Raw genomic sequence first — 72089 nt, 5'->3', positions numbered from 1 at the left:
AAATGAACCCATTCCAAAAATCCACCAACAAAGGGACGTCCCATTCCATGAATGAAGCGGTTACAAGATTTCAAAAACCAGACGAGCTGATGCATATCTTTTAGCTCACGGACTTGCAAGTATGATGAAAGCACACCATGTTTTACAAATGGTATATCAGTGCCTTACACAGAAGTTTTGCCTTTTGAAGATATTAAACCAGCTAGTTCAAATTTACCGTTGCATTAGAGCCTAGCAGTAACATTCTTGCCTCCAAACTATATAATATCAATTCACTTTCTTAAGGAATGGGGTCCAACTAGAAGCAGCAAGTTTAATTATAAAGCATGTTGTCGTTAAAACACAACACAGTGAAGTCAGGAATTTTTCTCTGAAAGTATTGTAAGTGTTAAATAAGTCAACAATATCATTCGAAGATTAGTTGGCCACTGGGATGGTATCCATTGGTTAAACTAGTTCTTCTTATATCACAACGGATGGAAAAGAGCCAGGATGGAGTCGAGACATCATGTTGGAAATGTGCTGAGATTGCAAAATGCACCCCCTGATCCCAAGTAATCAAAAAGGAAACCAACTGGAAATTTGGTCTGGGAACAAAAACTCAAATGTCTGATATTTTGACCACAGACAGACTTTCAGCTGCAACTACTGTAGTCTCAGACCCATTATTATAGTCCAAGTCCCAATTGGGACTACAGTTCCAGTTTTTAAACACTGTGGTCAAATTGTCAACCTCTGAGCTCTGAGCCTTTATTCTCAGCCAAAATCTCCATTCGGTTTGCTCTTGTAGTTTTCCTCCATTTTGTGATGATGGTGATATAAGGTTCAGTGATTTCAATTCGAGTTGAAAGTTCAATAAAAGATTGGTGAGCATTTAAAACGACAGTTGCATCAGCATCCAGAAGAATCATCGGGAAAGCTACGCTGGAATTATCGAAACCTCAGGTCTTCCTAAGGAAAGCTAAGGTCTTCCCTGCAATGTTTACCTTCATCATTTAACACTGCGGTAACACTACAAGATATGGTTTCAGTATGCACTCACTTTCTTAAATGAGATGTATTCAAAGTCCAAAATCTGGCAAATTATGTCATTTTTAGCATCACCGAAAACTGCTCAAGCACTTTGACCTAATGTAGAAATGCAACATCCAATGATATAAAGTTGTAGAAATGCCATTTTTGCATAATGGCCAAAAGGTATGTTTCACAAAATGATGAGAGCATGTCTTCATCAAGAGATGTGACAGCTAGAGCTGCTGTGCTCTTAGATGACGAGACTTTTTCTCGTGTTCCCAGACAAGCTGCACAGTTTATTTACATTAGCGATTAAATCAAACGTTGTGAGGTTCTCTTTCCTCTGCAACTGCCTCCCTTGACAGAACTCAGCAGGAAACTCCAGCCTTTGGTGATTAACCAGAGGCAACCTCATCCCCCTAAACAGAGGGCTCATTGCCACCCACATGGACACCCTGGCAGACAGTGGCCGTCTCCAACAGGACATCTGCTTTAGCACGCTGGAAAATGCAAGTCTCCTTCACTCCTCTTTGTTTCACCCCCCCCCCCCCCACCTTCCCCCAAACAACCCCAAACATTCTTGTCCTCCCCCCCCCCCAGACCTCCAACACCCACCCTGCACCACATAGTCCCAAAAAGCTTCAGTTAACTCAAGAGTACTTGCAGACCGAGGTTTAAAAAGCAATGGGTTTTGTGCCAGTTAGCAAAATTTCTTGCCTAATTCGGAATCATTACCCACTTCCACTGTTGATTCTATTTTACATAAACGTGGCCTTGTGCCAGCTAAAACTAGATGATACCATAGTAGGTAATTGGCTTAATGTTTTGCCCTGGCTGTAATTATTCAAATAAAGAGTCTGCTGACGGAATTTTTACTTGGTAATTAAGTACGCCGTGTAGATCAAGACTTTTCATGGGATTTTCACAAAAGTGTCTTATTGTTAAGAGCAGAGGTTTATATGGGGAGAATAGTAAGAAGTTTGGGATGACATAACAGTCCAGGCAGGATAAGAGAATGTGAGGAGCATACATTGAGATTGGGGATGGGGCAGAGGAATGTCACAGTCTGCACTTTTTTCTGCACATTTTTCATAATCTTGTCTTTGCTCATCTCCTTCTCACCAATATTTTGGAACATTTCTGTGCTAATAACAAAAGCACTATGCATGGTGTATTTAATGTCAATGTGCTACAAACAATACCAGTTTCTTCCAAAAGTCTCCTTTTTGTCTGCCATATTCAGGCTGTCCTCCTGCGCTGCCTCCCATCGGCCTGAAAGTCAGCAAACATCACTCCCGTCTACAAGACGGATGTAAAAACCGATCCTATAAACTACAGACAGTGAGCTCACTTACAATTACAAGCAAAGTCATGGAATCCATCATTGCGGCTGATGTCAAGTCTTTCCTGTTTTCAAACAGCCTAATCTCTTAACACAAGTTTGAACTCCGTCCTGGTCACTGAACTCTGCGCATGCTACTGCTCCACTCTCAGCGATGGTTGGAGGGGCTAAATCTCGATCAAGAGGTCAGGACCATTTCCTTGGACATATCAAGGGCATTCGATACAGTCTGGAATGTCGCTTGGCTTGCCAAGCTCTAATCCTGTAGAATTCAAGGATACCTTCATTCCTGTATTTCTGACTTCTTCAACTGATGAAGTCAATGTGTTATGATCAATGGAGTTCTCTCCTCTCCCAGTGAAGGCTGGAGCTCTGCAAGGCAATGTTTTGGACTCAGTATTATTCCTCATCTATTAAAATGAAATATTAGATGCTCTGGAAAGACTTTCCTTTTTGCCGATGACTCCATGTTGTGTCGCAAAGTACCCAATCCCACTGCTAGGCAAACTGCAGCTGCGCTACTCTCTGCCGATCTGGAATTTATTAGATGTTGGGCTGATGCATAGAACATGTCCTTCAATCCTGAAAAATGTCTCTCTCATCCTGTCATTTTCCATGGTCAGCGACTGGACAAAGGTTCAGTCTCCTAAACTTCTAGGCCTCACCATCAGTTATTACCTCTCCTGGGTCAATCACATAGTAAAGCTGGCCTCAAAAGGCAACTGCAGGCTGGGAATCATCTGTCAATCTAAGTCTTTCCTTGGAAATCCATCGTCACTCACAGTCTAAAAGGCCTTTGTCCATCATTCAATGGAGTATTGTACTGCTATCCCCAATCTCCTGGATTCTGTGGAATCTAAAACTCTCAAAATTATTGGATTCACCCACGATGAAGCCGAAGCACGAGGTCTGTTCATGTTCATATCGCAGGCATGTCAGTGGTCTCTCTGTTTTCTCCCATCACTTCTCAAATATTGCTCCCTCTGCTCTCTCAGTCCTATGACCGTCCCCAGGAATCCCAGGATGCACCCGCTCTTCCAGTAGCCCACTTTCAAAATCTAGGATTATTGGACACCATAACTCCTGTATTCCTTGCTTTTCCCATGTATGTAACCACCTTCCAGAGGCCGTGTTTTCCCATTCTTCCCTACAGGGTTTCAAGCCGACAGTGCACCACCACATTGTGTCATCCCCATTCTAACGCATGATCTTTATTACCCCCATAAATCCTTCCTAATCCGACCCTCTTACTTGCTGATTTCAGTGTTTCCACCCCTTTTCTCTCCTCTCTGTCTCTTTCTGTCTATTTCTCTCTCTGTCTCTCTCTTACTTTGCTGTTTGTTCCTCAATTGTTGACTGCTACCCCACTGTCAATTTAACCTTGCTCTTCCATGAGCCTCGACCTTGTAGGGAAAATTTGAAGTAAAAATGAGAATGAATTTTGATTTACAGAATTAAGCCAAATTCAGAATCATGGCTATAACAATTGCCCATCGCCATTTTCTATCCACTCTATTTGAGGCAAATCTCAAATTGCACCACTAGAAACACCCACTCTCTTTGAGAGCAGTTGGGGGGAGGAGGTATGGGGGGATTGTTGGGGAGGTAGGGCAACTATACTTCATGCCATGGCTAATAACCCTCCCCCACCCTTGGTCTGCAGCAGGGGTCCTTAAACCACTTGCACTGTGGCACTGTATGGGAGAAAATCACAAGTCATCCTCAAGGGAAAATGATGGTGTTGGCTTAGCGGTTAGGGTGCCGGCTTGGGAGCCGAGGATCCTGGGTTCGAATCCCGGTCGATCGCTGAATTAACGCCAGGGGGGTTGACTCAGCCTGTCATCCTTCCGAGGTCGGCAAATTGAGTACCAGCTTGCTGGGATGAATGATCCCGGTGTGTACCCCGGTTTAGAATAGGTACACCGTATCCCTGCGCATCGTGAGAGGCGACTAAGGGTTGGTGTCAGGAAGGGCATCCGGCCATAAAAACATTGCCTCAAACAGGGAACCATGATTGTCATGGGGCCCGCAAGGCTAACCCCCGCTTTAGCGGGGAAAATGGCCTCAAAACGATCATTCATTCATTCATTCATCCTCAAGGGAGATGGAGGGGAGGCTTGAGCCCATGACCTGACGCTGGATGCTACCAAAAAGTATGTAAATGTTGGGTGGAGATCAGGCCAGCCCAGTTTTTCTGTGATTTTCACTTGCACATAAACACACACACACACACACACACACACACACACACACACACACACACACACAGGTAGTGGACAAAATGGAAACACCTGGGTAAATGAGAGACACCAAGCAACGGCTTCCACACAGGTGTGGCCCATGTTTTAATTAAGCAAATAACCTCCCAGCATGCATGATGTGTGAGTCGAGCTTTCAACGAAACTCTTCCCTTCATTGGCATGCTCGTTAAGCATTGTGCGACAGCTGTAAAGGTAACAATGGGTGGTGGGCAGGTGAGAAGGTGCCAATAAAAAAAAAACCACCTTTAGAGGCCAATGAAAGAGAAAAACCTGTACAGAGAAGTGATTGAAGTGATAGAGGTGTGTGCTATCCCTCTCCCACTCTAGTCCTATGAGCATCGTTGGCTGCAGGTGCAGTAAATGCAACATGAAGTCTGATGCACATAGGTGCAGCAGACTAGCCAGGTCGTCGGTATGATGACTGCTGCCCTTGATGTCCATAGTGGACGCAGCTGTCTGTAGATGCTGCCCAGTGATGCCTAAATTGGTGCCACCACTGACTTTCATGGGCACATTCATCCACGAAGCAGCGCTGCTCAGGCTGACCTACAAGTGCGGTTTGATATCTGAGTGTCCTTCTCATAGCCTTAGCCTAAAGTAAAGAGGCTTCCCCCACAAGGCAATAGGGATCCTTTGCCCTGGACAAGGGGCCTATACTAACACTGTCAGCTTGAGCCAGCTGAGCCTGGGACTCACATAGGGCAGGGACCTCACTCCCTCAGGTAGCTGAAAAACAACTACCCTGCTAACATCCCAGCATGCTTAGGGTCATATTTAAAATTCTGCACAGGCCTGTTTGCATAGAAATTATGGCCAGCATGACTGCAAGGGGAGACTCCCCCACCACCCCCAAATGCACCCACCCACAGATCACATGTGGTCACCCAATGGTTTGATGAGCATGACACTGATGTTATCCATATATCATGGCCTTCTCAGCCACCAGATCTGAACACAATCGAGCATTTATTGGATATTCTGGAAAGACACCTGAGACAGAGTTTTCCACCGCCATCTTACAGGTGTAAGTTGATCGACTCTCTCGTGGAAGAATGGTGCCGCATCCCTCCTGCAGAATTCCAGACTCTGGAGGACTCTATGCCATAGCACTTCTATGCTTGTATGAAAACCCCTGCCAGAAAAGAAGGTGAAGCACATTTTGGGCATGAGTCCTTCTTCAAACCAAGGGAAAGAGCATTCGATAAATCATCAGGTATGTCACTGTTACAATGTAGCCAATTAATTGGGCACATGAAATATCTCCAGGGCACTCTTGTTCCAACACAGCCTGGTGTTGGCTTAGCGGTTGGGGTGCCATCTTGGGATCCTAGGATCCTGGGTTCGAATCCTGGTCGATCATTGAATTAATGCGAGGGGGGTTTGACTCAGCCTGTCATCCTTCCGAGGTCAGCAAATTAAGTACCAGTTCACCGGTAATTCCCTGTGTGTCGCAAGAGGCGACTAACAGGGATGGCGGCAGGAAGGGCATCAGGCCACAAAACATTGTTTCAAAAAGCGGATCAAAGTGCCCAAAAAAGGCCAACCCCTGCTCTGTGAGGGAAAATGGCCTCTAAAGGTGGTTCATTTTCACTCTTGTTCCAACACAGGCCTTACAGACTCCACCCATGTCAGAACCAGTTCTTATTTTGTATAACTCGAGTGTGGGCGCAAAGTCTCTTACCACAGGTTTGAATTCCATCCTGGTCACTGAACTCTGGACATGCTACTGCTCTGCTCTCAGCAATGGTTGGAGGGACTAAATCTCGATCAAGAGGTCAGGACCATTTCCTAGGACATATCGTGGGCATTCGATACAGTCTGGAATGTTGCTTGGCTTGCCTAGGCTGATTGCACACCTTAACTCCTTTATTCCTTGCTTTCCCCATCTATGTAACCACCTTCCAGAGGCCGTGTTTTCTCATTCTTCCCTACAGGGCTTCAGGCCGACAGCCGATGGTCTGCCATCTGGAGGTTGCCACGCTCACTTGAAGGTGATTCCACTCGTGCCCAGGCAAACATGTTGCTCCTACACCTACAAACACCCGTTCAGAGCCAGTTCAAGCAGCACCATTCCTCCAGAACCAGCAAAGTAAATGTAGACTGGGCGAAAGCAGCACAGTGATGCACTGCTAACTCTGTCTCTTGAAGATATTATTGTGGAGCTGAGGTATTCAAGCTCTGTTACTGTATCTACAGAGTGCGCATTGTCGATGGCGATTGCAGACTCTTGGGTTTCACAACTACTTCCTTTTCTGGTTTTTTTCTGGTTTTCGACTGAGTTAATTTCCTTCAGGCGTTGCAATGTGTAACTCACACTATTAGAGGAGATTTTCAGCTTTTCTGGGTTTTTTTTCTGGGATGAGGACAGCAAGGACATTAAAGGGGTCCGTGATTACGGATGGAGGCGGGAGGCTAGTGACAGAGAGGGGTGCAGTATTGAAGGTGTAGGAAGAATATTTCAAAGAGCTGTTGAACCAGGAAGGAAGTAACGGTGAGCTGGAGCTTTCAAGTTATGTGGAGGGGAAAGTGCAGGTGGTGGAGATTACGGAAGAGGAAGAGTGGACGGCATTGAAGAGGATGAAAAAAGGAAGGGTGCCAGGCATTCATGAGTTGTGTACTGTTACGTGTTACCTCCCCAAACTCCGGTTACGGTGCCCCTCAGAGTCTCGAGAGGGAATGCGGCAGACATATTTGTTATTTTGAGTGTTCTAATAAACCATGGTAAAACCACACCAATGCAATTGTGTAGAACAAACAAGTCATTGTATTAAGAACTCTCACATCCACAATAATAACACAATTAAAGAAAGTACCACAAAAAATGTCACTTGCATCAAATTAACAATACATATAATGGGACCATCATTCCCCAATGCTCTCAAAGTAATAAACTCATGATACGCCAAACGTGAGTGGAATGTAACCTTCCCCAAAGTCCGTGCACAAATCCAAACGCGGGGTGAAGGTCGAAGTCATGCAGAACGACGAGAACAGGCAGGTATTGGCACGGCGGCGGACGAGGAGTTATGAGGTGAGAGGTCGAAATGGGAATTAAGCTGATATGGAAACCAACGGCAATCAACGCGATTATGTCGATATGGGAATCCCAACGACCAAACACGATGCACCAAGCGGATGGCCTCTTCGAGGACAAAATGGCCGATCGGCCTGCAATGGAGGCCCTTGCTTTCCCACCAACAATAACTCACACTTGGTAATAAAACCTGAGACGCAGGTTTAATTGCAATCACAATATGTGACGATGTTACGGGCAATCCCTTTCACGGGAAGCCTCAACTTATTCGCAACCAATATCAAAAAGGTCCGCTCGCAGCCTCGATGCGACTCGGCTGTATCTCTCTCATGGCCGTCTCTTCTTCCTCCGCTCTTCTCTACCAGTTTCTTTGCCGCGTTTTCCTTTTTCCTTCACAAACATTTATTTTTACCTTTTACTAAAGTCTTGTGTTGCCTGGTGTTGGATTAGCGGTTAGGGTGCTGGCTTGGGCTCTTAGGATCCTGAGTTCGAATCCTGGTCTATCGCTGAATTAACACCAGGGGGGTTGACTCAACCTGTCATCCTTCCAAGGTCGGAAAATTGAGTACCAGCTTGCTGGGATGAATGATCCCGGTGTGTACCCAGATTTAGAATAGGTACCTGAATAGATACCAGATACCTGAATAGGTATCCCTGCGCATCGTGAGAGGCGACTAAGGGTTGGCGTCAGGAAGGGCATCCCGCCATAAAAACATTGCCTCAAACAGGGAACCATGATTGTCATGGGGCCCGCAAGGCTAACCCCCGCTCTAGCGGGGAAAAATGGCTTTAAAACGATAATTCAAAGTCATCTCCATTTCACACAATAATCTTAACAACAATATTACCTGAAACTAAAAATCCTACAAGTAAATAATAACAAAGGCGGAAGTGATGGATCCGTAACAGTACAGAGATGATAATCGCAGTGGGAGAAGTCTGTCAGGTGGACGAAAAGGTTGTTGAATGTATTGTTACTGATCGCGGTTTAGATGTTATGATGACCGAGCGGTGGTGTATTTAACCGCGACCTAACAGGATCCCTGACTCACCCGATTCACCCAGAACTTTGGCCGGATCGCACCGCAGCTGCTCAATGAGGGGAAAAGACAAAAACGACGAATGCAAAGAGGAAAAGGAATAAAACGAATAGACGGACAGAAGAGTAATTGGATTTATTATTTACACAAGCAAAAAGGAGCAATCAAGGTTTATTTACAACACATAAGACGCAGGTGACACAGTGCAAATTTTAGCTTACCTACAGACTTAATTAAATACCCAGGGACAGAACAAACAAAACAACTCACGTATACAAGAAGGATGGAAAGGCAGAAGGTGGATGGCTGGAGGGAGAGGAAAGGTCCAAGGGGGTCCTGCAGCTCAACCGGCGCGTTTAGCAGCCGCCGTTCCTTTACGGTCCTGCTCCAAACCGCCGTTCAGGCCCCCTTTGGCTGTTGGGTGTTCTTGCTGCTGCGGCCTCCGCTGCGTGCCCAGGACTTGTCTGACTCGTTGGTCCACACCCTCAACTCTTTCTTGGTCCCTCACTCTTTACCACCGACTCCTCACCGCAACCAACGCAACCACTTGACCACCACCTCTACTGACTGACTCTTCACCACTCTCCACTTGACGACCGACTCTCAACCAACTCAGACCAACTCTTTGTGACCAACTCTTTGTGACCAACTCTTCACGGACCCTCTACTGGCAACCGACTCCCCTCTTCACTTCCTGCGTGCGCCTTTTATAGCGCCTCCAGCGATTTAGCCGCCGGCGTTTTGGACACGCCCATCGGGGTGCTCACCTCGGCCCTGGTTGGTCGCGCGACCCTCGGCCTCCGCCCTCGATGACGACGGGCGGGTACGCCCCTCCTCCCCTCTATGACGAGGTGGAGACACGCCCTTCTTTTCCGACCCTGCCTCGTGGTCAATGGCGGTTATTGGAGGGGAGGTGATTGAGAATCGAGGGCTCAGCAATGACGAGAGGGGATGTAATATGGGCAATCGAGGCTTGGCAATCACGAGAGGGGATGTAAAAGGGAATGGAGATTTTGGGGATGGGAATGAAAGGGGATCTATTCTCTTTCACTGGTGCAATGGAGTACTTCAATTAATGGGAGACACAGCCTTACCCTAAAACACAGAATAAGAGATAACTATCAACAGGGGTATTCTATTACTTGGCTGACGTGTATGCTTGTGGACTAATTATGGGATGCCCTTTCACCTTTACACAGCTCCGGAGGTAGGGGGGCGCAGAATAAACAATAATCATCACCAATTTACCACAATACAACACAATCAAAAAAATACAGGCCTCATGTCCGCAACAGTATGTTTGAGAAATGGGTCCATTCCGGAGGAGTGGAGAACAAGGATAATTGTGCCGATATGGAAAGGGAAGGGGGATTTTCAAGATCCAGGGAAGTACAGGGACATTACCTTCCTTGGTCATGTCATGAAGGTGCTGGAGAGGGTTCTGGATGGGAGGATAAGGAAGAGTGTTAGCCAGAATATGGACACGGGAGATTTTAGTGGTGAATCAAACACGTGTTGGCCTGCCGGCGACCGCACTCACCTGGCCAGGTGTGCTGGCTAACATCGCTGCTTCCTTGCCCTATGCATCTGAAGAGCTCAAAAACCCAAGCTAACAATACCCATGCCCACACCACTCCCCCTTCCACCATCTCCACATAATCCCCCATAAACGGTCACTCTAGGTAACAATACCCACACCCACCCCACAACCCCAACCCCTCCACTATCCCTGCACAATCTCCCATCAATGGTCACCATAGGTAACAATACCCACACCCAACCCACAACCCCTCCACCATCCCCGCACAATCTCCCATCAATGGTCCCCATAGGTAACAATACCCACACCCATCCCACAACCCCAACCCCTCCACCATCCCCACACAATCTCCCATAAACGGTCACTCTATGTAACAATACCCATGCCCACACCACTTCCCCCTTCCACCATCCCCGCATAATCCCCCATAAACGGTCACTCTATGTAACAATACCCATGCCCACCCCAATCCCCCCTTCCACCATCCCCGCATAATCCCCCATAAACGGTCACTCTATGTAACAATACCCATGCCCACCCCACTCCCCCCTTCCACCATCCCCGCATAATCCCCCATAAACGGTCACTCTATGTAACAATACCCATGCCCACCCCACTCCCCCCTTCCACCATCCCCGCATAATCCCCCAAAACGGTCACTCTATGTAACAATACCCATGCCCACCCCACTCCCCCCTTCCACCATCCCCGCATAATCCCCCATTTAGCGGTCACTCTATGTAACAATACCCATGCCCACCCCACTCCCCCCCTTCCACCATCCCCGCATAATCCCCCATAAACGGTCACTCTATGTAACAATACCCATGCCCACCCCACTCCCGCCTTCCACCATCCCCACATAATCCCCCATAAACGGTCACTCGAGGTAACAATACCCACACCCACCCCACAACCCCTACACCATCCCCGCACAATCTCCCATCAATGGTCACCAAAGGTAACAATACCCACACCCACCCCACAACTCCAACCCCTCCACCATCCCCGCACAATCTCCCATAAATGGTCACTCTATGTAACAATACCCATGCCCACACCACTCCCCCCTTCCACCATCCCCGCATAATCCCCCATAAACGGTCACTCTATGTAACAATACCCATGCCCACCCCATTCCCCCCTTCCACCATCCCCGCATAATCCCCCATAAACGGTCACTCTATGTAACAATACCCATGCCCACCCCACTCCCCCCCCCCCTTCCACCATCCCCGCATAATCCCCCATAAACGGTCACTCTATGTAACAATACCCATGCCCACCCCACTCCCCCCTTCCACCATCCCTGCATAATCCCCCATAAACGGTCACTCAATGTAACAATACCCATGCCCACCCCACTCCCCCCTTCCATCATCCCCGCATAATCCCCCATAAACGGTCACTCAATGCAACAATACCCATGCCCACCCCACTCCCCCCTTCCACCATCCCCGCATAATCCCCCATAAACGGTCACTCAATGTAACAATACCCATGCCCACCCCACTCCCCCCTTCCATCATCCCTGCATAATCCCCCATAAACGGTCACTCTAGGTAACAATACCCATGCCCACCCCACTCCCCCCTTCCACCATCCCCGCATAATCCTCCATAAACAATCACTCTATGTAACAATACCCATGCCCACCCCACTCCCCCCTTCCACCATCCCCGCATAATCCCCCATAAACGGTCACTCTAGGTAACAATACCCACACCCACCCCACAACCCCAACCCCTCCACCATCCCCGCACAATCTCCCATCAATTGTCACCATAGGTAACAATACCCACACCCACCCCACAACCCCTCCACCATCCCCGCACAATCTCCCATCAATGGTCACCATAGGTAACAATACCCACACCCACCCCACAACCCTAACCCCTCCACCATCCCCGCACAATCTCCCAAAAACGGTCACTCTATGTAACAATACCCATGCCCACACCACTCCCCCCTTCCACCATCCCCGCATAATCCCCCATAAACGGTCACTCTATAATAATAATAATAATGCATTTATTTTATATAGCGCTTTTCAGGAAGCCCAAAGACGCTTTGACAGAGTGCAAAACATAATGCATAGCAAAACATAAAGACAATTGCAAAAAAAGAAGAATCAATAGGGAAATATTCAAAGCACAAAGGAGGGAGAAGGAGAGGAGATAGTCAGGGGTTAGATGCTGTGGGTTAAATGTTGAATGCAGTGTTGAACAGGTGGGTCTTGAGTGATGTTTTGAATGTGGTGAGTGAGGAGGAGTCTCTGATGGTGTGAGGTAGCGAGTTGCAGAGGGTGGGAGCAGCGATGGAGAAGGCCCTGTCCCCCCAGGATCTAAATTTGGTCCGGATGGGGGGGGGGGGGTCAGGAGGTTGGTACCAGCAGAGCGGAGGTTGCGGGTGGGAGTGTGTCTGGAGAGGAGGTCAGCCAGGTAGGATGGGGCCAGGTTATGGAGGGCTTTGTAGGTCAAGAGGAGGATTTTGTACTGGATTCTCTGGGAGATGGGGAGCCAGTGAAGCTTGTAAAGGACGGGGGTGATGTGGTCACGGGTCCGGGAATGGGTGAGTAGACGGGCAGCGGAGTTCTGAATGTATTGGAGTTTATTGGTGATTGTTGAGGGTGAACCATAAAGGAGGCTATTGCAGTAGCCCAGACGGGAAGTGATGAAGGCGTGGATGAGGGTTTCTGCAGCCATGGAGGAGAGGGATGGACGGAGACGGGCGATGTTTTTCAGGTGAAAGAAGGCTGTCTTTGTGATCTGTTTAGTGTATTTGTCGAAGGAGAGGGTTTGGTCAAAGATGATGCCAAGATTCCGGATGTGAGGGGAGGTGGATACTGGGAAACCGTCGATGTTGAGGGCAAAGTTATGGGTGGACTTGGTGAGCGTTTTTGGGCCAATGATGATTATTTCAGATTTATCACAGTTAAGTTTGAGGAAGTTGATTTGAAGCCAGGATTTTATTTCAGTGATGCAGTTTGTCAGGATAGAGTGGGTGGCGGTGGAGATGGACTTGGTGGAGATGAAAAGCTGGATGTCATCGGCGAAGCAGTGGAATTGGAGACCATGACGGCGGATTAAGTGACCGAGGGGGGACAGGTAAAGGATGAAGAGGAGGGGGCCAAGAACTGAACCTTGGGGGACACCTTGGGGGAGGGGAGCAGTGGGGGATTTGCAGTTATTGATGGAGATGAACTGGCGTCTGTCAGAGAGGTATGATTTAATCCAAGAGAGGGCAGTGCCGGTAATGTTAAAGGTGGTTTCAAGTCGGGTGAGGAGGATGGTGTGATCGATGGTGTCAAAGGCGGTGCTGAGGTCGAGGAGGATGAGAATGTTGAGGTTGCCAGCGTCAGAGGAGAGGAGAAGGTCGTTGGTGATTTTGAGGAGAGCAGTTTTAGTACTGTGGTTGGAGCGGAATCCGGATTGGAATGTTTCATACAGGTTATTGGCAGAGAGGTGATGTTTGAGTTGAGTGGCTACAGCGCGTTCCAAAACCTTTGACAGAAAGGGTAGGTTGGAGATGGGTCTGAAGTTATTTAGGGTGTCAGGGTTGAGTCCAGGTTTTTTCAGAATGGGGGTAACAGCAGCAATTTTGAGGGATGGTGGGACGATGCCTGTAGACAGGGAGGAGTTTATTGTTGCAATGATAAGTGGAGAGAGAGCAGGAAGAGAGGCCTTGACAAAGCTGGAGGGGATGGGGTCAAGAGTGCAGGTGGCAGTTTTCATTCCGATGAGGAGTTCAGAGAGGTCAGTAGGGGAGACTGGGGAGAATTGAGACAGGGGATGGCAGGATAAGGGGGGGGCAGGTGGTTTGAGGGGGAGCGGGTGCGGCGGTGGTCAAGCTGTTGTAGATGTTTTCAATTTTGCGTTGGAAGAATGAAAGGAAGGAGATGCAGTTGTCTATTGTGAGTGACTGGGTGGTGGTGTTCAGGGGGCTGAGGAGTTTGTTTATTGTAGAGAAGAGTGCTTTTGGGTTTCCGGAGCCAGAGTGGATAATTTGAGAGTAGTAGGCGGAGCGGGCGCGGGAGAGGGCATCTTTATAGTGTTGTATGTGGTCCTTGTAGGCCTGGGAGTGAACTGTGAGACCTGTTTTATTGCGGAGTCTTTCAAGTTGGCGAGCACGAGTTTTCATCAGGCGGAGTTCAGGGGTAAACCAGGGAGCAGAATGGGTGAAAGAAACTGTTTTGGTTTTTATAGGCGCAAGTTGGTCAAGGCAGGAGGAGAGAGTGTGGTTGTAGTAGTCAGTGAGGTCAGAAGGGGTGTGGAGGTCAACGAAGGGAGAAGTGGACATTTTTTCAGAGAGGGTCGATGAGAATGAGGCAGGTGAAAGAGTGTTTAGCTTACGGAAGTTGATAGTGCGATAATGCCTTGGTGCTGGGGTGGGGATGTTGATGGTCAGAGTGATGGCTAGGTGGTCAGAGAGAGTGAGGTCGGAGCCAGAGAGATGGTGCAAAATTAGTCCAGTAGAGCAGACAAGGTCCAAAATGTGACCACGGTTATGGGTAGGAAAGTTGACATGTTGAGTGAGGTTAAAGCAGGTGAGTAAATCAGTGAAGTCAGTGGTTAGCGTGGAGTCAGTGGAGTCCATGTGGATATTGAAATCACCAAGGAGGAGGATTGAGGGGGAGAGGGAACATAGCTGGGTCAGAAAGTATGAGAAGTCAGACAGGAATGATGGGTGTGGTTTGGGAGGGCGGTAGACAACAGCCATGACTGACTGTGTGTGACCAGAGAGTTTAAAAGCCAGGTGTTCAAATGATGGAGCAGATGAGATGGAGATGAGGTTGGTCTTGATGTCTTGTCGGTGAATAACGGCAATTCCACCACCTCGGCCCTCCGAGCGTGGTTTATTGATGTAAGAATATCCATTGGGTGTGGTGAGGTTGAGCGTGTAGTAGTCCAGTGGTTGTTGCCAGGTCTCAGTGAGACAGAGAAAGTCCAGTTTATTTTCCAGGATGTAGTCGTTCAGGATGAGGCATTTGTTGTTGAGGGACCGGGTATTGAACAGGGTGAGCTTGATGTTGTTTTGTACGGCGGGTATGAATCCAGGTGATTTGGCCAGGGTTCGCAGACAGGAGGTGCGATTTTGTGCGTTGTTGTGACCAGGTGTGTTGGGACGATGAGTGGGAGTGCGCTGAGCCGACCAGAGGATGGGGATGGAGTGACCTGATTGTAAATAAACAAACTTACGACCGGAGCCACGGTGAATGTACCTGGGTCGACGCAGGAGTCCATTCGATTTGATTGCAGAGATGCATGATGGGGTGGAGCGGGTTTTAAGCAGGAGAAACCTTGCGGCGTAGTACCGCAGAGCCATGCCAGCAGGAGCGAAGGGACGAGCACGAGGCCAAGGGTGAGGAGGCGAAACAATCGACACAACCCACGGGAGTGGGCCTGAGGAAACAGCGAAGGAGCCGAGCAGGTGAAGCCAGGAGCAGAGCCGGGACCATGCAGAGGGCAGACAGGAGCGAAGAGACGAGCACGAGGCCAAGGTTGAGGAGGCAAAGCTGCAAATGCAGCGGCAAACGACCGCCGCCGCTAATCAAGATCACGGCGGCAAACCGCCACCACCGCCGCTGCAAACAATGGGCGGCACAACCCACGAGAGTGAGCCCGAGGAAACAGCGAAGGAGCCGAGCAGGTGAAGCCAGGAGCAGCAGAGCAGAGCCGGGACCGTGCAGAGGAAGACTCAATGGCCAAAAATCCGCCACGACCACCAGGAAAGCAAGATACGGACAATGGTCCAGTCAGAGAAGCGGCGAGCAAGTGACGCCAGCGTCCTCTCACGACCGGACCGGAAACGGAACTCCGGACCGGAAACATGGGTATTGTTACACACATCTATGTAACAATACCCATTCCCACCCCACTCCCCCCTTCCACCATCCCCGCATAATCCCCCATAAACGGTCACTCTATGTAACAATACCCATGCCCACTCCACTCCCCCCTTCCACCATCCCTGCATAATCCCCCATAAACGGTCACTTTATGTAACAATACCCATGCCCACCCCACTCCCCCCTTCCACCATCCCCACATAATCCCCCATAAACGGTCACTCTATGTAACAATACCCATGCCCACCCCACTCCCCCCTTCCACCATCCCCGCATAATCCCCCATAAACGGTCACTTTATGTAACAATACCCATGCCCACCCCACTCCCCCCTTCCACCATCCCCGCATAATCCCCCATAAACGGTCACTCTATGTAACAATACCCATGCCCACACCACTCCCCCCTTCCACCATCCCCACATAATCCCCCATAAACGGTCACTCTATGTAACAATACCCATGCCCACCCCACTCCCCCCTTCCACCATCCCTGCATAATCCCCCATAAATGGTCACTCTCTGTAACAATACCCATGCCCACCCCACTGCCCCCTTCCACCATCCCCGCATAATCCCCCATAAACGGTCACTTTATGTAACAATACCCATGCCCACCCCCACTCCCCCATTCCACCACCCCTGCATAATCCCCCATAAACGGTCACTCTATGTAACAATACCCATGCCCACCCCACTCCCCCCTTCCACCATCCCCACATAATCCCCCATAAACGGTCACTCTATGTAACAATACCCATGCCCACCCCACTCCCCCCTTCCACCATCCCCTCATAATCCCCCATTAACGGTCACTCAATGCAACAATACCCATGCCCACCCCACAACCCCAACCCCTCCACCATCTCCGCACAATCCCCCATAAACGGTCACTCTATGTAACAATACCCATGCCCACCCCACTCCCCCCTTCCACCATCCCCGCATAATCCCCCATAAACGGTCACTCTATGTAACAATACCCATGCCCACCCCACTCCCCCTTTCCACCATCCCCGCATAATCCTCCATAAACGGTCACTCAATGTAACAATACCCATGCCCACCCCACTCCCCCCTTCCACCATCCCCTCATAATCCCCCATTAATGGTCACTCAATGCAACAATACCCATGCCCACCCAACAACCCCAACCCCTCCACCATCCCCGCACAATCTCCCATCAATTGTCACCATAGGTAACAATACCTACACCCACCCCCACAACCCCAACCCCTCCACCATCCCCGCACAGTCTCCCATCAATGGTCACTCTATGTAACAATACCCATGCCCACACCACTCCCCCCTTCCACCTTCCACCATCCCCGCATAATCCCCCATAAACGGTCACTCTAGGTAACAATACCCACACCCACCCCACAACCCCAACCCCTCCACCATCCCCACACAATCTCCCATCAATGGTCACCATAGGTAACAATACCCACACCCACCCCACAACCCCTCCACCATCCCCGCATAATCCCCCATAAACGGTCACTCTCTGTAACAATACCCATGCCCACCCCACTCCCCCCTTCCACCATCCCCGCATAATCCCCCATGAACGGTCACTCTAGGTAACAATACCCACACCCACCCCACAACCCGAACCCCTCCACCATCCCCACACAATCTCCCATCAATGGTCACCATAGGTAACAATACCCACACCCACCCCACAACCGCTCCACCATCCCCGCACAATCTCCCATCAATGGTCACTCTATGTAACAATACCCATGCCCACCCCACTTCCAGTTGCTAATGATTGAGAAATCGGACTCTGAGCTCGGAATACACTGTTTCTCTATGTAAATCGCCATTTGGATTGAGGTGAGATCACGATAAGACATCACTGGTTAAAATCGAAAATCGATGCTCTTGGGCTATTTTTGACACTTTCTGATTGGCAAAAAGATTTTTTTTAAACTACCCTTCAAATTATACCGTGATTCATGATTTCCAATGGTTTTCAGAAGAAAAAAAAATTATGTTTGGGTTCCCCTTTAAGTGTTTGTCTCGTCAGTATGTCCGTGTGTGTGTCGTTGGTTGTTGTCTCTACTTGCAGGTTTCAGGAGGTGCAACGGAGTCCTCCCAGGACCCAAAGTATCCATCTCCTCTTCGGTAAGGGATTACAGTTCATGGACCAATCTGTTCAACTTTTTCAGAGTTTTGTTCCAAGTTCTCTTTTCAGGATCGTCACCGAACCCCGGATTGCCTCCAGTTTTAGTTCATTTGTGGTAATATTCCCGGGAATGGTTTTTAATGTGTGGCTTTATATATACTAGGGCATGCCCGTACGTGGGTGCCCGTTCCTTGCCAAAAAAAAAAAAAAACGCTACCCGTACGCTCTACCCCGCCCGTACGCCCGTAAACAAAAAAAACAACGCTCTTCGCTTCCGCCCTTCGCTCTGACTGAATTGGGAGAAATAATGCGCATAAGAAATCGAGAAATTATTATTTTCTCCGGAAGAAATCGAATTACGAACCGTAATGGCGCACGCGCTCGGCTCGGCTCGCTCTCACATCGGCCACGCCTACGCAACAACGCGTTCTGTGATTGGCTGCCGGAAGTGCAGTCTTCACTGTCCGGAAGGTCGCATATCGCAGTTACGATGAATCGCAAATTAGTTTTAATTAGTTTTAAAACATAGTTGAACGCCAACATAGTTTGCCAACGTGAAATAAATGAATACGCTCTCAAATGTGCCGTCCGAGGCAGAGTCTGTTCGCCACGTTCGGCACACGTGATAGCTCGCTGCTCTCTGATTGGTTGAATCGTTTTTTGGACATAGCTCGGTAACTACTTCTCCGATTAATATGAAACCTTGAAAAGGCACATCCTCGGGTCCCCAGCAATATACCTGGCAAGTTTAAAGTATATCGGACCGGTAGTTGTCGAGAAACAGCGGTCACAGACAAACAGACATACATACATACATACATACATACATACATACATACATACACACAGAGATTACTGGAATTATAGATAGATACATACGTGTGTGTGTGTGTGTGTGTGTGTGTGTGTGCGTGTGTGTGTGTGTGTGTGTGTGTGTGTGTGTGTGTGTGCGTGCGTGTGTTTGTGGTGTGTTATGTGTTTGTGGTGTGTGTGTGTGTGTGTGTGTGTGTGTGTGTGTGTGTGTGTGTACATATACACATATAACAAACATCATATAATTACCTCCGCCACCAAAGGTGGATGGAGGTTATGTTTTCACCCCTGTCTGTCTGTCTGTTTGTTTGTGAACAAAATATCTCAAACAGTTGTGGACAGATTCGGACGAAATTTGGCAGAGATGTAGCGTATGTGACAAGGACGAAATGATTCGATTTTCGTGAAGATCCGGATTCGGATCCGGATCCGGCTCCTAGAATTTTTAAAGTGATTCTTCACCATTGGGAGATAGGGCCAAAAATTATACATAGCAGGATATCTCAAAAAGTTGTTGACAGATTTGGATGAAACCTGGTGCACCGGTTTGTTGTCTGACGAGGACGATTCGATTAGATTTTGGTGAAGATCTGAATATGTATTCGGATATGGGAATTATTTAATTTTTTTAAAGTGATTCTTCACCATTGGGAGATCGGGCCAAAAACGATACATAGCAGGATATCTCAAAAAGTTATGGATGGATTTGGACGAAACTTGTTGGACAGGTTGTGTGTGTGACAAGGAAGAATCTATTCGATTTTGGTGAAGATCCGGATCCGGCTAGTAGAATGTTTTAAGTGATTCTTCACCATCGAGTGATATGGCCGACCAGGTGGAGGTATGCTCTCCACTGAGTGCCATTCTAGTTAATAAATGAATTATGGTTAAGGTAAAAGTGTGATGTACTCTAAATGTTCTAATATGTCATTTTTTGAATATTTAATTTATTTTGTATTTCTACTAATGACCTCAGCTTTTTTTTCCAGAATATATCTTTCCAAATGTTCTTCTGCAGATAAGCGTTAACAGATATTTGCAAGATCGCAGACAGAAGCATTTCAGAGAGCCTGCCAATAATTACATTTTCAGGCAAAGCTGCCTGGAACCCAGGCCCAATGAGTAACACCTGCTCACCTTCATGTGACCTGCAGTGTTTTCTTGACCACCTAGTTCCATTTTGAATGCATGTGCCAGTCACTGCCTCATCTCAAAAAACACCCAACTCCTCCAGACTTCAAAGTAAAGATGGCTGAACACTGTCTTTCAAAGCAACATTTTAAGTGTCTGTAACGTCCCTTAGGGCATGTTTGGGTCTTTGGTCTTTGTGAGATCGAATCTGGAGTCCATCTGCAGTTCAATTCAGGAAGGTTTGTGGGCAAATGACATCATATCCTGATCCAGCTTGCTATTCCTCGGTGTTTGTACTACTTAGTTAATGGCATGGTCCATCTGCAGCAATCTGCATTCCTCTAAAGGCAAAACAACAGGGACCTTCATTATTCCACACTATTCCCACAAAGCCACATCAGTGAAACCGTAGTGACAGTTGTAAAACTCAGGAGATGTTCCACCAAAATATAAAGAAAGAAGTAAGGCATGGCAAGAGGCACACACCCCCCCCACCCCCCACCCCACACATATTCCAGCGGTATATCCTGAACATGATCCACACCAGAGGACTCTCAGGCTGTCAGTATAGTGGGGGAAAAAAATATCCAATGGTGTAAACTGAACAAAGTTAATAGGGAGGACGTAAATGTGTTTTCTACCTCCCACACCATCCTTGCTACAGTTTATATATATACACACACATATGTATATATATATATATATATATATATATATATATATTTATATATATATATATATATATATATATATATATATATATATATATATATATATATATATATATATATATATACATATATTTTTATATATATATATATATATATATATATACATATATTATATCTATATATATATATATATATATATATATATATATATATATATATATATATATATTGTTGCGAATATGGAATTTGGCCTCCATATCCGCTTGTAAATATTCCCCTATTTCCCCAATACTCCCCAACTATCCCCAATCCCCCATTCCCTAGTCCCATTGTCTGTAAACAACACTCTGTAGAACCGACCTTCCCCTTTTTCCCCCATTAAATGTCGTGCCCAGGTCCACCGCATCACACGTAGACAACTTTCGGACATCTTGCTAGTTATTCTTAGTCTATGTCAGTTAAGGACTCGTTTCCATTAATTCTGACTCTTCGTTGCACCAGAATGTGATTATATGGCACCAGTAGTGAGTTTAGGACCTTCCCATACCTCCTCCCATCTTCTTCCCCAAACAACAACAACAACAACAACTACAGCTACAACAACAACTACAACAACGGCGCGCGGGGGGAGTGTGCGTCCTCACACCGGCTCGGTTAGCCGCCATGACCAGGCGCTCCACGGGGTTACCACGAAGGGGCTCCCTGTCAGTTCATAAGGGGCGGAGCCGGTAACCCCCCCGCACGCACCCAATGAGAAGCAACGAGCCGATTCCATCTGGGGCGGAGCTAACGAGCCGAGGGCGTGTCACTCCCCGCCGGATATACGCGGCCACGTACCGGACGTGACGAGAGATGCGCCCCGAGCTTGAGAAGACAAGAGAGCCACCTCCGAGCGCTGAGAGACCTCCTGCATCTTTTGGGCCGCGCTATCCTGTCCCTGAGCACAAGGTGCACCTTGTGCTGGCCATCGAATACCCGCTTTCCTTGCCGTCAATCCCCGTGTGAGTCAGTTTTTGTCCCGTTTATCTGTCGTCTGTTGGGGTTAATATAAGAGTGTGTCTAAGTGCTTGTCTTTCTATGCTGTACCTCTCATCCCTGTAATCTGAACCTTCCGCACTAATATAACCTCCTCCGGAGGTCTTGAGAACCGTATCCCTGGTGTCGTGTCATTTTAATCCCAGCCGTGTGTCTTTTCCTTCATTGATCTAGCGTAGCGCGATTAGTCAACGTTCGGGTATAATCGGGTAACTTGTGCAGACGTGGTCATACCAAACCGCTCGGTAAATAACATCTAAGCCGCGTCTGTAACAATTGGTGTCGAGGAGTGGAATTCGGACCCGGGACTAAATTTATTAGGCCCAAATTTGTAGTAGAATCGATTCGGAGCGCGTTTCCCGCGCGAAATTATAACGGCGAAATTTGATTTTGTTATACGGAAATAAAAACCCGAATTTTGAAAGTCGCGCTATGGCAGACCAAGACAGCTGGGGTCCGGTAGGGGAGAGTGAGGCAGGGTCGGTCCAGGACCAAATTGAGGGACGCGAGGAGAGCGAAGCAGTGAGGGCGGCAGGGTCGCAAAATAGCGTTGTCACGCACGAGGTGGCCACGGCGTCCACGCCCGCGACCGTGGCAGCGCCCCTGGTGGATCCGAACCTTTTTATGTTGCAAATGAGGGCCCTTATGGAACAAATGGGTGAGCGATTGGAGGGCCAAATGGGGGTAATGGGGAACCGGATGGATGCTCAGAGTGAGCAAATGAGGGCTGATAGTGAGCGATTGGAGGGCCAAATGGGGGTAATGGGAAACCAAATGGGGGTAATGAGGGACGAAGCGAGGGGTACCGGTGAGGGGTTAGACAATAATTTTAAGGAGTTAGACAAGAAATTTGGGAAGTTAGACAATAATTTTGAGGGGTTAGACAATAATTTTAAGGAGTTAGACAAGAAATTTGGGAAGTTAGACAATAATTTTGAGGGGTTAGACAATAATTTTGAGGAGTTAGACAAGAAATTTGGGAAGTTAGACAATAATTTTGAGGGGTTAGACAACGGGATAAAAGAGGTGAGAAATGGGTTAATAGGGTTAGAAAACAGGATGGAAGGCAAATTGAGGGACATGAGGGACCAAGCGGAAAGGGAAGTTAACCAAATGGGGCAGCAGATAGAGGGGGTCAGAATGGGGGTAGAAGCCAAACTGGATGCTCACAGGGAGGAAATGGAGCAGATGAGGGTGGCATCTGGGCAGGAGATGCAAGTGATGGGAGAAGAGATCAGAAGAGGAGTGAGTGAGGAGGTCGGAGGAGTGCGCGAGGAAGTGAGGCACTGTAAGGAGCACATGGAGAAGGAGGTGAGAAAGGGGACTGTAAAGTTACAAGGGGGCATAGAGGACCTGACGCAGGAGGTGGAGCAGCTGACGGTGGGACAGACGGAGTTAGTGGAGCAGGTTCTAAGGAACACTGCGGTGATAGGAGGGTTAAAAGCGACACAAAATGACCTAAAAAATGACTTGGTAGCGACGAAGAGGGAATGTCAGATGGTACGTGAGGGACTGACAACGAGGTTGGACGAGGTGATAGAGGTAATGGAGACGACGGACCGGCAGGTGAGGACGCACATGGAAACGGTCAAGGTAGCCTTGGAGGACGAGCTTGAGGAGACGTACCGGGGAATAAAAGAGGTGAAGCACAAATTAGAAGAAGTGGAAGAAGGGGTGAGCGAAATTAAGAAGCGACGGAGAGGGGATAACAAAGAGATAAAAGAGGAAGTAAAAGAATTGGTCCAAAGTCTGTGTTTGGATCGTGATGATGTGCTCATTAACCGGATGAGGGATTCGCAGGTGATGGAGGAGAAGCGAAGAGGAAGAGGACCCGGTGTAAGTGGTGACCAATATGGTCGTGCGTATGATGCGCCAGGGGATTTAAGAAGCTTGGGGGTCGAGATGGACCCGGGTGTTCGTGAGAGGCCGTTGGTGAAGTGTGCGACAGGTCTGGTGTGCGAAAAAGGAGGTGTGCGAGGAAGTCCGACTCTGGGGTGTGTGAGGAAAAAGTGCACGCCGAGGAGTGAGTGTGCTGGCGAGAGTGAGTCGGTCGTAGCGCGTGTGCGAGGGAGCACATGGAAGGGAAGGGAAGGGTGTGGTAAGTGTTACAGAGGGTGTGACGGGAGAGTGTGCGCAAGAGTGTGCGCGAGAGAGGTGTGTAACGGACGGGTGCATGAGGAAAGAGTGCGCTGTCAAGAGTAAGGGTGAGTGCGCTGTCAAGAGTGGAGGTGAGAGTAGTAAGAGTGACAAGGAGAGTGAGTTGGTTGTGACAGGTGAGCGAGGATGTACACCTGGGATGGAAGGATGCACACCTGGAATGGTAGAGCGTGAGTGGGAATGCACGCTGGAGTTGGTGGTGAGGCACGTGGTTGGGTGTGCGAATGAGAGCACACCTGTGATTGTCACAGAGGAGGTGACCGAGGAGGGGGTGCGAAGAGGTGTGTTGATGAGGTGTGCTACCAACGAATGTGTGCCAAAGTGTTCGGTGGTCAGGTGTGTGACCAAGGCTGTGAGTGGAATGGGTGTACCTGGGTGTGTAAGGAAAGGTAGCATGGGAACGGCTGGATGTGTGAGCAAGGAACGGGCTGCGGGGTGTAAGCGTCCAGGTGAAGCATCGACGTTAGACGGGTTAGAGGTTAGAGCGACTTTTAGCCGAAGCGGGCCCTCGGTGCGTGCTGGGCCTCGCTTTGAACGGCCGCGTCCGTGCTCCACTAGGCGGAGCGGGCAGCCCGATAGAAAGGGTCGTCATGGCGACCACTTTTTGTTGAGGCATTCCGGCAGGTCGAGATCGGGACATTGGATGGCTCCACGCCGAGGTGGTGCGTGGGATCTCGGCCCGGGTAAACCTCCTTCCCTGCACCGAATGCGGGACGTATCCAGCCGCTGGCACCACACAACCCACATTCATGGCTTGGCTTTACGAAGCCGGGCTTTGGACGGGAATTGGCGCACCGAGAGGCAGTAGTGAGTAGACTGGGTAATGAGGTTAGTGTTTTGGCCCCGAAATTAGAGAAAAACAAAATTTGATGATTGGCAAAGGAGTGGCAGTAATGATTGGCAGATGATGGGCATTGATTGGCAAATTTTTGATTTGTTGAAATTTGAAGTGCAAAATTGGTAGTGAGCGATGGGCCCGGTGGGTAAGGGGGGCATCCCTGCCACCCTTCCCATGGGGGGGCAAATGCGCACTAGATTATGGGGTGTATGGCAGTGAAAACTAGCCCGGGTGGGTTAGGTTATATTGTAGGGATCTAGAAGAGATTGACATGAGGTGACGTTAAGATTAGTTAGTGACTGATACCTGTAGTGGGGACGCAGGTAGAGTAGCGTGGATGATAATGACGTGGGAGCGCAATAGCTTAAAGGGACGACTGGGAAGCGCAAGTTTCAGAAGGGAGTAGTTAGCTGAGATGATGCCGTGTGTGTGAGGATTGAACAGGTGAGAATTGAACAGGTGTGATTGCACAGGTGTGCAACTGGACAGGTGTGTGGAGCAGTGTATGAGTAGTGATTGTTGTGGATCAGCGCGAATGCGCTTGGGGAGAGAAGGGTGCAGGTGGCACCAGGTGTGAGAGCACAGGTGTGCAAGTACAGGTGTGTGGAGAGAGTTGGAGTAAGTGGTACGGAGTGGTGTGCATGGTGCGAAGGTGTGGATGGGGGAAGAGTGGACCCCTTTCACGAGTACCCGGGGCGGGTAGTGTAAGTGTTAGGTAGAGGGTACAGGTAAATTGTGGTTGGATATTGGCATCTGTGGTGCGGGTGACAGAATGGTATTGAGGATGGGTGCATTAGTGTTGTGGAAATGGCTGGGCGTGTAGCCTGTTAGTGCGTGTAGTTGGTTGGGCACTCCACCACTGTGAGGATGTCGGCCAGGTGAGGCCGCAGGTGGGCTCTGGGAGCCGGTAGTTGTGAGTGGGTGCCTGAGGATCCCGGGTGTGGATCGGGCAGCCCAGTGCCAGAGAGGGCACCGAGTGGGGAGAGCGCCAGAGGGCCTTCCCCAGGGAGTTAGGTTAGGGTGAGGAGCAGGTAAGCTCGGAGGCAACTGCAGTGGTGGAGGTGTGCAGGTGGGTAGACCCGCTGGGAGAGGTACACGCCACAGCCCAGAAATTGTGCGAGGGCACCGGGAGATGAATCGGGGGAGTGAGACCCCAAATTGAAAAGCACCACAGTTTGGCCAATGGGAATTGGTTTTTAGAACCCATAGTGTAAGAGGGCCAATGGTTTGGCCGGAGAAAGACCCCGGGTAATGTAAAGTTGTTAAAGTCATTTAGGAAATAGTTAGGATTGATGAACCTGTCGCACCATACGCAGCCACTTGCCAGTGGTGATGATGATGACTCCACACCTGTGTTTTCTTTGTTCTGTGCAGGAAATGAGATTGCTGTGGATTTGTGAGACGCATCACGACGTGGATGAGACATTGGGGTGATTCCATCTCTCCCTCCCTAGGAGGGACTGATGATGAATTGGTGATAGCAAATTATGATGTTGAGTTGGAGATGGCAAATTTTGATGAAAGTTGAAAATGGCAAATTTGATTGGTTAGGAGGGAGAGAAGACGAATTTGGTTTATGGGAGGAACGGGGAAGACAGTAGGGATGTTTGTTGATTTGTAAAGTAGATGTTTATGGGTAGTGTTGTGTTTTGTGGATACAGTAAGGGGTAAGGGAGGGGCCATGTAGGTTACCTGGTGGGGGGGGGGGGGCGTACGGTAGGAACGTACCTGTCTCACCTGGTTCCCATGTGCCCCCAGTGTGCATTACCTTGCATTGCGTGCACTTTTGCGCCCTTACCACCTTACTCACTTGTCTGCTTCTTTTGTCTCCCACCTCCGAGGATCTGGCTTTGGGGTAGAGAGAGAGGAGAGAGAGGTGCTGGCTTCGCAGTTGTGGGCCTGCACTTTCGCTGTTTGCTGCCTGGATCGATACACCATATGGACCGCAATGTTTGTGGCCACCCACCATGGACCGCAGCTCTTTTGCGGCCAAGCACCACCCATTGATGGACCTCTGGGTCAACGTGGCACCTATGCCAAACAGGTGAACCACTAATAGTTGGCCCCCTGACGGCCACAATATAGAAATGGACGCGGTTGGCGCCTTTCTTTATTTTTCTAAGGAAGTAAGAAGGCCAAGTGCACCACACGAAGGCAAGACCAGCGGCAGAACATCGGCCGGCTGCGACACCACACAATGATTTATAGACACTTTATTGGTGCACCGGATGGTGCTGACTGTACATGAGGGGGTGGTGCTTTTCGTGCTGGAAAAGGGTGCTCTGCACGTTATTAAAGGCCGTAGGCCACAGAGCACTCGTGGGTTGGTGTATCGATGCTGGCATGCGTGCTCTCTCTATGCATAACATCTGCATGTGTCCCTCCAAAAACAGGTCCTGGATCGTAGTGTAAATATCAGCGTAGTCTTGTAAAAAAATGCTCCCTACCGGCTGTATGTTTAGTTTGAGAATTCTTTCGGATTCGGTTATCCTGTGGGTGTGTTTCTGAGAGGAGAAGGGTGCAACGTCGCAGGGGGACATATTTACTCGTTTGTGAATATCTGTAAAACTGTCGCACTCAGGGTAGAGTTAATAGTAGTGGGAACTACATCTGAGTGCCACACTAAACTAGGTAAAAATTTATCGGGTCGGGACGCCCCGAGGGTAGAGAAGGGTGCAATGTTGCGAATATGGAATTTGGCCTCCATATCCGCTTGTAAATATTCCCCTATTTCCCCAATACTCCCCAACTATCCCCAATCCCCCATTCCCTAGTCCCATTGTCTGTAAACAACACTCTGTAGAACCGACCTTCCCCTTTTTCCCCCATTAAATGTCGTGCCCAGGTCCACCGCATCACACGTAGACAACTTTCGGTCATCTTGCTAGTTATTCTTAGTCTATGTCAGTTAAGGACTCGTTTCCATTAATTCTGACTCTTCGTTGCACCAGAATGTGATTATATGGCACCAGTAGTGAGTTTAGGACCTTCCCATACCTCCTCCCATCTTCTTCCCCAAACAACAACAACAACAACAACTACAGCTACAACAACAACTACAACAACGGCGCGCGGGGGGAGTGTGCGTCCTCACACCGGCTCGGTTAGCCGCCATGACCAGGCGCTCCACGGGGTTACCACGAAGGGGCTCCCTGTCAGCCCCTCGTCAAGGGGCGGAGCCGGTAACCCCCCCCGCACGCACCCAATGAGAAGCAACGAGCCGATTCCATCTGGGGCGGAGCTAACGAGCCGAGGGCGTGTCACTCCCCGCCGGATATACGCGGCCACGTACCGGACGTGACGAGAGATGCGCCCCGAGCTTGAGAAGACAAGAGAGCCACCTCCGAGCGCTGAGAGACCTCCTGCATCTTTTGGGCCGCGCTATCCTGTCCCTGAGCACAAGGTGCACCTTGTGCTGGCCATCAAATACCCGCTTTCCTTGCCGTCAATCCCCGTGTGAGTCAGTTTTTGTCCCGTTTATCTGTCGTCTGTTGGGGTTAATATAAGAGTGTGTCTAAGTGCTTGTCTTTCTATGCTGTACCTCTCATCCCTGTAATCTGAACCTTCCGCACTAATATAACCTCCTCCGGAGGTCTTGAGAACCGTATCCCTGGTGTCGTGTCATTTTAATCCCAGCCGTGTGTCTTTTCCTTCATTGATCTAGCGTAGCGCGATTAGTCAACGTTCGGGTATAATCGGGTAACTTGTGCAGACGTGGTCATACCAAACCGCTCGGTAAATAACATCTAAGCCGCGTCTGTAACAATATATATATATATCTATATATAGATATAATATATGTATATATATATATATATATATATATATAAATATATGTATATATATATATATATATGCAGTGCCGAAATAAGTCTACACCCCCTTTCAAAAATTTTACGTTTTGTTGCCTTGTACTCTTATAGCCTGGAATTAAAATGCATTTTAAATCAGACTTTTTCCACCTTTATTTAAACATCGTAACCCACAACTTCTAAGTGGAAAACAAATTTTTACAAATTTCAGAAAATTCATTAATAATCTAAAACAAGAATATCTTGGTTGGACAAGTGTCTAACCTCCTGAGTTAATACTTGGTGGAAGTATCTTTGACAGCAATTACAGCTGTGAGTCTGTTGGGATATATATCTCTCCCAACTTTGCACACCTTGATTGGGCAATATTTGCACATTCTTCTGTACAAAACTGTTCAAGCTCAGACACGTTGTGTAGGGCGTGTTGATGGACAGCAATCTTCAAGTCATGCCACAGATTTTCGATTGGATTTAGGTTGAGGCTCTGACTAGGCCACTCAAGGACATTTATCTTTTTGCTCATTAGCCACTCCAATGCAGCTTTGGCTGTGTGCTACGGGTCGTTGTCATGCTGAAAGGTGAACTTCCATCCCAATTTCAGCATTCTTGTAGAGGGCAGCAGGTTTTATTTTCTGTATTTTGCATTTTCGTCCATTTCCCCTTCTATTCTGACAAGTGCTCCGGTCCCTGCTGATGAGAAACATCCCCATAACATGATGCTGCCACCACAATGCTTCACAGTAGGGATGGTGTTCTTTGGGTGATGTGCTGCGTTGGGTTTGTGCCAAACGTATTGTCTTGCATTTTTTTTTTTTTTTTTTTTTTTTTTTGTATACAAGATCGAGGCTCGTGAAAGAGCGAACATTAATCACACAGAAAGACAAATGGACACATAAAACATATAACATCGGGAGCGGTAGACAAGATGGGGAGAGAGGGGGAAGGACACAAACACAACATTTGAGAGCAGGGACCGAGAGACATGGAGACATCGAGAGATCTGAGAGAGGGCGGGGGCTTTGGGGGGGGGCATGGGAAGGGGGCGGTGGGAGAGGTATAAAACATATGGACACTGCCAGGACTTCCAGGAAAGAAGTTGGAATTTCAAACAAGGTGGATCTGGGGTGAATTAGCGGGGGTAGAAAAGATCAAGGTTTTGGATGGGGGAAGATAAGAGATGGTGGTGAACAGCTGTTTTAAAGACCTGGAGGGAGGAGTGGGATTGAAGGGAGTGAGGGAGTTTGTTCCAGAGGCGGGAGAAAAGAGGAATGAAAGAGTGAAGGTGAGCAGAGAGCCGAGATTTCGGCAGTTTAACCATCAGAGGGTTGCTGGCAGATCTTGTGCGACCTGTAGGAATATTTGGGGGCAGAGCACAGAGAGAGCTGGGGGTGCAAGGCCGGAGAGGAGTCGGTAGAAGACAGAAAGACCACCTACCTGCCTGCGGTGAGTGAGTGAAAGGCCCTCAGAGATAGCTTCATCGCGGGAGATTCCAATAATTCTGAAAGCTTTGGTTTCAACAGCGTGAAGCCGAGCTAGGTGTGAGGCAGGAGCACCGGCCCATAGGGGAGAACAGTATTCCATTGAGCTGCGGATGAAAGCCTTGTATGTGGTGAGGAGCTCAGGTGTGCCGAGGAAGGACTTCGCACGACGGAGGATGCCCAGTCGGTGACTGGCTTTGGAGGCCAGCTTGGAAATGTGGTTTTCCCAAGAAAGATCATGGCAGATAGTGAGACCCAAAATCTTGAGCGACAGAACTTCTTGGAGAGGATTGTTGAGAAAGTAGATGGGAGGGTTGTCCAGTCGATCTTTTCGGAGAGACATAGTAAGAGTGTGAGATTTGTCAGGATTGAAAGACATGTTCCACTTGTTTGACCAGTCTGTGATTTTGTCCAGGTCTTCAGAGAGTGAGGAGGCAGCAGACTGCCGATCTGAGGGAAGAGGAATGGAGCGGCAGAGAGTGGAGTCATCAGCAAAGAGATAGAGAGGATTTTCGAGAGAGTCAGAGAGATCATTGATGAAGACCAGAAAAAGCACAGGGCCCAGAACACTGCCTTGGGGAACTCCAGCCTGAACAGGAAGAGGAGATGAGAGAAACCCATTCAGGGCCACACGTTGACGACGACTAGAGAGGAAGTCCGCCAGCCATGCGTGGAGATTTCCATGGATACCAAAGGAGGAGAGTTTGGTGAGCAGAGCGGGGTGCCAGACCGTGTCGAAGGCACGTGATATGTCGAGGGAGACAGCTCTAATTTCCTGTTTGGCATTGAGGACCTCCATCCATTGTCGAGACAGCAGAAGCAGCATGTCCAGAGTAGAGTGACCTGGTCTGAAACCAAATTGATGATCAGAGATCAAGCCATTGGAGAAGAGGAAAGATTTCATATCCGAAGCAATGATGGATTCCATGACTTTGCTGATAATTGGGAGAAGGCTGATTGGTCTGTAGTTGCTAGGATCTGTTTTTGCACCTTTTTTGTGCAAAGCGGTGATGTTGGCTGATTTCCAAGCAGATGGCAGTTGACCTTGAGCAAAAGAGAGGGTGAAGAGAACAGAGAGAGGGTGAGATAGAGCAGCAGAGCAGGATTTTAGGACCCGTGGGCTGATGCCGTCGGGTCCAGTTGCAGAATCAGAGTCGAGGGTTGACAGAAACCTTTCCACCTTGTCAGGAGGAAAGGACACGGAGTCCAGGAGCAGCAGGGTACGACTGGGTATGGTGGGTACAGAGAGGGATGGGTTTGGGACACAAGATTTAGAGGCAAACACAGAGTTGAGGCATTCAGCTTTTTCACGTGCGGAGTCAGCTGTGTAGCCGTTTGAGGTAAGGGAGGGGATGGAGGGGGAACAAACACCAGAAACGGATTTGACCAGACGCCACCAGGATTTGGAAGAGGGAGACAGATAAGAGAGTTCGTTCTTGAGAACGAAGAGATATTGTTTCCTGGCTCTCCTGAGGGTGGACACACACTTGTTTCGGGCTTTGTGAAAGGAAATGAGATTTCCTTCCGTTGGATTTGCTTTCCAGGAGACGAAGGCAAGTTATTTCTGGGCAACAGCCTCACCACAAGATTCCGTGTACCATGGACGGGAGGAAGGGTATGACAACTGAAGACGAGATGGGATAAATCTGTGCATGAGAGAGAGCAATTTACTTTGGAAGAATTCCCAGGATGAGTTGATGTCAGAGGTGGTAGAGATGGGAGACCAGTCCAGATGATTGATGGCTGCTTGAAGACCATGCCAGTTGGCCTGAGTGAAATGCCAGACTCGTCGACGCTGAACAGGCTCCCTGAGGATGGTCAGAGAGATGTCCACTTTAACAAGGACATGATCAGATGATCCGATCGGAGCAGAAGAAGAGCAGCAGACATTTTCAGGGAAGTTAGTCATAACCAAGTCCAGAAGAGAAGATGTTCCGTTGACTGAGATCCGGGTCGGGAAATTGACAGATTGTGTCAGTCCCAGTGAGTCGCAGAAGTCCTTTGCTGAGGAGCCATGGCTGGTGAGAGAGGTACCCACACCCAGCCAACTGGCATGATGACAGTTGAAATCACCACATATGAGGAAGAGAGAGTTGGGATGAGTAGATAGAAGTTGGTCCATATCATTTTTAGGCCAAAAAGTTCCATCTTGGTTTCATCAGACCACAGACCTTTTTTTTAACCACATGGCTTCAGAATCTCCGGAGTGGTTTTTTGCATACCTCAAACGGGAATCAAAGTTGGCTTTTTTGAGTAATGGCTTGGGATATTATTATCACATGCACATAGTGACCAGTCTTTGCCATAAAAACTGCAGCTCTTTCAAAGCTGCCATTTGCCTCTTTGTGGCCTCTCTGGTCAGTCTTTTCCTTGCTTGGTTATCCAGTTTGGAGGGACGGCCTGATGTAGGCAAGGTCTTGATGGTACCATACGCATTCCACTTCTTAATGATTGTCTTAACTGTGCTCCAAGGATATTCAAGGCCTTTGAAATATTTTTATACCCATCCCCTGATCTGTGCCTTTCCACAACTTTATCCCGGAGGTCTTTTGAAAGCTCCTTGGTGCTCATGGTTGAGTCTTTGCTGTGAAATGCACGATCCACAAGGCATCCACCGGGCATGTCCCCCGGGCATGGTCCATTGGTCCAATGACCCAAACATGCTCTAAGTAGTCCGAGAAATGAGTGCAGCCGTATGTCCCACAAGGGGACAAAGAGAATAATGGTAGAAGCCAGTATGAGTGGCATTGGGGACGAGAAGACTCGTTATGAGAAAGATCGTGCCAAAAAGATCACACCTTTTCTTTATTCCTGAGTGTCATTTCCTTACACGATCCATAAATACCAGAACACAACCTTAAATCCATACACTTTTTATTCACACTTGGTTTTATTTTCCTGTTAAAGTAGCATGCATTTTCATGACACACCTGTTTGGTTCACTCAAAAGCGACGGCCTTTGTTGCAAGTGCTAATTGGCCATTAGCGACCTGTGGACGCTGCATACATCCCTGCAAGCCATTGGGAGGCGGCTAAATTCGCTGTGTGTTTGTGGTATAGATGCTGGGCATCGCAGTAGTGATTGAAGACAGGACCGCTTGGTACGCTGGCCGGAAGAACCGAATGATGGCATCCGGCTACAAAGGGCTGGTGGGCGACAGGCCACCAATCAGGGCCTGAGGAACTTTCTCGAACATTCTGGAGGGCAACGAGGGTGGGGGTAGGGAGCAGGGCAATGCGACGTACATATATATAAACATACTAGCGAGGTACCTGTGCTATGCACCTATGCTATGCACAGGTGGGAAGCCAAAAGCAAACAAACACTGCAGAAACAGTGAGTGCTAAATCATGGAACAGATAAATTCCACATTCCTGTGCCACCTTCAATCGAACATCCGGCATTGGCAGCAGGTTAGTCAAGGACTTGCACAAAAAAAACGTACCCCGTCTGAATGGTTCTACCCCCAGTCAATGGCGAATCTGCATCTGGCGAATCTACGAATGTTATGGTTAGAGAGTAGAAACCCTCACGTCATTTCCTCATTCATATTTCAACTCAATATCTCTATTTTCATTCCAAACAGCATCATTCCAATCATAAATTAATACTATTACAAAATACTGTCTTAAATCACGATTATATTGAGATATTATCAAACCAGCCCATTGATGTTTTCCGGATTCGGGAGCCGTTGCAAGCCAGCTTCAAAATCATAATTTTATTGAGGAATTTATGAAATCTCCTACCTACCTTACAACATCTACTGGGATCCCAAAACGTTCCACAGAAGGTTTGGCTAGGCTGGCCCCAAAACTGAAGGAGTATTTTGGGGACAGACAGACACTCTTGGTTTATAATATAGATATACTGTACTATATATATATATATACTGTGTATATATATATATATATATATATATATATATATATATATATATATATGTATATATATATATATATATATACACAGTATATATATATATATATATATATATATATATATATATATATATATATATATATATACACAGTATATATATATATATATATATATATATATATATATATATATATATATATATATATATATATATATATATACATATATATATATATATATATATATATATATATATATATATATATATAGTATATATGTACATATATATATATATATATATATATATATAGTATATATGTATATATATATATATATATATATATATATATATATATATATATATTGCGGATATGAGGATGGCATTTTTTTTGATTGTGTGTATTGGATTGTGGTAAACTGCTGTGTACCATTGGTTGGATATGGCCCCTCTTGCCTCCAGAGTTGTATAAAGGTAAAAAGGGCGTCTCAGTAATTAGTCCATAAAGCATACACGTCAGCCAATCATAGAATACCCCTGTTCGATAGCTTATATCTTATTATGTGTCTTAGGGTAAGGCTGTGTCTCCCATTAACTTAAATACTCCATTGTACCAAGTGAAATAAGAGTAGATCCCCTTTCATTTCATTTCAATGGCCAACTGCATTTTGGGCGGTTTTCTTCAACCACCATTGGCCACGAGGCAGGGTTGGGGAAGAAAGGCGGGTCCCCACCTCGTCAGAGAGGGGAGGAGTGAGCCAGCCCCACTCGACCAACCATGAACAAGGGGTTTGGCTTGAGAGGGCGGAGAGAGAACGTTTGGGGGAGGTTCGCAAAGGTTGAGGGGCGGGGCCTATATAACCCGCGGCGGGGCGTTCCCCAAAGAGATGAGCTTTTACAGAGAAAGGAGAGGAGTCCAAGGGAGGAGACAAGCAGATGCGCTTTTACTGAGACAAGGAGACGAGTAAAAAGGAAAGAGCTGGGTCGTCAGAACAAGAGCGCGTAGAGAGGAGAGAACCCGTCACGCCAGACCCCCCCACCAGCGCGTCGGCTCCACCAAGCAGCTCCGACCCGTGATCCCGCGCACACGACAGGCCCGGTGGCATCAGCGGCCGTCGAGGTCCAGCCCGATGTCCCGTGCGGGATCAAGCTCCAGCCAGCTCCGTGCCGTCCTCCCCCTCCAGCCACACACCTCCTTCCAGCCAATCCACTCTGCAATTCCCCGTGTGAGTCAGTGTCTTTGTTTGTTCTGTCCTGGGTAGGTAATTAAGCTTGTATAAGGAATTCACTGTGTCACCTGCGTCTCATGTCCCTGTAAATAATCGTGACTGCTCCTTTTCGCTTGTGTGTGTAAATAATAAATCCCGTTACCCTTCTGTACGTCTTCTTCCTCTTTGCATTCGGTCGCTTTAGAGTTTTCCCGATTGAGTAGCTGTGGCGCGATACGGCCAACGTTCAAGGTGAATCGGGTTTTAGTCGGGGAAAAATTGTTCGGCCGCGGTTACACCACCGCTCGGTCAAAATAACATCTAATCCGCGGACCGTAACAAATTGGTGTCAGGAGTGGGATTCGAACCTGGGACTAAATTTATTTAGCCCAAAATTTGGACACCAATTGTGTTATTACCGTAACAAATTGGTGTCGGGGAGTGAGATACGAGGCCCGAAGCGCGCTTAACGCGCTCAAAATTACGAGCTGCTGAAAATTTGTGTTTTAAAGCAAAACCCGAATTTTGAAATCGCGCCATGGCTGGTCAAGGCGGCGGGATGCCGGTGGGAGAGATAGACGGGGTGGAATCGACCCAGGACCTCGGGGAAATGTATGTGGAGGAAAGGGAGGAGGAGAAAAATGGCAATGTGGTTGCGGAGGTTTCCCGCAAAATGGCGCTCTCGCGCACGAGGTTATGGGCGCGCAAAATGGCGCCTTTGCGCACGCGGTTACAACGGCACCAAATCTGGCGGCGCCCGTGACCGTAGCAGCACCGGTGAATTGGGACCTCTTTATGATACAAATAAAGGCGCTCATGGTCCAGACAAGTGAAGACCTGAGGAATGAATTGGGGGTAATGGGGAACCGGATGGAGGCTCAGAGTGAGCAAATGGCGGCAATGAGGGACGAATTGGGGGGCAAAATGGGCGAAATGGGGGGCGAAATGGGGGGCAAAATGGGAGAAATGGGGGAACGGCTAGAAGCTAAATTTGAGGGGCTAGACAATAATTTTAAGGGATTAGAAAAAAAATTTGATGGGTTAGACAATGGGATAAAAGAGGTAAAGAATGGGTTAATGGGGTTAGAAAATAGGATGGAGGACAAATTGCGGGAAATAGGGGAGCAATCCGCCCGAGAAATTAAACAAATGGGAGAGCAGATAGAGGAGGTGAAAATCGGGGTAGAAACCAAACTGGATGCTCAGAGGGATGAATTGGGACAGATGAGGGCAGCATCTACAAAAGAGAGGGAGGAGATGAAAGAGGAGATACGACGAGGTGTAAGTGAGGAGGTCTCGGGGGTACGCGAGGAGGTAAAGCGAGGTGAAAAGCGTATGGAGAAAGAGGTGAGGAATAATACGGCTAGGTTACAGGGGGGAATAGAAGACCTGACGGAGGAGGTGGAACAGCTGACGGAGGGACAAAAAGAACTAACGGAGCAGGTTCAAAGGAACACTGCGGTATTAGGAGGGTTGAAAGCGACACAAAGAGACATCAAGGACGACTTAATAGCAACACAGAGGCAATGTCAGATGGTACGTGAGGGACTGACAATGAGGTTGGACGAGGTGACAGAGGTAATGGAGACGAAGGACCGGCAGGTGAGGACGCACATAGAGACGGTCAAAATAGCCTTAGGAGGACAAACTTGAGGAGACGCACCGGGAAATAAAAGAGGTGAAGCAAAAATTAGAGGAAGTGGAAGAAGAGGTGAGTGAAATTAAGAAGGGACGGACAGAAACTAAGAGGGAGATAAAGGAGGAGGTGATGGAATATGTACAAGGTCGGTGCTCAACTCATAATGATGTGCTCACTAACCAAATAAAGAGTTTGCAGGTGGCGAAGGAGGTGCGACGACGAGGTACGGAGGTGAGTGGCGATATACGAGGAAATGTATATGAGGTGAGGGGAGCTTCAGTCGGCTTGGAGGTTGATTTAGACCCGGGTGTTCGTGAGAGGCCGTTGGTGAAGTGTGCGACAGGTCTGGTGTGCGAAAGAGGAGGTGTGCGAGAAGGTCCGACTCTGGGGTGTGTGAGGAAAAAGTGCGCGCCGAGGAGTGAGTGTGCTGTCGAGAGTGAGTCGGTCGTAGCGCGTGTGCGAGGGAGCACATGGAAGCGCGTAGTGAGGAGTGTTACAGAGGATGTAACGAAAGAGTGTACACCTGTGGTGAGTGTTACAGAGGAAGTAACGGGAGAATGTGCGCAAGAGGATGCGCGAGAAAGGTGTGTAACGGACGGGTGCATGAGGAAAGAGTGCGCTGTCAAAAGTAAGGAAGAATGCACACCTGTGGTGAGTGTTACAGAGGGTGTAACGGGAGAGTGTGCGCAAGAGTGTGCGCGAGAAAGGTGTGCAACGGACAGGTGCATGAGGAAAGAGTGCGCTGGCGAGAGTAAGGGTGAGTGCGCGACCGAGAGTGGAGGTGAGAGTAGTAAGAGTGACCCGAAGCGTGAGTTGGTGGTGACAGGTGAGAGAGGATGTACACCTGGAATGGAAGGATGCACACCTGGAATGGTAGAGCGTGTGTGGGAATGCACACTTGAGTTGGTAGTGAGGCACGTGGTTGGGTGTGCGAGTGAGAGCACACCTGTGATTGTCACAGAGGAGGTGACCGAGAAGGGGGCGCGAAGAGGTGTGCGAGCGACGAGTGTGTGCAAAGGTGTTCGGTGGTCAGGTGTGTGACCAAGTCTGTGAGCGGAATGAGTGTACCTGGGTGTGTTAGAGAAGGTGCAATGACGAGGAGCATGGGAACAGCTGGATGTATGAGCAAGAAAGGGGTAGAGTATGCGTGTGAGCATGCAGGTGAGGCATCGACGGTAACTGGGTTAGCGGTTAGAGCGACTTATAGCCGAATCGGGCCCTCGGTGTGTGCCGGGTTCCGCGTGCCACGAGGACTAGCGGGGATCCGAACCACGGCGGGTTCGAAAGGACCGCCGTACGTGATCCACGCTGGGCCGCGCTTGGAACGGCCGCGTCCATGCTCCGCTAGGCGGAACGGGCAGCCCGATAGGAAGGGTCGTCATGGCGACCCCTTTTTGTTGAGGCGGTCCGGCAGGTCGAGATCGGGCAATTGGATGGCTCCGTGCCGAGGTGGTGCGTGGGATCTCGGCCCGGGTAAGCGCCCTTCCCTGCACCGAGTGCCAGACGCATCCAGCCGCCGGCACCAAACAACCCGCATTCATTGCTTGGCTTTACGAAGCCGGGCTGTGGAAGTGAATTGGCGCACCGAGAGGATCTAATAAGTAGACGGGTGATGAGGATAGTGGTCTGGACCCGAAATTAGAAAAACAAAATTTGATGATTGGCAAAGGATTGGCAGAGTGATGATTGGCAGAGGATTGGTAGAGTGATTGGCAAATTTTTGATTGGCCGAAATTTGGTGAGCAAAATTGGTATTGGAAGATGCCCCATGTGGTGGGATGGCAACTCTGTCATCCCTGACACAGGGGGGCAAAGGAGCACTAGTTTTATGGGGTTGATGGCAGTGAAAACTAGCCCGGGTGGGTTAGGATATATCGTGTGTAGGGCCCTAGAGATTGACATTAGGTAACGTTAAGATTAGTTTGTGACAATGATACCTGTAGCTGGGGACGCAGGTACATTAGTGTGGATTATAATGACGTGGTATGTGCTTAGTTTAAAGGGAAGACGGGGAGCACTAAGTTAGCAGGGCAACAGGTAGTTCAGATGATGCCGTGTGTGTGATTGAACAGGTGTGATTGCACAGGTGTGCAACTGGACAGGTGTGTGGAGCAGTATATGAGTGAGAGAAGGTGATTGCGTGTGGTGTTGACCAAATGGTCCAGGAAGAGGAGGAGGGTGCAGGTGGCACCAGGTGTGAGTGCACAGGTGTGCAACAACAGGTATGAGGAACAGGTGTATGGAATAAATGGTAGTGTGGAGTATATGGAGTATTGGAATGGATGGTCGTGGAGTGAGTATGGTGGAAACTATGGAGTGGAGTGGATGGTGCGAAGGTGTGAATGGGGGAAGGATGGACCCCCATCACGAATACCCGGGGCGGGTAGTGTAAGTGTTAGGTAGAGGGTATAGGTAAATTGTGGTTGGATATTGGCATCTGTGGTGCGGGTGGAAGAATGATGTTTGGATGGGTGCATTAGTGTTGTGGAAATGGCTGGGCGTGTAGCCTGTTAGTGTGTGTAGTTGGTTTGGGCACTCCACCACTGTGAGGATGTCGGCCAGGTGAGGCCGCAGGTGGGCTCTGGGAGCCGGTAGAGTTGTTGTGGATGGGGCCCGAGGATCCGGAGGACGGACCCGGGTAGCCCAGTGCCAGAGGGCACCAAGGGGTGACAGAGCCAGGAGGGGCCTTCCCCAGTTAGTTAGGTTAGGGTGAGGAGCTAGGTAAGCTCAGGTGGCAACTACAGTGGTGGAGGTGTGCAGGTGGGTAGACCTGCTGGGAGAGCTACACGTCACAGCCCAGAAATTGTGCAAGGGCACCGGGAGATGAATCGGGGGAGTGAGACCCCAAATTGAGAAGCACCACAGTTTGGGCAATGGGAATTGGTTTTTAGAACCCATAGAGTAAGTTGGCCAATGGATTGGCAGGGAAAGACCCCGGGTAGTGTAAAGTGTGTTAAAGTCATTTAGAGGATAGATAGGATGAAGGATCTCCTTGCACCATCTACATCCACTCACCTGAGGTGACAGGTACTCCACACCATGCCATGTTTTCATTATTTTTAATGGTGCAAATGTTTTGGATTGTGAGACGCATCATAACGTGGGTGTGACATTGTGCTTGATGTTCCATCTCTTCCTCCTTATGAGGATTGATGATGAATTTGGGTGATGGCAAATTTTGGCTAGAGGGATTGTGGTGACGAATTTGGTATCGGGGAAATATTGGAAAGACGTGACAGTAGTGACGAATTTGTAATGTGTAGATTTTGTACATATGGGGTAAGGGCAAGGGTAGGGTAGGTGACAGGGGGGGTGACGTACGGTAGGGACGAGCTTTCTCACTTCGCTCTCCGTACGCATTTCGCCCTGCATTGCCTTGTTTGATGTGTACGCTTGTGACCTTACCCCTCGCTCATTTGTCTTTCCCCTTTTGTCTCCCACATGACCTGTGCGCCATTGGGCGCTGAGGGGAGCGTGCGTGAGTCGGCCATTGTGCGCCCGGAACTCTCAGAACCAGCTGTCTGCATCGATGCACCACATGATGGACCACATGTCTGTGGCCGAGCACCACTTCTGGACCCCATGGGTTGGGGCATGGCCCCTCTGCTGGAACCGGCCTTGAGGGCCCGAAATCTTGCTGGCGGACCTTGGCCACAGGGCACCGATGCCCCACAGGTGAACCACACGTAGTCGGCCTGGTGGGCCATAAATAAATAAAAAGGACACATTGGGTGCATTTTTCAGTTCAAATTAGGCCGCCAGTAAGAAAAGCAAAGAAAATGACAACAACTGGAAGAAAATAATAATAGCCAGCAGAGGGAGCCGAAGAGCAAGGGACCACCTGCAGGGTTAGGGGTTGTTGGTTTATTTTGATTCATTGAACAATCGTGACTGCACCGATTGGTGCTTGAGGGTGTATTGGTGCGTTCTGGGTGCTTTCATGGTGCGTCGATGCAGAGCAGACTGTCTCCCCCCCCCCCCCCCCCCAGAAAGAACAATTACAAGTCCTGGGTTAGTTTTGTAAATAAAAGTAGCGTCAATTGTAAATAATGCTCCCCACCGTCAATGTATAGTTTGAAGACCATTCCGCAATTCGGTTAACTGTGGGCGTAAGTCTGTTAGGCAGGGTGCAATGGAGCAGTGGGACACATTTATTTATGTTTTAAAACTGTCGCACTCAGGGTCAGGTTAAAAGTAGAGGGAACTACACCTACGTGTCACACTAAATTAAAGTTATAGGCCCGGGACGTGCCTAAGAGGAGGAGGGTGCAGTGTTGCGGATATGAGGATGGCATTTTTTTTGATTGTGTGTATTGGATTGTGGTAAACTGCTGTGTACCATTGGTTGGATATGGCCCCTCTTGCCTCCAGAGTTGTATAAAGGTAAAAAGGGCGTCTCGGTAATTAGTCCATAAAGCATACACGTCAGCCAATCATAGAATACCCCTGTTCGATAGCTTATATCTTATTATGTGTCTTAGGGTAAGGCTGTGTCTCCCATTAACTTAAATACTCCATTGTACCAAGTGAAATAAGAGTAGATCCCCTTTCATTTCATTTCAATGGCCAACTGCATTTTGGGTGGTTTTCTTCAACCACCATTGGCCACGAGGCAGGGTTGGGGAAGAAAGGTGGGTCCCCACCTCGTCAGAGAGGGGAGGAGTGAGCCAGCCCCACTCGACCAACCATGAACAAGGGGTTTGGCTTGAGAGGGCAGAGAGAGAACGTTTGGGGGAGGTTCGCAAAGGTTGAGGGGCAGGGCCTATATAACCCGTGGCGGGGCATTCCCCAAAGAGATGAGCTTTTACAGAGAAAGGAGAGGAGTCCAAGGGAGGAGACAAGCAGATGCGCTTTTACTGAGACAAGGAGACGAGTAAAAAGGAAAGAGCTGGGTCGTCAGAGCAAGAGCGCTTAGAGAGGAGAGAACCCATCACGCCAGACCCCCCCACCAGCGCGTCGGCTCCACCAAGCAGCTCCGACCCGTGATCCCGCGCACACGACAGGCCCGGTGGCATCAGCGGCTGTCGAGGTCCAGCCCGACGTCCCGTGCGGGATCAAGCTCCAGCCAGCTCCGTGCCGTCCTCCCCCTCCAGCCACACACCTCCTTCCAGCCAATCCACTCTGCAATTCCCCGTGTGAGTCAGTGTCTTTGTTTGTTCTGTCCTGGGTAGGTAATTAAGCTTGTATAAGGAATTCACTGTGTCACCTGCGTCTCATGTCCCTGTAAATAATCGTCACTGCTCCTTTTTGCTTGTGTGTGTAAATAATAAATCCCGTTACTCTTCTGCACGTCTTCTTCCTCTTTGTATTCGGTCGCTTTAGAGTTTTCCCGATTGAGTAGGTGTGGCGCGATACGGCCAACGTTCAGGGTGAATCGAGTTTTAGTCGGGGAAAAACTGTTCGGCCACGGTTACACCACCGCTCGGTCAAAATAACATCTAATCCGCGGACCGTAACAATATATGTACATACGCATATATATGTACAGTCGTGGCCAAAGATTTTCGCACCCTTGCACTTTTTTCAAATAATGCACCATTTCTTCCAGAAAATTGTTGACATAAAAAAATCTTTTGGTATCCACATTTGTATTTCTTTGGTTTGCAGTGGAACAAAACAAAAAAAGCTGAAAAAATTACAAAATCATAGCTTATTCCACATAGAAATTCTAAAATGGTCCGAACAATATTATTGGCACATTTTCGAAGTTGTGAGAAATAATTAGATTTCAAGCAGGCTCCTTTACTTTGGAATTGAACTCACCTGTGGTGAGTTTCAGGTGCCTGCAATATAAAAATCACTCATTCAACCAGTTTGAATGGAGAAAAGGAGTCATTCTGCTGTTTTGTTTCACTGTGTGCACTGCAATGAACATGGAGAAAAGAAAGAAAACCAGAGAATTGTCTGAGGAGGTCAGACACAACAATGTAGCGAAGCATGGACAATCTCAAGGCTACAAGTCCATCTCCAGAGAGCTTGATGTTCCTGTGTCCATGGTGCACAACGTTATGAGGAAGTTTAAGGCCCATGGCACTGTAGCCAACCTCGCTGGACATGGCCGCAAGAGAAAACTTGATTGAAGATTGCAGCGAAGGATCAACGAAGGAGCACCTTGATCAACTGCCAAACAGATTCTATCTGAACTTCAGACACAAGGTACGACAGTTTCAAATCGCACCATCCGTTGCCAACTCAAGGAAAGGGTGTTCTATGGTGGCAGATCCAGAAGGACCTCACTGCTGGGAAAGCCCAACTGGAGTTTGCCAAACCACAGCTGAACAAACCAAAATCCTTCTGGGAGAATGTCCTGTGGACAGATGAGACCAAAATAGAGCTTTTTGGTAAAGCACATCATCTCTATGTTTACAGAAAACAAAATGAAGCCTTCAAAGAAAAGAACACCTTCCCTACAGTCAAACATGGAGGAGGTTCCGTTATGTTTTTGGAGGTTGCTGTGCTGCCTCTGGCACTGGGTGCCTTAAATGTGTGCATGGCATCATTAAATCACGAGATGACCATGGAATTTTGGAGCGCAACGTTCAACCTTGTGTCAGAGAGCTTGGTCTCCGTCGAAGGTCATGGGTCTTGCAGCAGGACAATGACCCCAAACACACTTCAAAAAGCACCCAGGAATGGTTCAAGACAAATTGCTGGACTGTTCTGAAGTGGTCCGCAATTAGTCCAGATCTACACTACCGGTCAAAAGTTTTAGAACACCTCAATTTTTCCAGTTTTTATTGAAATTTATGCAGTTTAATGTCTCAATGTACTCTGAAATTAAGCATAGAACAAATAAACAATTGGAGATAAAAAAGAAATGATAGAATCATTTTGTTTAACAAAATTTTATTTAAAATTTTGACTCAGCAAAGTAGCCACCTTTTGCAGATATAATGGCCGAACCCACTCGTGGCATTCTTTCTACAATGGAAATCAAATATTGTTCGGGAAGTTCTTCCCAACACTGTTGCAGAAGTTCCCACAAATGTGTTGCACTTGTAGGTTGCTTTGCTTTCACCCTTCTGTCCAGTTCATCCCAAACCAGCTCAATGGGGTTCAAGTCTGGAGAATGTGCTGGCCATTCCATGATTTGAAGCCTACAGTCTTGTTCTTTTCCTCGAAGGTAGTTTTGACATAGCCTGGAGGTGTGTTTAGGGTCATTATCTTGCTGTAGGATGAACCCCTGACCAACAAGGCGTATACCAGAGGGTATTGCATGGCGCTGCAAAATGCTGCGGTAGCCCTTTTGGTTCAGGGTGCAGGTCACTCTGTGCAAGTCGCTGACTCTGAATCCAGCAAAAGAGCCCCAGACCATCACGCTTCCTCCTCCATGTTTGACAGTTGGTGTCACACACTGAGGAACCATCCTTTTGCCTACTCGACGGCATACAAAAACCCTGCATGATGAACCAAAGATTTCAAATTTTGATTAATCGGTCCATAAGACCTTATTCCAGTCTTCAGTCGTCCACTGGCGGTGCTTCATGGCCCAGGCAAGCCCCTTTTTCTTATTTTGCCATCTTAGCAATGGCTTTCTTACTGCCACTCGACCTGTCAAACCTGCAGCTCGAAGTCTTCTCTTCACCGTTGAAACTGAGACTTGCTTACTTCGACCAGTGTTAAGGTGTGCTTGAAGCTGTTGTCCTGTGAACCGCCTATCACGCAAGTTGTTGACTCTCAGAAACATGTCTTCTGATTCTGTTGTGGCTTTGGGTCTGCCCGACCTCTTCCTGTCAGAGTTTCCTCCAATTTCCAATATACTACTTCCTGCAGTGCAATATTGTCTATATAATGCTTCCGAGGGTGTAATAACAGTCTGTTCCAATACTGATTTTATACAGACAGGGGGTTTGTAATCAAGTAATGAGCAGAGGTTGGGACACCTCTAGGAATTGTTTGTATCAACTTTCAAGGTTTAATTTACTTACATTGCTGCAGAACAGCTGTTGTTAACCCATTACTTGTTCCCTGAAGAAGGCCTTTTTTACAATATAACTGTGCAATTTACATTATTTTCCCGTTTTTGCTAACCTAAACTTTTTTTTTTTAACCTCGAGCAGTTTACTGCTTACCTTTGTACCATTACAGGTTATTCACTGGACATTAAACTGCATAAATTTCAATAAAAACTGGAAAAATTGAGGTGTTCTAAAACTTTTGACCGGCAGTGTAAATCCCATTGAACACCTGTAGGCAGATCTGAAAACAGCAGTTGGGAGAAGGCATCCTTCAAATCTGGGAGAACTGGAGGAGTTTGCACAAGAAGAGTGGGCCAAACTGCCAGTAGAGAGGTTTAGGAAGCTCATTCATTGCTATAGGAAGCGCTAGACTGCAGTTATTTTGTCGAAAGGCCACATGTTCTACCAATTATTAAGTCTCGGGTGTCAATAATTTTGTCAATGCCATTTCTTTTCATTTTCTGATTTAAAAGGATATATCAAGTTCTGAATTAAAAACAAAGGTTCTGTAATCTTAACAGTGAAATAAGGAATTGCAGAGACCAAAGACTTTTGTTAATTTCAACTTATTTTTAGAGAAAATTGAGTTATTTGAAAAACGTGCAAGGGTACAAATATTGCATATGTCTTGTTTATGCTCTTCCCTTGTTTACTTAAAATAAATCATTTAAAATGTAAAAACAAACATGTTTGAGCCATCTGTCTGCTTTCCTGTGTATTTCCCTTCGATTTTGGCCTAATTGAATGATTATTGGGGAACGGTAAAGTTGTATAAATTAATTAAACGCAGTGCAATAATAGATCATTTGGGCCATCTCCCAAGACCAAAGGTCCCGGGCACCCCAGGTTTCTGTCTTAACGGGCGCTCAGACGTGACAATAAGATATTTCTATTCATATTGTTTTTTTACTAATTAATTAAACTTGGTGTCGTTTTATGATCTCAAAGAAAACTTTTTAGTTTGCTAACTATAGCTCCCTCTACTAGCATACGTCTGACGAGTTGTTTTAATCTGTTGATAAGTTCAGTGCTGTATGTCGTTGCTCTCACAATCCTATTATTTCACCTGAAACCATACCATAGAATAGCTTTCAAGGAATGTTGCTGTCTAATGAAGGCATTCATACAATGTGGAATGGAAAAGCATCTCATTTATCAAATAATTTGGTGTTTAATTAATTGTTATTGATATGGATATGTAATTCTAAAGAAGAAACTGAAGTGTGGGTTTGGTTTTACCTTTTTTAATTCGAGTCAATTTGTATTTATATCATTAAGCTGATCAAATGCAAACCCATCATTAATTGCCAATAAATCATGATGAAATCTAAAGATTTTTCTACACCTTCTCACAGTTAATTTATTCCTGCAAAATTTTGAACACAATCACTCATACATGTGCAGGAACAAATGCGCAGAAACACACACACACACACACACACACACACACACACACACACACACACACACACACACACACACACACACACACACACACACACACACACACACACACACACACACACACACCCCTTTGTTAAAATGTTTATTCTAGCCGGCTTTTCTGGAAAGTGACACTGGCTAGAGTGACTCACAAATTGCCAATGAAAAAACCTGCTTAATTACTTCAAAAACAAAGATTGGTAGTGTTTTGCACCTCATTGGTAGTGTTTTGAGCCTGAGGGTCTATGCTCTATGGTCTACCCTACGTGGAGGATGCATAAAAGCCAAGCAAATGGAACGTGTCTCACCAGTTATCAAAGTTGTGTCTTGGTTGAAAATGCACCTTTGCCAGAAAATGGACATCCATCTTCATTTCATCCCTGCATCTTGCCGTCCAACTTTCATGTGGTCTGGTGTGGCAGCTGGGAAGGCAAGCGGGCCGCAGATACTGGAACATTGTGTAACGTTGGTCTTTGGACAGCAAGGACAAACAATAATGGGAAAGCTCTTACATCATCTTTCCCCAGTCTCTTATACATACGTAACAAGCAATGGCAAGTTTCCAGCAAAGGCTTCGTTACAAATGGAAACTTCAAGTTGATGGTGCACCTGTACCTCAGGTCACCTCTTCCATCCCTACCCACAATCTTTTCTACCTTCAATAACCTACCTAACCCAACCCTCTTACTTTCAGGACTTTTTATTACTTTTTTTTCTTACTTTCTCTTTCCTCCCCGTCACCTTGCTCTCCATGAGCCAAGGTAATGTTCCTGGTTTGCAGTTTGATGCAACAGTATGTGCCCCCATTGATTTGCAAAGTACCCGGAAAAAGTTACGACATCTCTAAGTTGGTGCAAATCTTATATCTAACAAATTAGATACTTTGCTGAGATTCAATCATCAATTTAGGCTGATATGATGGGGCACAAGCTATATGGTGGATGCATTACTCAAAAATGAAGTCAGTCAGATTTTTGTTGCTCCTGATGTAACTGTCGAGTCCTGATGACTGAACTGTTTTCTGAACAAATTCTATGGCAATCCCAGCAATACTCAGCTTTCCTGAAGGTCCTTGTAGTCTCCATCTTGTTTTCCCGTGTACCCCTGAGGCCCAGCATACCTAGGTGAGGTATAATAGCCAGGTAGATGAAATAGCCAGACTCAGTGGCATGGTCAAGATGGAATACCCAACAGGTCGAGTGTCCGCTCTGAGTCTGAGTGGTTGGCGGTTTCATTGTGACGTTCGCAGAGTATAAACAAAGACTAAAAATGGAACCGTACATGTATACCGTGGGTAGGCATTCCATTGGGTGGGAGGGAGGAGATTTATCCTTCATCGTCCCGCTGATGGCAGATTGATAGATGACGTCGCAAGATGGCGCACCGGGAAGAACTCCAACCTCAACCCCAACAGCAATGACGTCAACAACAATGACGTCAAGATCCCCAACAGCAACAGCAGTCACCCACTCCACGTTATTTTTCTTCTTCTTCTTCTTCTTCATATGCAGCACGAGGCTACGAGTAGCATTCATTGGTTGAGCCAAATCATTGAGCATTCATTGGTATGCAGCAACACCAAATCTTTAACGTACATCAGAATCAGAATACAATATTGTGGGAGAACCTAAAGATAAGCAGATGCTTGTGGGATGATTAGGTCCCCTTGTGAAATTACCAGAATTGAAGAGTAAAAAACAAACAATACAAGAGAATAGACAAAAGTCACATTTAAAAAACTCGTCCTAATACAGGAGACAAAAAAAAAAGTGGTAACAAGGAAGGATAATATAATCTACAGCTGTAGTTTCAAATGTAAATAACACGAGAATCATTTTTAAGATGTAATTGAATCTACAGATGTTTTACATTGTACTCAAAAAGTTTACTTGTGATTTATAATGTTTCACGAATAAAATGAATGTAGAAAATAATTATTTGAAGGGTTATCTCGATAATGACAAATGCATGGAATCGATCGTTTGGGTAGCTGGCATGTAGTAAATGCTACTGAAACCGAGGTTACAATACATTGAGACTTGGAGTTTGTTTAATCCTTGGGTTAAGGAAATTCCAATATTTGGAAAAAAATCCAATGTCAAAAATGACCTGAGTGGAGGGGCAGGTGTTGAAACCTTTTCCATTCTGAAGTACCTACACCCAAAATCTGGAGCCCCTACATATGCCATGGTTCGCCATGAAATAATAGCATACATTTGTAAAATACAAAAAGGTTTTTTTTTTTTTTTTTTTTTTTTTTTGTATACTGAATCGAGGCTCGTAAAAGAGCTAACATTTATTTCACAAACAAATCAACCAGACAAACAAAATATACAAAATATACATTTGCAAATGTTTACAATATTTTTGCATCTATTCGTAAAAGTTTAACCGTGTGTGACTGTGTGTGTATGTGTATGTATGTGTGTGTTTGTGTGTATACGTGTGTGGGTATGTACGTGTGCATGTACATGTGTTTGAGTGTGTGTGTGTGTGTGTACATGTGAGTGTACATGTGTGTGTATGTGTGAACATATGTACGTGTGTCGGTGAGTGCGTATATGTGTGTGTGTGTACATGCGAGTGTGTGTGTGTGTGTGTGTGTGTACGTGTGTGTGTGTGTGTGTGTGTGTATGTGTACATGTGAGTGTGTATGTGTGTACATGTGTACGTGTGTCTGTGAGTGCGTATGTGTGTGTGTGTGTGTGTGTGTGTATGTGTGTGTGTGTGTGTGTGTGTGTGTGTGTATGTGTGTGTGTGTGTGTGTGTGCCTGTGTGTGTTTGTGTGTGCCGTGTATGTATGTGTGTGTGTGTGTATGTACATGTATGTGTGTGTGTGTGTGTGTGTGTGTGTGTGTGTGTGTGGGTGTGTGTGTGTGTACATGTGTGTATATATACAATATACATGTGCATGTATGTGTGTGCCTGTGTGTGTGTATGTGTAGTATGTGCCATGTATGTGTGTGCCTGTGTGTGTATGTGTATGTGTATGTGTGTGTGTGTACATGTGTGTGTGTGTGTGTACGTGTGTGTGTGTATGTGTGTGTATGTGTACATGTGAGTGTGTATGTGTGTACATATGTACATGTGTCCGTGAGTGCGTATGTGTGTGTGTGTGTGTGTATGTGTGCGTGTGTGTGTGTGTGTGTATGTGTGTGTGTGTGTATGTGTGCCTGTGTGTGTTTGTGTGTGCCATGTATGTGTGTGTGTGTGTGTGTATGTACATGTATGTGTGTGTGTGTGTGTGTGTGTGTGTGTGTACATGTGTGTGTATATACAATATACATGTGCATGTATGTGTGTGCCTGTGTGTGTGTATGTGTAGTATGTGCCATGTATGTGTGTGCCTGTGTGTGTATGTGTATGTGTGTGTGTGTACATGTGTGTGTGTGTGTGTGTGGTGTGTGTGTGTGTGTGTGTGTGTGTGTGTGTGTGTGTGTGTGTGCACATGCGCACGCGCATATTTGTCTTGAATCCACGGCTGACGCTACCTCGTACCAACAGTAAATGTTACGAACCGAACAATTTTTGATCAAAGATATTTCTGGTATTCCTATATGTACATATATGTGTCGAGGATTTCATATATCCTGAGAAAAGTTGTGAAACCAGGCAGCACTGGTCCATTACTATGGAAACTGTTGGCCCTTCCAGGGAGGGTGAGAAAACAAAGAGCACCTGTTATAATTTTCGTTTTCCTGAACTTGGCAAACATCTCCTGTAATTTCATTTTTCTCTTGTTCTTATCTTGTTGTTGCATGTTACCTTACCCTGTCTAAAAATGTGTGGGTGAGACATCGTTTTCTTCTGAGTTCAAAGGCAGGTTCCTCATTTGGTTCCATTCAAATAATCCTTGAGCATACTATATAAACTATGGTCAGTCGTGTGTAGCTTAAGGAAGAGCCGTGATGAACAGAGGGTTACTGGCCTAAACCCCCCGCAGCTTTCCTTCCATGTACATGTAAATGTCCTATCTTTAATAATAAATTCTCCTGTAACTGTCCGAGTCTGGTCAAATGTTCATTCCTGGGAGGGGGGTTGGGGGGGGGGGGTAAATCCCCTACAAAATTGGCGTCATGGACAGGATACGTCCGGAGGAGGAGGGAGAGGAGAGTTCATTGCTGGGGGGCGGCAAGATCATCAGCGCCACGTAAAAAGTGAGACCATTCTCGGTAGTATGATGTCTTGCCGCCTTCGAGTGAATGACTCTGCCTCGACCCAAAACACCGGCACGTATTCGAAACTGGATAAGGTAACAGGGACACGGACAGAGTGTCAGAGAATTTGTTAAAGATAGGTGTTAGAATCAAGTGGCTTGGATCCGAGCACTTGCGAGTGTTCCAGGGAGGCTGGAAAAAAACAGCCTGGACACTAGAGACGCGTTGCGGAGTGTTTCAACGAAGCCAGGCTTGAAAGAGAGTCTGCACACTCGAACGTGTGGAGGTCCGGCAGGAGTGTTACATTCGGATGCGTTGTGAGTGTCTCTTTAAGGGACAGGTGGTACCTGTACACTCGGACGCTTGAGATACTATGCCTTGAGGACCTGAATGACGGTAACACTCTATGGGTATTGCCATGCACCCGTCAGTGGGGGAAGAAAGATAAGGGACGCCCCCTTAAACCTAACGGGTGCGAAGTAAGGGAATTAACACTAGCAAAATGGGTAATGGACAGGAAAGATCAGGTGACCCGGACCCTCCCGAGGAGGGACCAGATGTGAAGTACATGCTAAAGAAACAAGGGCGAGATAGTGATAAGAGATGTGGAAATATGGAAAGCATGGATGCGGGACAGCAAAAATAGCAAATTGGTGTTCCCGATTGAAGGGACGTTTAAGCGCGAATGCTTTGAGAACTTGCATGAAGTGTTGCAACAAAAGAAGTGCAGGGGATGCTGCCGGCAGCATGATAGGTGGTTATAACAGGGGATTCAGTCGGATCGGGCACTCAAATTAAACCTGAGGTAGGTTTTGGATATTTTGGAAAAATGATGTTCAGGAGAATCCTGGTCACCGGGCCATGGGACCAAAAATTTCCAAAAATGAGGATGGGACCAAAAATGTCATATTTGACATTAGGGGTACACGTGGAAGTCACTGCTAAACTATGGTGTATCAATGAAAACTTTATGATCTGTTTCCAAAGTTTTGAGTGAGATATTTAGGTGGCTGATGCTTGATGTTCCTGAGAGACGGGAATGGGTGAGTGGTCACAAGCGAAGACACGTGCTACACAGAGGAGGTCCCTCTCCATGAAGTCCCCATGAAGCATGAAGTCAGAGGAGGCCTCTCCACGTGTGGGAACCAGGTACGGCATACACCTAATATCACTGTGAGTAGAAGTATGGGGACTGGCATGAAGATGTATCCCCTGTGATTCACGAGGATCCTTGAGGAGAATTCTTAACATCTGCAGGAACCCGTCCAGGAATTGTTAGCAACTATGGTGCTCCTCTTGGAGGTTGCAGTAATTGAGTGCTGCATGCACCAAGTGGGGGAAATGTGCCTGGGGTTTATCACCTGGGGTAAGAAGGTTGGATCTGAAATGCATCGATCAAACAAGTTGGATGTATTGTTGTTGCACATATGGGAGTATGGGACCACACCGAATAGTGAATGGATCATGAATGCAATAATTGTACTACTGCAGTGTCGGAGCTGCAGCTAAAGAGGTCGCGATGTCAAATTTAGAAGAGTCAAGTTTGCGTTGTTTGAGTACTGTTACGGACTCGGCCTTAATGATCGTTGTTATGAGTAGTGTTGCTGGTTCGAAGTATTCTAGATATTATGCTTATTGTGACTTAAGGGAAAGGGTTGTTGTGAGTAAAAGATTTAAAAGCGCTCCTGGTAAAATGTGGCCGGAAATCCGGATCGAGACCGGAAGAGGTGGAGCGAAGAAAAGGTGGTGGGAGGAGACCGGAAAGTGAGGTGGTGGTGGAGGCTCCGGGCCGAGCGTTCAATGTACAGTGCGACGGAACCTTGCGTCCTTGAAAGGAAGTTCGGTCGATACGAAATATCGCCGGAGTGCGGGGAGCCTGTGTCGCCGGGTATTTTCAGTGAGGTCCCGGAGGATCCAGGCCTTGAGAACCCGGGTTGGAGCGAACACCGTCCGCCATTTTGGCCACGCGAGCACCCTGCATGGAACAGGCTTTCGTCGTGTCGGCTGGGCATTATTCCCTGGGGGATTGCCGGGAACGGCTGTGCCAGAAAGGGACACGTGAGAATTATACGGAGGCTCGCGCGTTGAACCGCAACGTGACAATCGGAGCGCACCTTTGTGAGGTTCCTCACCACCGCTGTGTTGCTGGGGGCTGAGCACGTGACCTCGGGGTCGTCTCGCTCGTCTATGCCTCAATTGACCACCGGGCCTCGACTCCCCGATCGCGGGAGCGCACAGAGACACTGGGACTTCGCCCTGGAGGGGAGCAGAGACATTGGGGGAGGTGCCGTGAGTGGGGTTAAGGGGCTTGACAAGGATATTATCGTAAGATTTGAAAGTAGGGGTGATTGCCCCATTGCTGTATGGCTCTTTGTGTGTGATTTATAATATAGTATGGTTTGTTTATAACTTGGTGTGGTTGCATCATTGGTTCGGCTGTTTCATTTGCTGGTTCCATTGAGGGACGTTATTTGCTGGGTTTCAACCAGGGATAACACATCTTTCTGCCGGGGACCCTCTCGGGGTTCGGAGGTCCACCGAAGACCAGGGGTAAGGGGGGGGGGGACCCCGTAATAGTACAGACAGGTGTTTTGTGTGTCCTACATTGTATGATTAAAATTCTGTTCATATTTGGTGATTTCATTTAACTAGCTCCGCTCCGGAACTCAGGAACGATTGAAGGAATGTGGAGACCGGATGGCGAAGCAATACAACAGAACGGCTGGGCCGGAATTACCTGAATTGGCTATTGGACATCGAGTTCGGATTCTGAAAAAGGACACGCACCAATGGTACCCCGGGAAAGTTGTGGCACGCTGTAACGAACCCCGCTCTTATATAGTACATATGCCTAACATCTATGAAAAATAGCAAATTGGTGTTCCCGATTGAAGGGACGTTTAAGCGCGAATGCATTGAGAACTTGCGTGAAGTGTTGCAACAAAAGAAGTGCAGGGGATGCTGCCGGCAGCACAATAGGTAGTTATAAACAGGGGATTCAGTCGGATCGGGCACTCAAATTAAACGTGAGGTAGGTTTTGGATATTTTGGAAAAATGATGTTCAGGAGAATCCTGGTCACCGGGCCATGGGACAAAAAATGTCCAAAAAGGAGGATGGGACCAAAAATGTCATATTTGTCATTAGGGGTACACGTGGAAGTCACTGCTAAACTATGGTGTATCAATGAAAACTTTATGATCTGTTTCCAAAGTTTTGAGTGAGATATTTAGGTGGCTGATGCTTGATGTTCCTGAGAGACGGGAATGGGTGAGTGGTCACAAGCGAAGACACGTGCTACACAGAGGAGGTCCCTCTCCATGAAGTCCTCATGAAGCATGAAGTCAGAGGAGGCCTCTCCACGTGTGGGAACCAGGTACGGCATACACCTAATATCACTGTGAGTAGAAGTATGGGGACTGGCATGAAGATGTATCCCCTGTGATTCGCGAGGATCCTTGAGGAGAATTCTTAAGATCTGCAGGAACCCGTCCAGGAATTGTTAGCAACTATGGTGCTCCTCTTGGAGGTTGCAGTAATTGAGTGCTTCATGCACCAAATGGGGGAAATGCGCCTGGGATTTATCACCTGGGGTAAGAAGGTTGGATCTGAAACGCATCGATCAAACAAGTTGGATGTATTGTTGTTGCACATATGGGACCACACAGAATAGTGAATGGATCATGAATGCAATTGTACTACTGCAGTGAGGGGCTGCAGCTAAAGAGGTCGCAATGTCAAATTTAGAAGGGTCAAGTTTGCGTTGTTTGAGTACAGACAGGTGTTTTGTGTGTCCTACATTGTATGATCAAAATTTTGTTCATTTTTGGTGATTTCTGTTAACTAGCTCCGCTCCGGAATTCAGGAACGATTGAAGGAATGTGGAGACCGGATGGCGAAGCAATACAACAGAACGGCTGGGCCGGAATTACCTGAATTGGCTATTGGACATCGAGTTCGGATTCTGAAAAAGTACACGCACTAAAGGTACCCTGGGAAAGTTGTGGCACGCTGTAACGAACCCCACTCTTATATAGTACAGACGCCTAATGGGACATGTCTTCGAAGAACCAGGGCACAATTGCGTGAACTTCATCCACCCGATTGTTGCGCCAATTGCAAGGAAGGACCGACCCAACCAACACATCAAAGTCTACCAACTACTCTACGCATACATTTCAACAATGACGACTCAGCAATGGAAACTAACGGCTGATCCAGCTCCAAGGATGACAAGAGTACCGAGACAACAAGGCTGGACAACTCTCCGTACTCGACCAGATCAGGCCGTGTGATTCGAAAACCATTGAGATATTGCGATGGTGAATAACGACCATCAGAAATCAGCCCTTGTAATGTTGGTGTGCAGACAATCCGTCAATTGAAATGGCGGACATTGGAATGATTCTGTGTTTTCTCACCTTGACGTTTTCTAAATGTTTTCTAACCCTAACAACTTTCTGGCAATGTGACACATTCTGTCTACGAATACTTCTTCCACTGCGCGAGCGATGAGAATGCTTTGGATACCTTAACGGCTCTTTATGTCAAGCCTCGGAACACCATTTATGCACGGCACCTTCTAGCGACGCACCGACAAGAACCATCTGATTCTTTGGAGCAATACGTGCAAATCTTGTGACAGCTCGGTCGGGACTGTGCAGTCATAGACCGTGCTGCTGTGGAGGGCACTGATGACCCAATACATGATGCTTTCATAGTCGGGCTCAAGGCTCCCGCAATCCGACAGCGCCTCCTCGAAAATGACACGCTAGACTTCAAGATGGCCTTCGACCAAGCCTGGGTACTTCAGTTGGCACAACCGAGATCTCAGGAATACAGCCGTCCATACACAACTGTGAGCACTTCAGCCGAGAGGAGATGGCTATCGAACCTTGGCCGCTATTTCCGAGTTTAACACCAAATTACCACCCGGTCACCGTGAAATCTCGGCGGCATTCTGAGCCTGATGTCCAATTCATCGCGGACGAAATGAAACGATTTCTACTCGAAGGAGTTATCGAACCCAGTTGTTTGCTGTGGCGGGCCCAATTGCTGGTCGTCAATAGCCCTAATCATCGCAAACACATGGTCGTCGAGTACTCTCAAACGATCAATCGCTTTGCCCAACACGATGCCTACCCGTCACCTCATATTGAGGACATGGTCAGAGGTGTACCTAACTACCGAGTTTTCAGTACGCTGGACCTTCGTAGCACATATCATCAAATTCCAATACAAGAAGCCGATCGCCCCTACACGGCCTTTGAGTCTGGCCAGCGGCTGTACCAATTTCGCAGAATCCCATTCGGCATTACAAATGGGGTTTAGTGCTTTCAACGGGTGATAGACGATATTCTAACAAAGGAGCAATTGAAAGATGTATTTGTCTACGTGGATAATGTTACGGTGTGCGGCTGGAACCAGAAAGATCACAATGTGAATTTGCGCCGGTTCTTGGAAGTGGCCCATAAGTACCACCTGACTTTGAACGGAGCCAAATGTAGTTACTCCGTGAGATCTATAGACCTCTTGGGCTACATGGTTTCCGGAGGGGAGATACGGCCGGATTCGGCACACCGGCAGCCCCTACTCAATCTAGTTCCTTCAGTCGACCAGGGAACATCAAAGAAAGCGATGGGATTATTCACGCACTATGCTCAGTGTGTCCCACGGTTCTCAGAGAAAATATGTCCTCCAGTCAAGTGCAAAACATTTCCGATGACTTTGGCAGCCCAGAAAGACTTTCAACAACTGAAGGATGACATAGCTGGTGCCGTCGTGACCTCCATCGACGAGTCGGTCCCCTTTGTAGTGGAAACAGATGCATCTGACTGCGCAATTGCGGCAACATTGAACCAGGGGGGCGACCGGTGGCGTTTTTCTCTCGCACATTATCAGACAGCGAGAGACGACACTCCTCAATCAAAAAAGAGGCCTACGCTATAGTGGAATCGGTCCACAGATGGCGCCATTTCCTCTTAGGTAAACATTTTCACCTCATTATGGACCAACAATCTGTAGCCTTTATGTATGACAGAAAGCATTCTCAAAAGATTAACAACTCAAAGATTGCACGCTGTCGCATAGAATTAGCTGACTACAGCTTCAATATCGTGTACCGGCCCAGAAAATATAACCAAGCGGCCGATGCTCTGTCTCGGCTCATCTGCCCCAGCATGACAGTCGATGAGCTATGCACTATACACGAATCTCTTTGTCATCTGGGCGTTGCTCGCATGGCACATTTTTTTCGGAGCCGGAACCTGCCTTTTTCCATAGATGAGATACGCCATTTATGGAAATCGTGCCCGGTTTACGCTGAACTCAAGCCGAGCTTCTACAAGCCTACCATGGGAACGTTAATTCATTCTGGACGGCCAAGGGAGCGGCTGAATCTTGACTTCAAATGGCCCCTTCCTGGCAGAGGCACGCATCACTACCTACTCATGAGTGTGGCCGAGTATTCACGATTTCCTTTTGCATTTCCGTGCATTGACATGTCGTCCACTATGGTAATTGTATGTCTCCAGCAGTTGTTCCTTATGTTCGGATATCCCACGTTCGTCCACAGTGACCGCGTGATGGCCTTCCTATCCCGGGAAATCAAGCAATTTCTCCTGGAGTGGAGAATAGCTTCTAGCCGCGCTACGGCTAATAATCCCCAAGGGAACAGATTAATCGAACGTTACAACGGAATTATATAATGGGCGGTTACCATGGCTTTGCGGACACGCGGGATGTCCTCGAACATGAGGGAGCGAGTGTTGCCGGAAGCGCTGCATGCAATTCGATCCCTGTATGTACTTAGACTAATGCCACCCCTCATGAACGAATGTTCTGGTACCGACGTCGTAGTTCTAGCGGGCAGCTGCTACCCTCATGGTTGGCAGAGCCGGGCCATGCATTACTGAAACACGGTCTGACAGAGCAAATACGAGCCCCTGGTTCACCGCATGGACATTTTAGAAGCGAATCCCGAATATGCGCATATTCGGCTGCCCGACAGTAGAGAGACTACCGCGTCGGTCCGTAATCTCGCTCCCTGGAGAGAACAGGTCGATGACACCACGATTTCCCCCACCAAGTTAGACGTGTGACCGGCCGAAGCTGGTATTAGCGATACTGCTTCGGATCCAGTGGGTTTGTCAACTGCGCCAGGGAGCCCTCAGAATCATAAGGGTAAGCCGTCCGACGAGGGGAGTTCACCTTTTCTGGGCACTGGGGGCACGGGGGCTGATGGAGTTTATCGCACTCGTGTTGGCCGACCTCGTCAGCAACCTACTCGCTTTGGCTGGTAGATTTTACACTACTAATGTTCTAGCCTGATTGCAATTCTAAGGGAGGGAGAATGTAGTGAAACTATAGAAGAAGAAGAAGAAGAAGAGGGGATTCTGGGGTGTGGTGATCTAATTTTTGCTAGATATAGTCGAGCGCTCTTTATGTGTGAAGGGAGAATTACGCGGTCTGAACGCATCCTGTACTGGTCTGCGCTGCATTCATCTTGGTAAGACCAGATTGATGGCTTGGTCTACATACTCTGCTTGAGTAAACTACAGACTTGGCATTTAATATGGAATATTTTTTTTGTGGGGGTGAACTTACTTTTCAAGATGTCTTAGAACCAAAAGTTCATTGGAATTATGTTGAAATTATTCTAGATTTTGTTAATGTGACCTTTAAAAGAAACAAAAACCACATTTGACATTTTGAAACAAATAAATTGATCCTTGAAAGTGATGTAAACTGATATCGAACTCAATTCATGGACAGTACTGTGTTAAACTTCTGTACGTTTTCCAGCAGTATCTCTTTATTTTGCACATTAGCCAATTTTTTTTTTAACAAAAACAAAAGTTAAATTACGACTGGGATTGCGGACAGTAAAATTACAGTTCAGTACTTCGTGTAACCCCCACGAGCATTCAGGAGAGCACATACACGTTGAGGCATGCTGTTCATGAGATTTGCCAAGGTTTGGACAGCAATCGCTTGCCATGCAGTGACAATAGCCTGCTGCAATTCACGCACAGAGGTCGGCTGCTGGTCCAAATGGTCGATTTGACCCGTTAATTCTGCCCACACGTTCTCTATCGGATTCATATCCGGGGACATGGCAGGCCACTCCATATGCTCTACACCAGGGGGTCGGCAACCTTAGGCACGCGTGCCACCATTGGCACGCGGCAGCGTAGTCATTGGCGCACTGGCGAAAGCAGTGCCCTCTCCGCTGCATGCCAAATCACCTATTGAACAGCCATTGGCTGTTGTGCGTGTTGCACTATAACAGTATCCCGGTGTGATTGTGCAGGGTGATGAGGTAGATGGATCAGAGCAGAGTCACCATTCCAATTCCAAATTCTATTACTGGAATAATAATCAAAGATGCACAACATGAGATGCCGGCCTGGCGCATTCAAACACAATATTCGCGGCAACCGGATGTGCTGTAAGAACAGTGGTGTTGTTCACAGCAGATGGTCCGAGGCTGCATCTCCACTCATTATTATTATTTGGTCTGGTTTCTGAGTTTTAATATTATTAATCATCATTATTCTGAATTGTATAATAATCGCAGATATAAAACAGGAGATGCAGGCTTGGTGCCTTCTGATATGTCGTTCGCGGCAACCTGAGGTGCTGTAAGAGCGGCTGTGCTGTTAACATCCGGTGGTCAGCGGTTGCATCTCCACTCTTTGTTATCATTCAGGCTGCCTTCTGCGTTTTAATATTGATCTCGTCATTATTTTGAGTTTTTTATGGGGTGGTAGTAAGGAAAATGGGGGTAGTAGTTTTTCTCGTAACACGCGGCCTGTCTTATTAGTCCCCTACCGGTGTACACCGTAGGGGACTATCGGTTTGCACTCCATCCCTCCGTCTGTCAGTCTGTCGATCCGTCAGTCCGTCACGAAAGAACAGCTTTCCGGACTTTTTTTTCTAAACTCTTAATGCTAATGATTTCAAACTTGGTACATGCTTTCGTCATGACAAGTTACAGATCAAGTTCCAACTTCACGACGTTTCGATCATTTTTGACAAAGTTATGGCACTTTGAACTTTGGGAATTTCCCCAACAGTTTTCCGGACTATAATTTGGAGTGCGGTGAGTCATAATGCTGTCTTCTATGACAGTGCTACCAATGCCGGTAGGGGACATGTATTGCAGTGCAATACTCAGAATGCTTGTTTAGTTCGATTGACGGTACGGCCTCCCGCTCACATTTCCCACAGGAATTGCAGTGAAGCGGTTCAGGTTCGGTAGATGTTCGGTAAATGTTTCTTTAAAATGTTGTTGCTATGCATGTAGCCAATATGGATGGAATAAAATTCCATGCCTGTTGGAAATATTTTTTTGATGTGGTGTCAATATTAAACTTAATGTTAAACTTAATGTTGATATGGCACACTAATTAACAAGAACATTTCAAACTGGCACTTCATGTCAAAAAGGTTGCCGACCCCTGCTCTACACCATGGTCAGCAATAAAGTGATGGATCATGCGAGCATGATGAGGCCGTGCATTGTCATCTTGGAAGACAAAGTTTCCTCGAAAGGCTGCACGAGCAAATGGAAGCAATGTTTCTTCCAGAATGGCCCTGTACTTGAACTGGTTCAGGTTTCCATTCAGAACAACCAGGTCAGTTTTGCCCCCTGCATGAAAAGCAGCCCAAACGGTCACCCCACCACCTCCAGCTTGGACTCTTGGCACTATCCAATCTTTGTTGTAGGCTTCATGCACTTGTCTGCGCACTCGGACGCGGCCATCTTGACGATAGACCAGAAATCTAGACTCGTCACTGAAGATCACGTGATTCCAGTGCCCTGGCTGCCATTGACGGTGCTCTCTGGCCCACTGCAATCGGCGCTGGCGGTGTTGTCTGTTCAGGCGGGTCTTTCTCAGGGGACGCCTGGCACGATAGCCTGCTTGAACCATTCGTTGGTTGAATAGCCTTCTGGATACAGGCATATTTGTCAGTTGCTGCCACTCAGCCCGAAGCCGATTAGCTGACTTGGTACGGCCATTGCGGACTAACTGGTGCAGCTGGCGATCATCCCTCCTTGTGGTTCTGCGGGGATGTCCTGGCCTTGGCATTGGAGTAGGGACACCCCTCTGATCATTTCGTTTCAGGATCTTTGACACCTGGCCTTGAGTGATGCCATACAGCCGAGCAATAGCACGCTGTTTCATGCCGTAATTTCGTAAAGCCACCACTCCATGACAAACAGCATTGTCGAGTTGATGGACCATCTCCAGAGGAAGCGGCAATAACTTATGGAGACGTGCAGCAGTTGTTTTCCACTAATACAGAACGCAACAACCCTTGTATACCCGACTGTGAAGCCAATCATCAAATGCACCTGTCCGTACATTTTGCCACGCCACCTGTGATATAATCCTGTTGTTGACTTCTTGCTGCGACAGACAATCAGTGACATGGTTCTTTTAACAAATAAATCACCAAAGTGTAAAAGAAACTCACCAGATTGATATACTGAGTTAAGAAAGTAAACCCAAGTCAAGAAAAGAAAAAAAATTCCATATTAAATGCCAAGTCTGTATATACTGATACTGTATGCAATTCAATAGCTAATACATTAATTGCTTGTGTGCCTAGGACTTGTGTGAATCGATTTCAATAAAGCCTCACTTCTGTGAACGAGGTCTTGGATGAATTCCATTACAGGTCCTCTGGATCTTTGGTGTCCTCGGGTCTTTTCGGTCATCTGGGTCTTTGAGGTATTTTGGGTCTTTGGGGTAATTTGTGTCTTTGGGTCCATTGGGTCCTCAGGGTCTTTGAGTCTGAGATATTTTGGGCCTCTGGGGTCTTTGTGGTCTTTGATGTATTTTGAGTCTTTTGGGTCTTCTGGGTATTTAAGGGTCTTTGGATCTGCAGGATCTTTGGGGTCTTTTCAGTGTTTTGGGTCGTTGGGGTCTTTGGGGAATTTTGGGTCTTCAGGGCCTTTTGGGTTTTTGTTGCATTTTGGGTCTTCAAGGGTATTGGGGTCTTTGGGGTATTTTGGGTCTTCTGGATATTTAAGGGTCTTAGGGTCTTTGGGGTCTTCAGGGTCTTTTGGGTTTTGTGGTCTTTTGGATATTTAAGGGTCTTCAGGGTAATTTGGGTCTTTGGGGTATTTTGGGTGTTTGGTGTCTTGAAAGTCCTTGGGGTCTTCTGGGTCCTTGGAGCCTTTTGTGTCCTTGGGATCAATTTGGATGTTTTGGGTCCTTGGGGTCATCTGGGTCCTTGGGGTCTTCTGGGTCCTTTGGAGTCTTTTAACCAGTGGACACACAATGGTGCTCAAAGATTGCCCATTACAACCCCATTCAAATCCCTCCTAAAGTGCTACTCAAAGCCTTTAAAACCTTTAAAACTCAAATCAAACACACATTATGTTTTATATGGTAGATTCTTCTCAAACAGCTCATATAACCATGTTCTGTGATAGTTGCATGATTTTCTTAGTTTCAAATGAAATTATTTTGTGTGCACATATATTTTCAATTGAATTCTAGCTTCTGTTTCTCAACCACTTATGGGTTGGCACACATCACCACTAGGGTGTGATATTTCGGCTACAAACATACACAGTGGCCTGCAAAAGTATTCACCCTCTCCAAAGTTGTCACATTTTGATGCCACCTGAGCTTATTTCATGATGCTTTCAAATCAAACTTAAAGTGTAGAGTCTTCACAAACTTATCCAAAGTAATAACGTTGAAAAATGCAGATAAAATGTGAATAAGTTACATTAACAGAGAAAATCAGATGATTCTCAGTTGCATACGTATTCAAACATTTTGCCTAATTAACTCAATCACTTCAGAAGCAAATTATCTGTTTGAAAGGTTAAAAAAAAATGTAATAGGTTTCACCTGTATGTACAGTGGTTGACCTTGTTAATTAAGCTCCCCAACTTTTCCAAGGCGTTTTAACCTCACTTGGTCAACCAACAAGGCAAACATGAAGACCAAGGAGCTGTTAGTCAGACAAAGTGGTGGAGAAGCACCGTTCAGTTGAGGATTATAAGAAGATTTCAAAGTCTCTTGTTATGCCTCTGAGTACAGTGAAATCCATCATTAAGAAGTGGAAGACATATCTTACCACCCAGACTCTGCCCAGATAAGGTCGCCCATCCGAACTCAGCAGCCGAGCAAGCAGGAAACTGGTTTGGATTGTCACTGTAAATCCAACAATGACTTTGGAATATCTTCAAGTCTCTATGTCTAAGATGGGGGTCAGTGTTCATCAATCAACAATATCCCATCCCCTTCACAAAGTTGGTCTCTATGTGCAGGTGTCAAGAAAGGAGCCATTAGTGAAAAAAAGGATCTAAAAGCTCATATGGAGCTTCTTTAAAATCATCTTAATGATACTACAGGCACAGAGAAAAGTTTCGTGGTCAGACGAGACAAAAATTGAACTTTTTGGCCTAAATTCAAAGAGTTACATCTGGTGCTAGCTTAACACTGCATATCACACAGTCGATACAATCCTTACTCTCAAGTATGGTGGTGCAGCATCATGTTATGGGGCTGGTTTTCATCAGCAGGGACTGGCAAGCTTGTCAGGAAAGAAGGGACAATGTACGGTGAAAAGAATAGGAAAATTATTGATGAAAACTTGCTTGGGTCAGCCATGAATCTGAAACTGGGTTGGAGATTCACATTTCAGCAGGCCAGTGATCTGAAGCACAAAGCTAAAGCCACACTGGAGTGGCTGAATAAATAAGAAAATAAGTGTTCTTGAGTGGCCCAGTCAAAGTCCTGACTTGAGTCCAATTGAACATTTATGGCGAGACTTCAATATTGGAGTCCATCGATGATCCCCATCAAACTTGACAGAATTAGAGCAATTGTCACATAAAGAATGGGAAAAGATTTCACCATCTGAACAAAGCTGGTAGAGACCTACCCAGAAAGATTCGTAGCAGTCATTGCTGCAAAAGGTGCTTCCCCCAAGTACTGACCTAAGGCGCTGAATACTTTGGAACCAGTGAATTTTGATTTGTACAACTTTTTTTTAATATTCCTGGTATATAACCTCCCTCAACAATAAGTGTTTAGTTTGATCTCTTCAGTTATGAATAAAAACGTTCATTTGGAAAAATTTTTTCCACATAATTCAGAATCATACTAAAATACGCAATTTGGTGTCTGTCTGTCTGACCATGATAGATTCGTTCGTTCATTATCCAATCTCAACCAACCATGCCAGGGGGACTAAGGGCCATGTGACGGAGGTCCCCCTCCTCAAGGGGGATTTATGCCTTAGACGAACTTTGTGTTCAGATGTATATAAATAGATCAACGTGGCATATTGTGGGGCACAGTACCTAGTGGAAGTAAAATAATTCTTATAACCACAAACTATTCTGTCAATTCTTTGCAACGGATGATTACCTTTTTAAACAGTCGCTACTGAAATAAATTGGAATAAACCAGGGTTGTGTTTTATAACGAACTAGCCGAAAGCACCTGGCGTTGCCCGGGTTCTTTTTGAATGACTTTACGACTATAATTCAGCTTTTACCCGCGGCCGTAGAAGATCGACTACTACAATTCAGCTCAGCTTTTAATTGCGAAATGGGCCCAGCCCGGCCGAGGTGGCCTCCCCACCTAACCTATAACTTTCCCGGGGCCCATCCCGACATTTTTAGTTTTTTTTGAATGAATTTACTACTATAATTCAGCTTTTACTCGTGGCTGTAGAAGATTGAATACTATAATTCAGCTCAGCTTTTAATTGCGAAATGGACCCAGCCTGGCCGAGGCGGCCTCGACTGGCCTCGCCACCTCACCTATCACTTTCCCGGGCCCGTCCTGACATTTTTTGTTTCAGAGGTTTCCTCCTATCTTTCACCGTTCAGGAGATTAGCGCGTGCAGACAAACAAACAAACAAAAACTTTCTTTTATATACTGAAACGCAAAAGAAACTTACCACTTGTTTGAAATGTAATAAAATTGTAACAGTTCAAAATAAAACAAACCAACAATTGCTAATTGAAACGTTGGCATTTTATTGATGACATGTCAAGTTTTTGACCAAGATACACCACCTCATCAGTTTGTTCCACAGTACAGAACAGCACAGGGTACAATGTCAGTCCCCTTTCAATAGCGTGTGTGGCCACCATTGTTTTGGGTACAGGCAGTGCATCGTCGGCGTATACTGCCTACCAGTCTTTGGATGGATTGCTGCTGGATTCTGTCCCACTCAGTCCTCAATGTCTGAAGCAGCTCTGCCCGTGTCCTGGCCCTGCCAACTACGCATCTCCCAAGTTCATCCCACAGGTGCTCTATGGGATTCAGGTCAGGGGAGAGCGCAGGCCACTGCATGGTGTTGATGTTCTCGCCTTGGAGAAATGCAGTGGCAAAGCGAGCAGCATGGGGACGAGCGTTGTCATGCTAAAAGGTTCTCAGTTCTGGGTGGTCTAGCAGGAATGGCAGCAGATGAGGTCGCATGATGTTATCCACATACCGCTGGGCGTTAAGATTCCCATCCACAACCACCAGTGGCGTCCTGTACCGGCCTGATATGGCGGCCCACACCATAACATTTGGGTCACCCCACCTGTTGGCTTGACGCACGCAACAATCGGCATATCGCTCGCCAGTTCTTCTCCAGACATGTTCACGCCCATCAGGACTGTCCAAACAGAACCTTGACTCATCGCTGAAAGCGACCTCGTTCCACTGCGCCAAGGTCCACCGCTGATGCTGCTGGCACCATCTCTGTCGGTTGCGGCGATGGGCAGCCGTCATCACGGGGCCTCTGTATGGTCTTCTGGCAGTCAGACCATAGTCATGCAGTCGTCTTCGTGCAGTATCATTGGAGATCCGTGGGTTTGCACGCCCCGGAGTTTCTGCCGCAGTGCGGGATGCTGGACGGAATTGATCCCGCAGGTGACTTCGGACCATCTGCCTGTCCTGCCTTGCAGTGGTGACTCTTGGCCTCCCTGATCGAGGTCTGTCATCTGCAGAGTTGTGTAGGGTGTCTCTGTCCACCAGGGCCGATATCGTCTGGTGTGAACAGCCAAGGCGACGTGCCACCTCACGGTAGATCAGTCCGCCTTGCAGCATGCCCAGGGCACGCTGCCGTTGATCCCTTGACAATCGTGGCATGTTGATTGAAATGCCCATTTTGCACTGGCCTTTTTAAAGCCAATATCAAGACATCACGTGCAGCTCATTAAAATCATCCCATACCCCTTGGCTAATCACTGACAGTCAAAACGGCTGTTCAACAGCTGTGCTATGAAGTGACCATTGAAGGTTCAAGTGACCATCCGTGACCGTTTTGTCTGACAGTGAGCACACTATTGTCCACAAATAAGTTCACACATTTACTACATGCAGTGTTATTGTTGATATTTAAAGGTTTCAAAGGTGGTAAGTTTCTTTTGCGTTTCTGTATAAATACAGTCATGTGAAAAAGTAAGTACACCCCATGTAAAGTTTTGACATTTTCAACATATTTCAACATACAGCTATTTGATCTTCATTTCAACAATATTGACAGATAAAGGTGATATAATATAACAAATATCATGAAACATTTATATTTTGTAGTCCATTGTATAATTTAAATAAACATAAATGCAAATTTCGCATGTGGAAAAAGTGAGGACACCCCGACATTTATCACTACTTCAAATACCTAAAATTAGAATCAGGTGCACCAGCTCAGGTGCAAATGATTAGAACATCGTTAGAGAGGATCTTGGAGGAACCTGTCTTATTTAAACCTCAGACATTTAGTTTGGTTTGCTCTTTGTTGTTGAAGTGTGCGGCGTCACCATGCCGAGATCAAAAGAGCTCTCTGAGGCCTTCAGAAAGAAGGTTATAGATGCCTACGAGTCTGGGAAGGGATTTAAAAAGATCTCCAAACAATTTGAAATCAATCATTCAACTGTCCGGAAGATCATCTACAAGTGGAGAATATTACAAACAACTGCCACCTTGTTCAGGCCAGGCCGTCCCAGCAAGTTCAGCCTGAGAGCAGACCGCAAGATGCTGAAAGAAGTCTCGAAGAACCCCAGAATGTCATCACGGGACCTACAGGTAGCTCTTGCCACTGTTGATGTCAAAGTGCACGAGTCTCCCATTAGAAAGAGGCTGCACAAATTTGATCTACATGGGAGGTGTGCCAGGAGGAAACCTTTGCTGTCCAGAAAGAACATCAGGGCAAGACTAAAGTTTGCCAATGAACACCTCGGCAAAGACCAGCACTTCTGGAACAATGTTCTCTGGACAGATGAGTCAAAGGTAGATCTATTTGGCCACAGTACCAGAAGACATGTTTGGCGAAAACCAGACAGCATTTGACCACAAGAACCTGATACCAACTGTAAAGTATGGTGGTGGAAATATTATGGTTTGGGGCAGCTTTGCTGCTTCAGGGCCTGGGCAGCTCACCATCATATAATCCACGATGACTTCTTCATTGTACCAGAGGGTGCTTGAGGATAATGTGAGGCCATCTGTCGGAAAGTTGAAGCTCAACCGAAGGTGGACCTTGCAACATGACAATGACCCTAAACATACCAGTAAATCCACCAAGGAATGGCTGAAAAGAAAGAAATGGAGGGTTCTGGAATGGCCAAGTCAAAGCCCGGATCTAAATCCCATTGAGATGTTGTTGTTGTTTTTTTTGTTTTTTGTTTGTTTTTGTATACTGAATCGAGGCTCGTGAAAGAGCTAACATTTACTTCACAAACAAATCAACCAGACAAACAAAATATATAAAAAGAGGGAGCGGAAAAACAAGATGGGGAGAGAAGGGGAAGCACACAAACACATTTGAGAGCAGGGAGATGTGTGGAAGGGAGAGGGCTTGGGGGGAGGAGGCGTGGGAAGGGGGGGGGGGGGGTGGGATTTGATATGTGATATCTGCCAAAGGGGGCAATACCACCTATTAGAGCCAAGAGTGTACTTACTTTTTCCACATGCGAAATTTGCATTTATGTTTTTTAAATTATACAATGGACTACAAAATGTAAATGTTTCATGATACTTGTTATATGATATCACCTTTATCTATCAATATTGTTGAAATGAAGATCAAATAGCTATATGTTGAAATATGTTGAAAAAGTCAAAACTTTACACGGGGTGTTCTTACTTTTTCACGTGACTGTAATATATATATTGAAAGTAATTTCAATATACAAATTTCAATATTTCAGTATATATACTATATATATATTGTTACGGACCGCGGATAAGATGTTTGTTTTGCCGAGCGGAGGCCCCGCGGTCGTACAGTTACCCCGACTAACCCGATTACCGAGCGTTGGTCAGATCGCGCCACAGATATTCAATAGGGAAAGACAAAAGCGACATGGATTTGAAGAAGAAGAAGAAGACGAAAAGGTTGGCAATACTACTAAATTTATTCCTATTATTTACATGCTCAAAATAACCACGGAAGAAGGAAAGATAAAAAAATAATTTACAGAAGATATTAGAGACACAGTGAAAATACTAGCTTATCTAACAGGCTTAACTTATTCCCAGGGACAAGACAAAAGACAGACTACGAACACACTTACACGGGGGATGATGATAGGAATGGCAGGAGGTGGATGGCTGGAGGGAGAGGGAGGTCCAACGGGTCCTGCAGCACGATCGGCGCGTTGGGCAGCCGCTGTTCCTTCGCGGCCCTGCTCCAAACTGCCGTGCAGGCCCCAAGCTGCTGTGGCTGCAGTTTCGGTGGCTCAAGCTGCTGTTGATGCAGCCCCGGTGGCTCAAGCTGCTCTCTTCAGGGATGCCTTACTCAACTCTCTTCTCGGTGATCTCTTTGCCGCCACTCTTGTCATGGACCTCTTTTGTCATGGACCTCTCTTGTCATAGACCTCCTTACGCAACTCTCACCACTCTTGCGTGCGCGCTTTTATAACGCCTCTGGCGATTAAGCCGCCGGCCTTCAGGACACGCCCATCGGTGTGCTCACCTCGGCCATGGTTGGTCGCGCGACCCTCTGGCTCCGCCCTTGATGACGACGGGCGGGCACGCCTTTCTTCCCCGACCCGAGCACATGTTCAATGGTGGTTTTGGAGGGGATGTAATTGGCAAATTGAGGCTTGGCCATGACGAAAGGGGAAATGGAGGTTTTTGGGAATGGGAATGAAGAATGAAAGGAATCTATCTATTTCACTTGGTGCAATGGAGTGTCATTTTAATGGAAGACAAAGCCTTAACCTAATACACAGAATAAGGAAATAAACTACTGAACAGGGATATTATAGTGTCCTTCAATGTATGCTTTATGGAATTAACTACCAGAACGCCCTTTGACCTTTTTACACACTGGAGCAAGGAGGGCTCAGACTAAAACAATAATTCACAACCATTGGTATACAATACAACACAATCAAAAAAACTCAATCATCATATCCGCAACACTGCACCCTCCTCCTCTTAGGCACGTCCCGGGCCTATAACTTTAATTTAGTGCGACACGTAGGTGTAGTTCCCTCTACATTTAACCTGACCCTGAGTGCGACAGTTTTAAAACATAAATAAATATGTCCCGCTGCGCCATTGCACCCTACCTAACAGACTCACGCCCACAGCTAACCGAATTGCGGAATGGTCTTCAAACTATACACTGACGGTGGGGAGCATTATTTACAATTGACGCTACTTTTATTTACAAAAGGCAACCCAGGACCTGTGATTGTTCTTTCTGGGGGGGATACAGTCTGCTCTGCATCAATGTACCCTGAAAGCACCCAAAAACGCACCAAAGCACCCTCAAGCACCAATCGGTGCACAGTCATCACTGTTCATCAATAAAAATAAATCAACAACCCCTAACCCTGCAGGTGGTCTCTTGCTCTTCGGCTCCCTCTGCTGGCTATTATTATTTTCCTGGTGTTGTCATCTTCCCTTGCTGGAGGCCAATTTGCACTATTAAAATGCACCCAACATGTCCATTTTTATTTATTTTATTTATGGCCCACAGGGCCGACTAGTGTGGTTCACCTGTGGGGCATCGGTGCCCTGTGATCAAAGTCCGCCAGCAAGATTTCGGGCCTTCATGGCCGGTTCCAGCAGAGGGGCCATGCCCCAACCCATGGGGTCCAACAGTGGTGCTCAGCCACAGACATGTGGTCCATAATGTGGTGCATCGATGCAGACAGCTGGTTCTGGGAGTTCCGGGCGCACAATGGCGGACTCACGCACGCTCCCCTCGGCGCCTAGTGGCGCACAGGTCCTCATGTGGGAGACAAAGGGGGGGAGAGACAGATGAGCGAGGGGTAAGGTCACAAGGGTACACATCAATAAGGCAATGCAAGGTGAAGTGCGTACGGAGAGCGAAGTGAGAAAGCTCGTCCCTACCGTACGTCGCCCCCCCTTGTCACCTACACTACCCTTGCCCTTACCCCATATGTACAAAATCTACACCTTTACAAATCCGTCGCTATCGTCACATCTTCCCACCTTTACAATTCGTCTTCACTCCCTCTACTTCAAAATTTGCCATCACCCAATTCATCATCATTCCTCATAAGGAGGAAGAGATGGAACAACAAAGCACAATGTCACACCCACATCATGATGCGTCTCACATTCCAAACATCTGCACAATAAAAATAATAAAACATGGCATGGTGTGGAGTTACGTCACCTCAGGTGAGTGGATGTAGATGGTGCGAGGAGACTTCAATCCTAACTACCTTCTAAATGATTTTAATACTCTTTACACTACCCGGGGTCTTTTCCTGCCAATCCATTGGCCAACTTACACTATGGGTTCTAAAAACCAATTCCCATTGACCAAACTGTGGTGCTTCTCAATTTGGGGTCTCACTCCCCCGATTCAACTCCCTGTGCCCTTGCACAATTTCAGGACTGGAGCGTGTAGCTCTCCCAGCAGGTCTACCCACCTGCACACCTCCACCACTGCAGTTGCCACCCGAGCTTACCTAGCTCCTCACCCTAACCTATCTAACTGGGGAAGGCCCCTCCTGGCTCTGTCACCCCTCGGTGCCCTCTGGCACTGGGCTACCCGGGTCCGTCCTCCGGATCCTCGGGCCCCATCCACAACAACTCTACCGGCTCCCAGAGCCCACCTGCGGCCTCACCTGGCCGACATCCTCACAGTGGTGGAGTGCCCAAACCAACTACACACACTAACAGGCTACACGCCCAGCCATTTCCACAACACTAATGCACCCATCCAAATACCATTCTTTCACCCGCACCACAGATGCCAATATCCAACCACAATTTACCTGTACCCTCTACCTAACACTTACACTACCCGCCCCGGGTATTCGTGATGGGGGTCCATCCTTCCCCCATTCACACCTTCGCACCATCCACTCCACTCCATAGTTTCCACCATACTCACTCCACGACCATCCATTCCAATACTCCCTATACTCCATACCATTTATTCCACACAACCATTCTCCATTCACCTGTCGTTGCACACCTGTGCAATCACACCTGGTGCCACCTGCACCCTCCTTCCTTCCTGGACCATTTGGTCAGCACAATACTCATCTCACTATCACTCACTCAAACACTGCTCCATACACCTGTCCAGTTGCACACCTGTGCAATCACACCTGTTCACCATACACACGGCATCATCTAATCTACCTGGTGCCCTGCTAACTTAGTGCTCCCCGTCTTCCCTTTAAACTAAGCACATACCACGTCATTATCATCCAAACTACCCTCTCTATGTCCCCAGCTACCTGTCGAATGTAGCTACCTAACCTTACCGTTACCTATTGTCAATCTCTAGGTCCCTACACATTATCCAAACCCTCCCGGGCTAGTTTTCACTGCCAAACCCCATAACTAGTGCTCCTTTGCCCCCACTGTGAGGGATGGTGGATTGGCCATCCCACCACATCGGGCATCTCCCACTACCAATTTGGCTCGTCCAAATCCAACAAATCAAAAATTTGCCAATCACTACCCATCATCTGCCAATCATCACTCTGCCAATCATCAAATTTTGCTTTGCAATTTCGGGTCCAAACCACTATCCTCGTCATCAGTCTTCTCACTAGTGCCTCTCGGTGCGCCAATTCACTTCTAAAGCTCGGCTTCGTACGGCTGAGCAATGAATGCGGGTTGCTTGGTGCCGGCGGCAGGATACGTCCGACATTCGGTGCAAGGACGGGGGCTTACCCGGGCCGAGATCCCACGCACCACCTCGGCACGGAGCCATCCAATGGCCCGAGCTCGACCTACCGGAACGCCTCAACAAAAAGGGGTCGCCATGACGACCCTTCCTATCGGGCTGCCCGCTCCGCCTAGTGGAGCACGGACGCGGCCGTTCCGAGCGAGGCCCGGCGTGGATCACGTACGGCAGTTCTTTCGAAACCGCCGTGGTTCGGATCCCCGCTGGTCCTCGCGGCACGCGAAGCTGCTCGGCGCGCACCGAGGGCCCAATTCGGCTAAATGTCGTTTTAACCGCTAACCCGGTTACCGTCGATGCTTCACCTGCATGCTCACACGCATACGCTACCCCTTTCACCCTCACCGAGCTCGGTGCTCCAACGCCGCCCGTACACCCCGCATACTTCGTCATTGCCCTCGTTCTTTCGCTCACAGACTTGGTCACACACCTGACCACCGCACACCTTTGCACTCACTCGTCGTTCGCACACCTCACCAACGGCCTCTCACGAACAC

General features: G+C 47.3%; 1 long non-coding RNA gene across 1 annotated transcript; it reads right to left on the bottom strand.

Annotated features, from left to right (window-relative positions):
• Window positions 1–33001: 33001 nt before the first annotated feature.
• On the bottom strand, window positions 33002–46977 carry LOC137426205 (uncharacterized). Its single transcript, XR_010984209.2, has 2 exons — window positions 46582–46977; window positions 33002–33342 (listed from the first exon to the last, which is right to left on the bottom strand). It is a non-coding gene; the product is annotated as an uncharacterized LOC137426205 (long non-coding RNA).
• Window positions 46978–72089: the final 25112 nt, after the last annotated feature.

The sequence above is a fragment of the Myxine glutinosa genome, chromosome 4 (genome assembly GCF_964187855.1).
Source record: "Myxine glutinosa chromosome 4, kmMyxGlut1.1, whole genome shotgun sequence".
NCBI lineage: Eukaryota > Metazoa > Chordata > Myxini > Myxiniformes > Myxinidae > Myxine > Myxine glutinosa.
Note: the sequence above shows the minus strand (reverse complement) of the source record. Positions and strands in the feature narration are given on the sequence as shown.